This window comes from Lolium rigidum, chromosome 3 (genome assembly GCF_022539505.1).
Source record: "Lolium rigidum isolate FL_2022 chromosome 3, APGP_CSIRO_Lrig_0.1, whole genome shotgun sequence".
NCBI lineage: Eukaryota > Viridiplantae > Streptophyta > Magnoliopsida > Poales > Poaceae > Lolium > Lolium rigidum.
In genome coordinates this window covers 156,750,203-156,820,958 of record NC_061510.1, presented here as the reverse complement: position 1 = coordinate 156,820,958, position 70,756 = coordinate 156,750,203, and the positions used below count along the sequence as shown (strand labels likewise).

General features: G+C 44.9%; 4 protein-coding genes and 1 long non-coding RNA gene across 7 annotated transcripts; 3 read left to right on the top strand and 2 right to left on the bottom strand.

The window, feature by feature from the left end:
- Positions 1-28,138: 28,138 nt before the first annotated feature.
- LOC124698479 lies at positions 28,139-31,127 on the top strand. The gene is made up of 2 exons (XM_047230963.1): positions 28,139-28,765; positions 30,726-31,127. Exons 1-2 carry the CDS (start codon positions 28,173-28,175, stop codon positions 30,823-30,825), a joined length of 693 nt encoding a protein of 230 aa, XP_047086919.1. The 5' UTR covers positions 28,139-28,172; the 3' UTR covers positions 30,826-31,127.
- A 582-nt stretch (positions 31,128-31,709) lies between these two features.
- LOC124698478 (copper-transporting ATPase PAA1, chloroplastic-like) lies at positions 31,710-33,237 on the top strand. The gene is made up of 4 exons (XM_047230962.1): positions 31,710-32,019; positions 32,115-32,168; positions 32,647-32,800; positions 32,949-33,237. The coding sequence occupies exons 1-4, from the start codon at positions 31,756-31,758 to the stop codon at positions 32,966-32,968; spliced, it is 492 nt and encodes a 163-aa protein (XP_047086918.1). The 5' UTR covers positions 31,710-31,755; the 3' UTR covers positions 32,969-33,237.
- A 2,113-nt stretch (positions 33,238-35,350) lies between these two features.
- On the top strand, positions 35,351-39,413 carry LOC124698477 (serine/arginine-rich splicing factor SC35-like). Its single transcript, XM_047230960.1, has 8 exons — positions 35,351-35,426; positions 35,515-35,593; positions 35,696-35,775; positions 35,856-35,922; positions 37,081-37,152; positions 37,405-37,563; positions 37,655-37,803; positions 37,891-39,413. The coding sequence occupies exons 1-7, from the start codon at positions 35,351-35,353 to the stop codon at positions 37,764-37,766; spliced, it is 645 nt and encodes a 214-aa protein (XP_047086916.1). The 3' UTR covers positions 37,767-37,803; positions 37,891-39,413.
- A 1,321-nt stretch (positions 39,414-40,734) lies between these two features.
- LOC124702555 lies at positions 40,735-44,477 on the bottom strand. Its single transcript, XR_007002546.1, has 3 exons — positions 44,390-44,477; positions 41,489-44,287; positions 40,735-41,046 (listed from the first exon to the last, which is right to left on the bottom strand). It is a non-coding gene; the product is annotated as an uncharacterized LOC124702555 (long non-coding RNA).
- A 3,312-nt stretch (positions 44,478-47,789) lies between these two features.
- Positions 47,790-53,486, bottom strand: LOC124702554 (protein LNK1-like). Of its 3 annotated transcripts, none has more exons than XM_047234708.1 (11): positions 53,187-53,486; positions 52,664-52,697; positions 52,448-52,555; positions 51,233-51,675; positions 50,873-51,131; positions 50,697-50,768; positions 49,769-49,985; positions 49,298-49,545; positions 48,877-49,025; positions 48,304-48,430; positions 47,790-48,217 (listed from the first exon to the last, which is right to left on the bottom strand). In XM_047234708.1, exons 3-10 carry the CDS (start codon positions 52,460-52,462, stop codon positions 48,310-48,312), a joined length of 1,524 nt encoding a protein of 507 aa, XP_047090664.1. In that variant the 5' UTR covers positions 52,463-52,555; positions 52,664-52,697; positions 53,187-53,486; the 3' UTR covers positions 47,790-48,217; positions 48,304-48,309. The 3 variants fall into 3 exon arrangements, with proteins under 3 accessions (XP_047090664.1, XP_047090662.1, XP_047090663.1); XM_047234706.1 differs by having other exon boundaries at positions 52,439-52,555; positions 53,187-53,485; XM_047234707.1 differs by having other exon boundaries at positions 50,873-51,128; positions 52,439-52,555; positions 53,187-53,484.
- Between the last annotated feature and the right edge of the window lie 17,270 nt (positions 53,487-70,756).

Below are 70,756 nucleotides of genomic sequence, written 5' to 3'. Positions count from 1 at the left end.
AAGGGCGCAAAAAGTTTCGAGGGTTTGGTTTATTCGTTGGAACCTTGCTCTCTTGTGAGTTGGTTATCTCATTCCTTTGTGTTTAGGTTCAATTAGCTTCTTATAATGAGATAAGTCTTTGGAGTCAATCTTGTGTTGATTTGATTCTTTGATATAATTTGGACAACCATTGTCTCCTGATTTATTTGGTGTCTTGTACAAATTGTATCTTCCTTTGGTTCTTGAAAGTATTGTGCATGCATATTTAATATATGTATATCTTATGGCATGTGTTACTTTCTTTGATCCAATATATAGGGTAAACTCCATCAAATCCTAATTTGGCTAAGATGTGCATGAAATTCAATTTCATATCTATATGCACATAGTATTGTGGAGTTTGTCCTATATGTTGTAGTGTGTCTAACTACTTCTGACCCAATTAGTTTGGGGACCATTTTGTACTTACCTTTGTGTTAGGTAAAATGGATATGCATTGGATGCTTGTCTCACTCTTGGGAAGAAGTGGTGACTCAATGGTAACTTGAGGCAAGCTAGGATGGACAATGAACACATATCTACTACATCCACATCAATGCTATCTCGGTAACAAGTATCTTCTCATGCATATTTTTCTAGCATCCAACCATGTGGTTGCATCTTGGCATGAATCTCTTGATTTGCAAATGTTGTGCTTCTTGCAAAAGTCTTAATGAAACCTCTTTATTGTGAATGTGAGAAATTTGAGATGAGTGCATTTGTTGGGAAGTATATTAAATCATGCTCATGATTCATCCATCCCAACTATGCCTATCTAGCAATTTTATTGCATATCAATTCCTCAAGGCTCTCACGTGTGCAATATAGATGAAAGTGCAAATTTAGTTATTTCTTTTGGTATCCTCGTATGTGATACTTGTTGCCTCTCTCAATGCATCTCAACTATCTTCTATCCCGTGTTGATATTTGTGATGTATTTTAGATGTTTGTGGTTGAAGTTCATGAATGTACAATAAGATAAAATTGAGCCTTTGGCCATGCTATTAAGCAAAAATTCTTATTGGTATATTGCATGACTTCATTTTGGATATCATGCTATATTTCTTGCGTATCTATTTTCTGAGTACATGTTTCTTTGTGGATAAACATCTTAGTGATTTTGTGCACTTAGTGAAACTTATACACATAAGAGATGATACATCTCCATTTGATATCTTATTTATTTGTTGCGTGTTGATTGGTCATGCTAAGCAATCTAATTCATTGAAGACTATGATGATGCTTTTTGCTCATCCTTGTAATAGTCTTATAATATGCTTTATCATGCCTTTCACATATCCTCTTGGTTGAGTCTTTTATTATGGTGCCTCTTACTTGTTGCTCAACCATTTGTTTGTTGCAAGTGTTAAGTTTAATTTTCTATCTATGATGTATTGCAAATGTTTGTGTTTTAAATGGTAATGGGGGAGTAAGGATTCCATGTTATGCATATTGTATTCAAATGCAACATTTTAATTTATACATGTACCTTGGGGAGCTTCCTCATTTTATTTAAGGCACTATTTTGTAGTGATCATTAGAGTTTGATTCACTTGGTATCTTTTGTTTTGAATGATATTATGGGAGTGATGACTCCAATGCAAATTGTCTAGTTTTGTGCACAAACCTTGGGGAGCTTCCTCATATTATTTAGAGCAATCTTCTTGATCTTATCATAATATCTATCTTTCTTTTGGTATCTTCTTTGTGGTTCATTTGGTTGCTTGCTTCATTTTTTTGAAGCTTCTTGACTTTGTTATCTTTTTGCAATCTTTGATCCTATCTATGGTGTGATTCCTTCCGAATATTCGTTATTGGATACGTGCATTTGATTTCACTCAATTATGAGAAATGCACACGCTATGGAGGAACTCTCACTATATTGTCCTTCTAAATTTTTCACCCATTTCGGCAATTGGTGCCAATGGGGGAGAAGTTTGGAGGGTTTAAGGGAATTTGGTTATGTCTTTGCTTTGTGCTTAAGCATGTGCCTTTATTGCATTGCATCTTGTTGCTTTGCATAGTTGAATATTTAGAGGAAACTCCACTAGGCTTTGAATGCCAATATATCCAATGAAAGTCAAGATCATTCACACATGCATATATTATGGGGGAGTTTGCTCTATATATTCAACTTGTTTGTTACTTAAATTCCTTATATAAACCCTCTCAAAGAGATTGTCATCAATTACCAAAATGGGGAGATTGAAAGTGCATGGATCCCCCATGTGAGGTTTTGGTAATTAATGACAATCCCTATGGACTAATGTTTGCATTGAGTTATATTTGTAGGAGTTGTTCATAGGCAATGCTTGAACCATATGTTGGCTTCAAGATTGCAATAAGAAGCAAATGAAGAAGATCAAGTGTCAAGTATGTCATGAAGGTGAAGATGAAGTGAGCTCTCAAGGTTAACTTCAAGACATCAACGAAATGAAGTGCAAGTTCAAGATGAGCCAACTTGAAGAGATCATATGCTTGAAGGCAATTCTTGAACCATATGTTGGCTTCAAGATTGCAATAAGAAGCAAATGAAGAAGATCAAGTGTCAAGTATGTCTTGAAGATGAAGATTAAGTGAGCTCTCAAGGTTAACTTCAAGACATCAACGAAATGAAGTGCAAGTTCAAGATGAGCCAACTTGAAGAGATCATATGCTTGAAGCTTGCCATGAAGAAATGAAGTGCAAGTTCAAGATGAGCCATCTCGAAGAGATCCTCTTCTTGACTCTTGCCATCCATATGGTGATCATGGATATGTGAAGATGCGCCGAAGAAGAAGCTCTCCCATGGTGGATTATGGGGGAGCAATCCACAAGACTTCGTCAAGCAAGCCCAATCAAGAAAGGCGTTCCATCTTGTTGAGGTCAAGATTGTCATCATCGAGCTCAAGTGGAATGTGCAAGTATAAGGTTTTCTCTTGATATGGTTTCTTTCTCACCGGTCTCATAGTGTAGTTGGAGACCGTTTTATAGTTTAGTTGCCGTACTATCAAGAGTGCTCTAAAGTTAGTAACTCGATCGTATCCTTCGGAGAGCTCAAACCTTTGCATCCTTGCATCATCTTTCTTGGTTGTTATTTTGATCTTATCCATGTGATGTTTTAGAGCTTGTGCTTATTCTCATGACAAGCTCTAGTTCATCAAGAATGGTTTTTGCACGGGCAACTTGTTGCATTTTCAAGGTTGGAGGTTTTTACCGGTATGTCTTTTTTAGATAGGTCAAACCTTTCATCATTTGTTTCTATCCTACATTATTGGATTATTATGGTTCCCTGCATGATCTTGTAGAGCTTGTTCGTAGCTTTAAAACAAGCCCAAGATCATCAAAATCGGAGTCCGGATGCTAAAGTTATGCTCGTTTCAGTTTGATGTTTCTGCCAGTTTTCACGGGGGCGGATATTCCGGCCCAAGTTTGGGGCGGATAATCCCCCCCCCCCGAAAAATCTGGCCTCTGGGAAAATCCGGCCAAATATCCGGCCCCCATCCAGGGGCATGTTTTTTCTGGTCCTTAGCCGTTTGCCGGGGCCCCAATATTTTGCAAATATCCGGCCCGGAAAATCCGGCCTGAGCATACCCAAACAGTCATATTTCGATGGGAGGGGTATTTAAGCACCCCTTCTTCCTTCTTGGGCTGGTTGGTTCTCTCTCTCTCCCCTCCATTATTGTCCTTCAAAGCTTGCTCTAGTTCTTGATTCCTCCCATGATTCTTGCATATTCTTGAGGGAAAAGAGAGAGAGATCTAGATCTACATCTTCACCAATCAAATCCCTCTCTTTGTGAGGGGAACCCACTAGATCTTGATCTTGGGGAATTTTGTGTTCTCCTCTTTGTTCTTCCTCTCCTATTCCCCCAATAGCTTTTGTAGCTTTGTTGGAATTTGAGAGAGAAGGACTTGAGCATCTTTGTTGTGTTCTTGCCATTGTATTTGGTGCATCGGTTTGAGTTCTCCACGGTGATTCATGGTGGTGAAAGCAAGAAGGTTGTTACTCTTGGGTTCTTGGAACCCTAGACGGATTCTAGGCCTTTGTGGCGATTTGTTGGGAGCCTCCAATTAAGTTGTGGAAGTGTGCCCCAACCTTTGTGTAAGGCCCGGTTTCCGCCTTGAAGGAAATCCCTTAGTGGAACCGTGACCTAGGCCTTTGTGGCGAGGGTCACCGAGATTTAGGTGAGGCGCCTTCGTGGCGTTCGGTGTGTGGTGTGAGTACCGCATCTTGGGGTGAGGCCTTTGTGGCGTTGGTGTGCATCGAGCAACCACACCTCAAGGTGAGCCTCTTGTGGTGTTCGGGAGCACTAAGCCACCGCACCTCTCCAACGGAGATTAGCACCCGCAAGAGTGTGAATTTTGGGATAAATCTTCGTCTCCCGCGTGCCTCGGTTATATCTATACCCGAGATTTTTACTTATGCACTTTACCTTGTGATAGCCATCGTGCTTGAAGTTATATATCTTGCTATCACTTAGTTGCTTGTATTGCTTAGCATAAGTTGTTGGTGCACATAGGTGAACCATTGCTTAGAATAAGTTGTTGGTGCACATAGGTGAACCATAGTATATAGGCTTTGGGCTTGACAAAGTAAACGCTAGTTTTATTCCGCATTTGTTAAGCCCATCTCGTAAAAGTTTAAATCTCCTATTCACCCCCCCTCTAGGCGACATCCGTGTCCTTTCACTAATTGCAACGCTTGAAGAGAGTGCTGAATATCCGTCACTTGTACTTGGATTGTATTGACGGTCTTGATACGTCTCAAACGTATCTATAATTTCTTATGTTCCATGCTAGTTTTATGATAATACTCACATGTTTTATGCACACTTTACATCATTATTATGCATTTTCCGGCACTAACCTATTAACGAGATGCCGAAGCGCCAGTTCTCGTTTTGTGCTTGTTTTTGGTTTCGAAATCCTACACGGAAATATTCTCGGAATTGGACGAAACAAACGCCCGGGGTCTTATTTTTCCACGGAGCTTCCGGAAGACCGAAGAGGATATGAAGTGGGGCCACGAGGCGCCGCCACCACGGGGCCGCGCGACCGGGGTGGGGCCCGCGCCGCCCTATGGTGTGGGCCCCTCGTGAGCCCTCCAACTGCGCCCTTCCGCCTACTTATACTCTCCATCGCGAAAACCCTATTACCGAGAGCCACGATACGGAAAAAGTTCCGGAGACGCCGCCGCCAATCCCATCTCGGGGATTCGGGAGATTGCCTCCGGCACCTGCTCGGAGAGGGGAATCATCTCCCGGAGGACTCTCCATCACCATGATCGCCTCCGGACTGATGTGTGAGTAGTTCACCCTTGGACTATGGGTCCATAGCAGTAGCTAGATGGTTGTCTTCTCCTCATTGTGCTATCATGTTTAGATCTTGTGAGCTGCCTATCATGATCAAGATCATCTATTTGTAATGCTACATGTTGTGTTTGTTGGGATCCGATGACTATGGAATACAATGTCAAGTTGATTATTGATCTATCATATATGTGTTGTTTATGTTCTTGCATGCTCTCTGTTGCTAGTAGAGGCTCTGGCCAAGTTGATACTTGTGACTCCAAGAGGGAGTATTTATGCTCGATAGTGGGTTCATGCCTCCATTGAATCTGGGACGAGTGACGAAAGTTCTAAGGTTGTGGATGTGCTGTTGCCACTAGGGATAAAACATCAATGCTTTGTCTAAGGATATTTGTGTTGATTACATTACGCACCATACTTAATGCAATTGTCCGTTGTTTGCAACTTAATACTGGAAGGGGTGCGGATGCTAACCCGAAGGTGGACTTTTTAGGCATAGATGCATGCTTGGATAGCGGTCTATGTACTTTGTCGTAATGCCCCGATTAAATCTCATATTAGTCATCGTGATATGTATGTGCATTGTTATGCCCTCTCTATTTGTCAATTGCCCAACCGTAATTTGTTCACCCAACATGCTATTTCTTATTGGAGAGACACCACTAGTGAGCTCGTGGACCCCGGTCCATTCTTTTACATCCGAAATACAATCTACCGCAAACTCGTTCTTTGTTGTTCTTCGCAAACAAACATCATTCTCCACACCATACGTTTAATCCTTTGTTTACAGCAAGCCGGTGAGATTGACAACCTCACTGTTAAGTTGGGGCAAAGTATTTTGATTGTGTTGTGCAGGTTCCACGTTGGCGCCGGAATCCCTGGTGTTGCGCCGCACTACACTCCTCCACCAACAACCTTCACGTGGCCTTCATCTCCTACCGGTTCGATAACCTTGGTTTCTTTCTGAGGGAAAACTTACTGCTGTGCGCATCACACCTTTTTCTTGGGGTTCCCAACGGACGTGTGCATCACGCGCCATCAGGTCTCACTAGTAGTGTCAAGCTTCTTGGTGACTTCAGGATGTCATCATTAAGTACGTCGCCCTGATTGCGGAATTCACGTCGCACATCATCACGAAGAGCTTCATACTCCCTCGAAGAAACAAGATCAGCTCCATCCTTGTTTTTTTTGGTCAACATCAACATCACTCAAAGACATGATTAGTAGGTTTGTGCACTAAAACAAAAATCTGTGGCGGTACTCTCACAACTCACTCAAAACTAATAAGAAAGGTAAATCTTACCGCTCCAAAGTGAATTAGTATTGCTTACCAACTTGGATGGACAACGAGTGCACATATGTAGCGAAGCAAACATCAAGGGTATAAGAACAATCACACGACAAAGCATGATATATATGTGGATGTAGGCAGGCTACCTATTTGCACCAATAACAAGCTCTAGCGCTGACCGTATAACAACCAATGATACTCACACAAGGCGATAAATATGGAAATGCAACTATATGGATGAATAATGTTGCAATGCACTCGAGAGACACTAGCAAAGCTCAACCGAACAGGCACAAGATTGCTCAGCTATGGGTGCAGAAAAGTAAACTAGGCCTTCACTTGATTGTACTAGCTCTTCACTTTTTCTCCTCACTCTTTTGCTCTTTTTTTATTCACTTTTTATTTTTCTTCTATTTATCACGGTTACTATAGCTACAGTAAAAATCGATTTTTTTGACTTTATGACTCTACTCCTCGTAACACGGCCAACAGAAATTGCACATCACCAAAAACCTAACGAGCAGCCTGTCGAGCGGTAAAACTAGTCTCTTTTGGGAAAGTTCCTAGTCACGTATATCAAAAGACCGTGTCCATGGTTGAGAACAAGCAAACTGTACGCTATGTGGACTCGGAGTAAACAAAAACTGAAAATTAGATGAAAACAAAACATAAACCCTAGACAAGCTACTAGTTGAAAGAAAAAGATACGCAAAAACAACTACGAACAGCAACTAAAACTCGAAATTGATGCAACCTAAGGCTATGGAAAACCCTAACCCTAATATTTTTGGCTTTTTCTGGATAGGAAACACTCACAACTCAACTATGGGGTGGATTGTGGATGGCTTACCGAGGAAACGCTGAAATCTGATACCAAGATGATATGGGTTTGCCCGACCTTCTCAGTAAGCGCGATGGTGGTGATGAACACACGATGAACACAGCGGATAGAATCGATGATAAGTGGATGATAACTTGTATGACGCCGGCGAAGTTTCTCGATTGATTCATGTCGCCAATGCAACAACTCTCAACCCTGCAAGATATTCGCAACTCCACACACTTGCGCACGTAGCCGCCGACCACGAAGCGGTAAATTGCAACCTTCTAATTCCCAATAGAACAGCAGATCACACAAAACTTTCAGTAGCAAAACACCATATCGATGCGAATTGGTGTACAGATTCATTGAGTTGCAAAGCAATCAACTATGAACTAGGATTTATCTTAAACGTGGTCTAAACTTGTTTTGGGGGCGTCCTGGGCACTTATATAGGCGTTCAGGACGACCAGAAGTCGGAAAATACGATTACAAACCGATCCAGATCGGGATCTGGTCGACACTGACACGGACTCGGCTGGCGTAGGGGCCGGTTGACAAGGGATCAACTTGTCAATGCCTACGGGTTATAGGCTAGGGTTTAGTTAGAAGTAGAGGGCAAGTAGATCTCGAAGGTTTCAGCCGAAAAGTGCTCGACGATTACGAAAACTAGGGTTTGTGGACAATGATTCGATGATCTCTTCGTCCCTCGACTCCCCTTTATATAAGAGGCGGAGCCGAGGGTTTCGTTTTGTACAAGTTACGAGTTCGGGACGGTTTCCAACTCATCCGCCGGATTACAAATAATACTTCCTATTACAACTCTACTTTCCTTAATATATCTTGGGCTCCCGAATCTTCTTATTCTTCGGATAGTGGGCCTTCGATAAACCCCGGGTACTATTTCCGGCAGGCCCATTTGGGATGCCTATGTCGATAGCCCCGAGATTTTGCTTGAATCGTAGAGTCAGGGAAAATCTCCACTGTTTATTTTTATTCAACAATTCAAACTTTTCTATACTTCTTTATATAAATTTCTATATTGTACAGGGATATTGGTAGTTGGGGCTAGTTCATCTGACGGATCAGGTACTAGTTAACTGCTCTAGTGGCAATCCGCAAAAACCTACTTCAAGATCACGTCCCTGGACATGATCTCGGGATACTGGTGCAAACTTCGACGAGTGCCGCTTAAGGTCTTACCATTCCGTCGAGTCCCGATCAAATTTATCGAGTACCTAACGCGTCCGTTAGGATTTTTCGTCGTATCCGTTGATACGGATAAAAGTAGCGGAGCGCGAGTCTTCGGCGATGCCACGCCCAGCAGAACGGATCCGGGGTCTTACCTTCGCAAATTTGCGGCATTCGAAATTGATCGCAACTTTGGCGTTACGAGAATATATTGTCGAGTGCTTTTCCGGCTGTTGGAATGGCACATTTTATCGAGTCAAATATGACTTATATTAATCTCCCGATGGGAGTATATGTAGAGTTAATTATAACTCGAAATATACTCTCTTGCTTTTCTATCTTTCTTTCTTTTCCTTTTTAAATTTCATCGGGCACGCGAACAGCGTTCCCGATGGGAGTAGCCCCCGAGGCTACAGCCAAGAACTTGTGCTTGGTTGTAGGCTCAACATTTTAGTCCGCATTGTCGCTATATTGCCATTATTTCCCGATATTCTCTCTTTTCTCTTTTTTTTTATCTCTCGGGTGCGCGAACAGCGCTCCCGATGGGAGTAGCCCCCGAGGCTACAGCCAAGAACTTGTGCTTGGTTGTAGGCTCCCACAATTTCTATATTGCCATAGTCGAAATTTTACTTTTATCGAAGTAGCCCCCGAGCATTTGGGCAAAAACTTGTTTCTGACCAAAGGCTCCCGAAGTATTCAAATAACTTCTCCTGTCGCCATTCTCCTTTTATTTTTCTTGTCGACATACTTTCCTTCGTCAAATTCACTTCAGCTCTATTAATAGTCGGGATTTTTCTGCCTTGTGGGTCCATTGTTCCCACCACGTTGACACATCGTGCAAGTGGGGGACACACGTCCTCCGCTTTTCCTGGCGCACGTACGGTAACGCCTGTGCTGTTCCACCTTAGTAAAAATACCTTTTTACCCTCTTATCTACTAGATCTTTTTCCACCACATGATTTCTTCATCCAACGGTTCATTACTTCTCCCGAAGCCTATATAAACCTTTCTTCAACCTCGGTCCACTCCTTCGCTTGCGCCGCACATCTGCTCCCCTCTGCAAAAACTTCCCTTGCGCCCAACTCTGTGTGATCTTCCGCACGCACGAGCATTGCTTTTCCCAGTGTTGTTGATGCCACCGCGCACGCGACTCACTCGCCACAGTACTCCAGAATCCAAGATGGCCGCTGAAGATCTTGAGTGGGAGAGATCTAAAATCTCCAACCAAGACGTCAACATGCTGAAGAGGCTTGGGTTGATGAAGAAGGAAGACGCCATTCGCTTTCCCAGCGAAGAAAGCTACCCCAACCCTCCAATGGAGTACCGGGTTAGTTTTTTTGATCATCTCATTCGCGGCCTTTCTACCCCAATTCACGATTTCCTCCGCGGCCTTCTCTTTGTCTACGGGATTCAGCTGCACCAGCTGACCCCCAATTCCATCCTTCATATTTCTATTTTCATCACCCTGTGCGAATGCTTCCTTGGAATCACTCCAAATTGGGTTCTTTGGAAACGCATCTTCTCGCCTCCGCCGCAATGGCTCCCACAACGCCACTTATAACATAGGTGGTGTTGTTATTTGTGTCCGAACTGACGTTGATTACTTCGACGTCAAATTTCCTGATTCTGTCCAAGGATGGCGCAAAAGGTGGCTCTACATACGCGAGGAAAGTGCCAACTCTGTCGAGCACAACATAGTCCCTTTTGACGGAAGTGCCAAAATTCAACGCCGCCGTTCCTAGGATGCTGAAGCTTCCGAAAAAGAGAAAAAGGCGACAGAAGCACTTATGTCTCGTATTCATCAGCTTCAAAATACTCGAGGCAAAGAGCTGTCTGGTGTCCAAATCACTGCCTACTTTCTTAGGATTAGAGTGCAGCCTCTTCAGGCTCGCAAAAATCCCCTTCGGACATATGCTGGTAACAATGACGCCAATAGGCTCTCCAATGATCTTTCTGTGAAGGACTTGGAAAAGCTTATTCGAAGAATTTCCTCGCTGAGCAAGAGGGAACCTATTCCTTCCTCTTGCCGCGTGGAACCATGCAGCTCCACCAATCCTCTCCCCAAGGTATTTTGTCTTCTCGAGTTTTTATCTTGTTCCGAACTTTTCTTGTATCTCATTGTTTTGATATCTCTCTAATTTTTCTTTTGTCGTTATTTTTCTGCAGAACCATCCTACTATGGATTCTCTTCCTCCTCTTCCTGAGGGTGGAGATGTCGAGGAAAGGGCCGTTGTCGACGATGACAACCAGGAGGCCCCCTCTTTTGTGAATGAACCCGCAGATTCTCGAAAATCTGTGGGATCTATTGAAAAGGATGCTGCCTCTGAAGGTACTACATCAGCACAATCTCCTCCTCCTGCTGTTTCTCCGAAGAACAAAAGGAAAAGGAGCAATGCCGAAGATTCCGGGACCTCCAAACCCGAAGAAACTGCTCCTTCACCTCGAAAGGCAGCTTATGATCCATATATCGAGAGTCTCATCAGCTCGTAAGTTCCTTGCTTCTTTTTTATTTTTCTATTCGAAGAATTTTATTTGCCTTGCTTTTTATGCTGCCACCTTTTTGTCACAGTGGCTGCTCGAACGAGTACGTCACATACTTTAGTTATTTCAGAAAAGCCAGTTGAGGGAGAAGAATCGTCGCCTCCTCAACAAAATGTCGGCACATCTACTCCTCCTTCGAGCCCCCTTGTCCCTTCGCCGAAAAGGGCAAGGACTGAAGTAATTCCGGAGCCGAGTCTCCAATTGAGTAGCTCTTCAAACCCTCTCTTGGATGATGTAAGTTCTCCATATTCTTGTCACTGTCTGTCTTTCTTCTGTTTGCTTCTAAGTGCCATTATATTTTCCTCATACCGAAATTTTCTTGCTTTGTCCTTTTTTTTCTTTAACAGCCCATGATCAAAGAGCTTATTCGCATCGGTGCTCAATTCATTGGATATCGTGAATATGCTCAACAAACTGAAGGTGATGCCTTGCCGCTTTCTTTTGTACCATTACTCTGTTACTCCTTTGTTGCCGAAATTTTAACAAAGTTCTATCTTTCTTGGCAGAGAAAATGGCGGCTATCAACGAGCGTTCCAATGCACTAGCTCAAAAATTAGAGCAAAGTGAAGAGGCTCGTAAAAAGGCCGAATTGGACGCTGTTGAAGCTAGAGCGAGAGGCTGACAAGGCCAAGTCTGAGGCTGCTGGTGTCGAAGATCTTAGAAAGAGACTTCACGCTGCCGAGAATTCGCTGAGCGAGCACATAGCTGCACAAGCTGCTCGCGAGGAAGCGATCCTTAAGCGTATAAGGACGCAAAGTCGCCGCTTCCTCAGTAAGTATCGGAACCACTTCATATCTTTTGTATTTTCTTCTTTGCATTCACTTGTTGCTCAATAAGTTTCTTTCTTGACAGGTAGAACATCTCAAGAGTTTGAACTTGAAGATCCCGACAATGATGCCCTTCTTGACGCCTTTTCCGTCCTCGAGTTTCATGGGTCAGAGGCACGCGAAGGCATTGATCATGCCAAAGCAGGGCTGTCGCGGCTCTTTCCTTATTTCTTCCCGAAGAAAGAGGAACCCGCAACTTTCCTTAACTTGGCCAAGTGCTTTGATCCACCAGAAGATCTTGGGCTGAAGGTGCGTCAAGAGAATATGAAGGTCGCCGTTGAGAGCACTGTTGCCTTGGTGGCCAATAGCCAACAAACTATCGACTGGGCGAAAGTTGGCGACACTGAGCAGATAGAACAATCAAGGTGGAGGTCGCTGATCAAGGCAGCTAAGCCCAACACGAAGAAAATCTTGGCCTATCTCGGGATCGCGCCGTCTTCGACTCCTAGCTCATCAAGGCCGGAGGTCTAGTTGAATGCCTCTTTGCTTTTTCTTTTTAGCGTACCTTGTTCTTTTGACTTTGTCGCCGTAGTGTTCTTGGCGATAGCTGCTTCAGTAGGTCTCTAGGAGGTCCTTCTTTTGTAATAGACATGTATATATTATGGGAATGAATGGAAATCTATCTTTTCTCAGTGATTGATGTCGAAATATTTCTTTTTTTCCAGTTAATTTTTGACAATTATACGCCAGCTCCTGATCCTTCCAATATTTCGCCTTCTTCCCACTCAAAGAGAGCTCTTGCTGGTACTACTCCTCTCGAAGATTCTTTGCCGCAAGAATTGGATGATCTTCGCCAACAACTTCAATGTGCGAAGAAACAAACACTTGTAATGATGGAGAAGTCTCGCAAATTATCTGAAGCCGAAAAAGTTGCACTTCAACAAGCTCACGAGGCCGTGGCCGCTAGGGAGGTTGCTGCTTCCGAGGCTGAGAAGGCAACTACTCGAGAAAATTTCATGCTCGAAATACTGAATGAAGCCAGTGCAGATATGTCAGGTATGTTTGTTTTCGTTCTCACTATCTTCCGTCTTCATGCTACGTCTCTTGAATTTTTCGTTTCTTTGTTTTCATAGGCTCCTTTATCGATCATTCGTTGTTGAAGAGGAAAGGGTAAATACTAGGACAAACCTCCTTGTTAACCTTTCCCTTGATCATGGCTCTCTGTTTTGGGCTACCCGGAGAGGACCCGCCAAATTGTCAGATTTCAAGATCGCGCCTCCCAAACTCGCGACTTCCTTGACTTCTGTAGCAAGACCTTGTCTATGATTTATAATTCCATGTTTCCTCGAAACGCTCAACCAAAGACTCTTCTCGAGCTAATGGAAAAGTTTAAGGATGCGCACAGGATCCATGACTTTGTCAAAGCTCAACTGGTAGCTGGCGCCAGATTTGCTCTTATCATGCTTCAGATCTGCCACTCAAAGCTTGATCTGACCCAAGTTGTTGCGCGAGTCCATGAGAAGGTACGGCGCCGAAGAGTTGGTGTCGACCGTATTAACACGAAGGTTTCACCCATAGCTGAGGAAATGATTGAAGACCTTCTTCGGATGGATGTCGACTTTTTTGCAGATGGACATTATGCTGATTTTCTTGGTGCTGCTCCCGAAGAAGACAGGATTACCCTTGACAATATATTGAACCAGGACTAATTTTTTCCTTTGGTAGCTAATTCTTCCTTGTAAATCGTGATTGTGATTATATTGTGAAGCGAACATCATATTTCTATATTTGTCTAGCCCCCGAGTGTTTTCGGTGACTATTCGCTGTATTTGTATGGTGCGAGGTTTTGAACCAAGGCAATAATATGTAATTTTGGCGAATATCAGCCCCCGAGCTTTTTTATTTAGTACTATTTTGTATTTTTATTGACTCACGAGGTATTTTAATACCAAGGCGAGGATTTTCTTTATGCGAGGAACTATATTGAAATTCGTCGGGTTGGAGACTTGAGCATGTCGAGAAAGAAAAGTTATATTGACACTATCTTTATTATATTGCAGCACCACGAGCCCGCCTCATTAAAAACCTTTCCCGGCCCCACTCGGTGCCCCGAAAAAGGAAAAGAGTGCGTCCGAAAACTCGTGGGCGTTTCGGTACATTGAAGTTTTACAAGGACTATATTTTAGCTCTAGGCGTAGAACCGCCTGAGTTGCGCCACGTTCCGGGGTTTTGCTCCTCCACCCCTGTCTTCTTGTCCTTTATCCTGTATGCTCCTCCTCCGATTACTTCCGTGACGATATAGGGACCAAGCCATGGTGACTCGAGTTTTTCATGACTTTTTTGCGTGAGCCGAAGAACTAAGTCTCCCACTTGAAAGGATCTTGGCCGCAAACGTCGACTATGGTAATTCTTCAGGTCCTGTTGGTATTTGGTTACCCTTGATAATACTTCGTCTCGAGCTTCGTCGAGTGCGTCTACGTCGTCTTCCAATGCTGTCCTTGAAGCTTCTTCATTATACCCTGTGACTCTAGGGGAGTCGTGCTCTATTTCTATTGGTAGTACTTGCCTCCGCTCCATGGACCAGGAAAAACGGGGTCTCTTGTGTCGTTGTATTTGGTGTTGTTCGGATGCTCCACAACACACTTGGTAATTCTTCGGGCCAGGTATGTCGAGCTTTTTCTAATGGTCCCAACGAGACGTTTCTTGATGCCATTGCGGATGATGCCATTGGCTTTCTCGACCTGCCCGTTGGTTTGAGGATGTGCAAGCGACGCAAAGTGCAGCTTGATACCCACTTCTTTGCGGTAATCTTTGAATTCGTGGGATGTAAAGTTACTGCCATTGTCCGTGACGATGCTATGAGGCACTCCAAATCGAAGACAAGGCCTTTTATGAATTTTACTGCGGATGCTCCATCTGGCGAATTTATCGGCTTCGCTTCTATCCACTTTGTAAATTTGTCGACAGCTACTAGCATGTATTCTTTTCCTCCTGGCCATGATTTGTGTAACTTGCCCACCATATCGAGTCCCCATTGTGCAAAGGGCCACGACAATGGTATTGGTGCTAGTTCTGCTGCTGGAGAGTGAGGTTTTGCGGCGAACCTTTGACACGCATCGCAAGTCCTTACTATTTCTTTGGCGTCCTCGATTGCTTGTCAACCGGTAGAACCCTGCCCGAAAAACCTTGGCTGCGATGGCTCGACTACTCGCGTGGTGGCCGCATATTCCTTCGTGTACATCCTTCAGAATTACTCTTCCTTCTTCGGGTGTTACACACCTTTGCAGAACGCCTGAAATACTTCGCTTGTACAGTTCTCCTTTGATCACCGTGAAAGCTTTAGACCGTCGAATTACTCGCCTTGCTTCAACTGGATCGTCGGGTATTTCTTTCCTGAGGATGTATGATATATATGCTTGCATCCAAGGAACCTGTACCATCATCACAAGTTCTTGTTCCTCCTCATCCTCCGTGGTTTCTGTGAGGGGTGTCGAAGTTTTTTCTTTTTTCTGCGCCTTTTTTTTGGCTTTGTAGATCTCTCCGATATTTCTTCCCAAAACACTCCTGGCGGGACTGGGAGACACTGCGACCCGATGTTTGCGAGGACGTCAGCTTCATCGTTGCTCAATCTACTGATGTGGTTTACCTCGCATCCATCAAATAGCTTCTCGAGTTCATTGTACACCTCCTTGTACGCTACCATGCTATCATTGACTGCATCACATTGGTTCATAACTTGCTGGGCCACCAATTGTGAGTCGCCAAAGATTTTTAGTCGAGTTGCGCCGCATGCTTTCGCCATCTTCATCCCGTGTATGAGGGCTTCATATTCTGCTTCATTGTTGGATGCGTTAGGGAACGTCATCCGAAGGATGTACTTCAATTTGTCGCCTTCAGGTGATATAAGTACTACTCCTGCGCCAGCTCCTTCTATTCTCTTGGACCCGTCGAAATTCATGGTCCAGGTTCTTGACAAGTCTGGGGTCCTGTGTTTTGCAGTTCCATCCACTCTGCGATGAAGTCTGGCAAAACTTGCGACTTGATTGCTTTTCTTTTTTCGTACGTGATGTCCCGAGGGAAAGTTCTATTCCCCAAAGGGAGACACGACCCGTAGCTTCTGGATTGTTCAGTATATTTGACAGAGGAGCCTCATTGACCACTATGATCGGGTGTGCCGAAAAATAGTGGCGCAATTTTCGTGCTGTTGTGAACACTCCGTATGCTAGCTTTTGGTATTGAGGGTACCTTTGTTTTGACGGCGATAAAACTTCGCTGACGAAGTAAACTGGCCTCTGTACGCCGTGGAGTTTTCCTTCTTCTTCTCTTTCTACAACTAGCGCCGTGCTCACCACTTGGGGCGTGGCTGCGATATATAACAGGAGAGGTTCCTTTTCCTTCGGCGCCACCAAAATTGGTGGTGTCGAGATTTTGCGCTTCAAATCTTCGAAGGCTCTGTCGGCTTCTTCGTTCCACTGGAATTTGTCTCCTTGCTTTATCAAAGCATAGAATGGTAACGCTTTTTCTCCTAGCCTGGCGATGAATCTGCTCAAAGCTGCGACTCGCCCAGTTAGCTGTTGTATCTCTTTCAACTTTGTTGGCTTTCTCATTGTTACAATAGCTTGTATTTTATCGGGATTTGCTTCAATCCCTCTTGCTGAGACTAGAAACCCCAAGAGTTCTCCTGCTGGGACGCCAAAGGAACACTTCGTCGGGTTCAACTTCAGGCAGAATTTGTTGAGATTGTCGAACGTTTCCTTGAGGTCCTTAATCAGCGTTGTCCCCTCTTTTGATGTTATGACGACGTCGTCGATGTATACTTGCACGTTTTTCCCAATCTGTGTCGCCAAACACTTCTGCATCATCCTCTGATATGTTGCTCCCGCGTTTTTTAGACCAAAGGGCATTGTTCTGTAACAAAACACGCCATAAGGTGTAATGAACGCGGTCTTTACTTCATCTTCTTCTTTCAACCTGATCTGGTTATAACCAGAATACGCGTCCAGGAAGGAAAGACGTTCGCATCCAGCCGTGGAGTCGATAATTTGATCGATCCTTGGGAGGGGAAGTGATCCTTTGGACAATGTTTATTGAGACACGTAAAGTCGACGCACATGCGAAGGACCTTAGTGTTTTTCTTTGGCACCATCACGGGATTTGCTACCCATGTGGCTTCTGTGAATATCTCTTTGATAAAACCAGCTTCTTGTAGTCGATTGATTTATGACAGCATAGCTTTGCGGTTTGGTTCCGAAAAACGCCGCAAAGGTTGTTTGATTGGTCTCGCTGATGGATCCAAATTTAGGTGGTGCTCGGCAAGTTCCCCGGGTACTCCTGGCATGTCAGCTGGACACCATGCGAAGATTTTCCAGTTCTCACGGAGGAACTCGACGAGCGCGCTTTCCTATGCGATATCCATGTTGTTTGCGATAGATGTCGTCTTTTTCGGGTCCGTCGGGTGAATCTGCACCTCCTTAGAATTTTTCTCTCGTATTGAAAGTTGATTCTTTATTTGGCCTTCCAACGTACGGCGGTACGTCGTAATCAGTCATACTTTTTGACGCCAAATACTCAGCTTGCATCCCGAAAGTTTCTGATAATCGATGAAAATCCTTGTCGCACTTATCAGCTAAGGCGAAGCTTCCTTTGACTGTGATTGGTCCCTTTGGTCCGGGCAATCTCCACAACAAGTATGTATAGTGTGGTACTGCCATAAATCTAGCGTATGCTGGTCGTCCCAACAAAGCGTGATACTGCGATGGAAAATCCACGACTTCAAACTCCAGTTTCTCGATTCTATAATTTTCTCGGGTTCCAAACTGAACGTCGAGGTTGATCTTCCCCAATGGGTAACTTGGTTTCTCCGGTGTGATGCCGTGGAACCTTGTGTCTGTTGGCTTCAAGTTTGCTAAAGATATGTTCATCTTCCTCAATGTATCTGCATATATAAGGTTTAAGCTGCTGCCACCATCTATGAATACTCGAGAAACATCAAATCCCGCAATAACTGCTGGCAGAATAAGTGCTGACTGCCCTGGTCGAGGAACTTGCTGCGGATGATCCGCTATGGTGAAGCCGATGTCTTGCCCTGACCAATTGAGGTACTCAACTGTTGGTGGAGGCATTTTCTCTACCATGAACACCTGTCTCGAGATTACTTTTTGAGTTCTGTTGGACGGCCTTCCCTTCTAAATCATCGACACCGCTCCGTTTGAGTTAGGATCGACATAAGGTGGTGGTGGAGGTGCTGCCGCTATTCTGAGCTGATGCCGATTGTCGTCTGTAATCGCGGGAGGTGGTGGTAGGTGAACTTCGCTCCTGGGCTCCCGAGGATTTCTCTCGTGCTGCTCGAGCGTGAGCGTTTTACGCACATCCGAACATTGCCTGAAAATTTCGACGGTCTTTCTGCGAGTGCCCTGATTGTCTTTTCCCGTTCTTTGTCGAGGAAAAAGTGCATCCGGCACGGTCCGTTCAGCATTTCTTCGGGGGACACGAAAGGTCTTGCAAACCTTGGCCCACTATTTTGTCCATTGCGGGAGTCGTCCCTATTATCGCTTCGCTGCTCATTGCTTCTCCGATAATCATCTCTATTGTTTCCTCCTGTGTTTGCCCGAAATCCTGCCGAAATTTGCCCCGGGGCGTCATAGTTCGGATATCGCCGAGGAAATCGTCGCCTCGATTGATAATTTCGACCACGGTCCTCCTCCGGCGACCTGTGTCGTTTATTGTGGACAGCGTCTTCTCCATCTGCCCATCTATTTGCTATCTCCATCAACGCGGATACTGTCTTTGGATTGGTCCTTCCCAAGTCCTCGACAAAATCTCCACGCCTAATTCCTGCGACAAACGCATCTATTGCTCTCTCGTCAGATATATTTGCTGCCGAGTTTTTTATGATGTTCCACCTTTGGATGTATTTTCTCATTGACTCATCTGGCTTTTGTCGACATGCCCTCAGCTCTTCTAACGACGCAGGTTTTTTGCACGTGGACCTGAAGTTCTTGACGAATACATCCTCGAAACTTTCCCAGCTGTCGATAGATCCTGGCGGAAGCTTTTTGATCCAAGATCGTGCGGCTCCACTTAAGTGCACCTGAATACTTTGCATGGCTGTTGCCCTAGTTCCTCCGAGTTAACTTCACCGTCTCGAGGTAATCAACTAGCCAATCCTCCGGATCTTGCAAGCCGTCGAATTTTTTGAAGTGATCGAGCAACTTAAATCCCGAAGGGACTCGAGTTTTTCGTACTCTCCTTGTGAAGCACGGCAGGCCGCACATATCCTCGTCGTTAAGCTCCGGGGATTGCCGATGATCCCTTCTGCTTTGCCTTGCTCTATCGACCCTTGCTTGTGCTCCTGTGTCTCTTGCTCCGCTTGGTCCTTCATGGACTGCCGCCGTTGCCGCTGCAGGTCGTGGACTATTTTGCCTTGCCGTTCCTTCGGGAGGCGTTGATACGAACGCTGTCCCCATAGCTCCAACCCCTGCTAACGCCATATTGTATAATGTTTCCCTTGGATCGCCTGGGGGTGGCCTAGATGCGAGGATGTAAGCTTGTGTCGCCATATACCCAGCTTACGGTGTCTTAGGGATAATGTTTCCTCTTGTATCTATCGACATAAAGGACATGTCGAGGTTTTGAACTAAGTGCTCTCTTTCTGCTTCGGGTATGTGTTGTAACCTTGATCTTCCTCTGTTCCGAGCCTCCCTATGGCTATCATCCGAAACTCTAGATTGTCGACTTAGATCTGCTCTTCTCCTGCTGGATGCAGAAGCTGCCTCCTTTCTCCTGTTCAACTCAGCTGTCTGTTTTTCTATTTCTCTGGCAGTTCGTGCGAGCCTATATTGATAAGCTTGCAGTTCTTGAGCCGTAGCCGTTGTCGTCATTGGTTCCGAACCATCTAAAGCTTTTGCAGCTCTATCCCAGGCTGCTTGCGGGAGTTGAACTCTGACACGTGGTGTGGGCCCGACATATTTAGTGCCCATACCTCTCCTTAGATCTGAGGGATCGACATAGGGATTACCCAAATCGTCGAAAGCCTCCGATGTTTCCTCTTGATTTTCGATAGCATAAATCTGATGATATTTTGTACTCGGATCTATGTTGGGTTTGGTGACATCATTGTTGAGATTGATGAAGACCTTGCCCATCGTGATAGATTTGTCGATGAAGTCGTAATCGTCGACATCGCTTGAGCCATCGCTTATATATGAGTCCGCAGATGACTCAAACGACATGTCGCTGAAGATCTTGGCGAGTTTCTCTCTTGCTCGGTGCCGACGTAACGTGTTGCCGAAGTTTCTTCTTCTCCTGACTCGGTTGACGATGCATAGCTTGAAAAATCGGAATCGGCCGCCGACGATCCCGACGAAATCGGAATTTCGACACGATACGATCCTTACTTTTCGACGCGAAAGTGAAACTTTCCGAACGTCATCTCCATGGGCTCCGCCAGATACGCATATGCATCCAAACGGGAGGGTGGGTGAGGAACAAAATCAACAAGACCAGCAACGATCTGTTTACCTCGGTCCATTGTGTTGCTTCCGGTTGACGATGTCGAAGATCTTGAACGTGCCATCGAGATCAGATCCTTACGCCTCTAATTCCCACAGACGGCGCCAATTGACAAGGGATCAACTTGTCAATGCCTACGGGTTATAGGCTAGGGTTTAGTTAGAAGTAGAGGGCAAGTAGATCTCGAAGGTTTCAGCCGAAAAGTGCTCGACGATTACGAAAACTAGGGTTTGTGGACAATGATTCGATGATCTCTTCGTCCCTCGACTCCCCCTTTATATAAGAGGCGGAGCCGAGGGTTTCGTTTTGTACAAGTTACAGAGTTCGGGACGGTTTCCAACTCATCCGCCAGATTACAAATAATACTTCCTATTACAACTCTACTTTCCTTAATATATCTTGGGCTCCCGAATCTTCTTATTCTTCGGATAGTGGGCCTTCAGTAAACCCCGGGTACTATTTCCGGCAGGCCCATTTGGGATGCCTATGTCACCGGTGGGACCGGGCCAGGGGCCGGGCGGTCCGGCCGAAACCGGACCAGGCACCGAGTGGCTACCGGGCGAGCGTAGTACTTCCCTAGATCGGATACGGTGTGCACCGGTCCAGGGCCCGGCCATAATCGGGTGGTCCGGCGCTGGGGCCGGCGGCAGCGGGCTGGGCACCGGGTTGCCCTGACTTGGTGCTGGCCTCGACGTCTTCTTCTCCCTCCTTCTCGCATGCCTCCCGCTCCTCCCTCGCGCGTCCATGAAATGTCTTCACGTCCAGCACTATGTCCAGCTGCTCCTCTTCTCCTCGCGCGATGCTTCCTCCATCCTCGTACCTGATCATACACAAGTCAAATGACTTAGGCAGTATAAAATTCTCATTAATCAAAGTATCATTTAAGAATAAATTCACCAGTTGTTTTAGTAGCTTCGCACGAGCTCTTGTCATAGGTCCAATCCTAACTTCATTGAACTTGAGCTTCACAGCAACATCATCTTCATCTTGCAATGATGAAGATAGTAGTTCGATTGGAATGCCCTCATCAATTATAGTTTGTCGTAACTTGGCCATATCCACCGTTGACCACACCTTTTATCAATGAAATGTGTGTTGGTGCCCCGCTCAGGCCACCATTTAATCCCGAGGACGTTGGTATACCCTTTCATACTCTTCACCGCTGAAAGCTTGAAACTCATACTCCCACTATACCGATTTATTATGTATTACAGATTTTAAAATAAACTTTAACTAGTAATTTAGCCAACAAAGTGTTAGTTATATGACACAAAAAATATACTATATCATTGAATTCATATTTTAAAGATGTTTCAAATGATGTAATTTTGGTGATATATAACTAATATTTTATTGGCTAAATTATTAGTTAAGATTTAACTCAATATACGTAATACTCTAATAAACTGGTATGGAGGTAATATGTCAGCCTCCTACCTTCTTCTTTCTCATCAGTGTGCCCGCATCTCACACGTCTCCATGTTAGGCGACAGGACATCGCACCTCTCATTCCACTTCATCCCTTATTCTCCCCATTTCTGAGACCGGATAAGAGCATCTCCAACAGAGGCTCTAAATCGCGTCCGCGCTAAAAAAAACGTCGATTTAGCGCGCTGAAGACAAAAAACAGCGCTCCAACAGATGCTGTAAAACTGAGCGCGCGGAAAAAAATTTAGCGCACGCCCTAAATTGCGCTATCTTGTGCGGCAAATATACTGCCCAGGTTGCAGCGCGCTGCAAACTCCAATTCACGCGCGAGGCTCCAACCGTCATGAAATCTCACCCGCGCGGACGGAGACGCCGCTGGTTGGCGTGGATGTGCCGCCATGGCTTGGTCTGCCCCCGCCTAGCCTTGCTCCGATGGCATGAACTCCGCTGGCCGCCGTGCCCCGGAGCTCCTCCTCGCCCTGCACCAGCTCCCCACGCGCCCGCCGCCTCGCCCTGCCGGAGCTCCGCCTCCCCTGCTCCAGCTCGACCACGGCGAGGGCTGCCCGCACCTCGCCTTGCTCCCCGTGCGCCCGCCGCCTTGCCCTGCTCCAGCTCGACGGCGAGGGCGGGACAGCGGCGCCGATGACGCCGCAGAGCTAGCTACCTACCTACCTTGCAACAACGTCGATTTGATTTCTTGCAACAGCACAGCGGCGGGTAGTACCGTCTCGATTTGATTTCTTGCAATAGCGTCGGAGCGGTTCGAGTAGATCAGCTAGCTTCCTTGAGGTTGATCTCATGATTGATTTGTTTTTGTGAAGAGGGCAGGTGCGCTTGTGACTGGAATCGCACGGGTCTAGAAATTGTGTTGATTTTCAGTCTATTTGTTTGGTCCAGTTTGATCTTCTTTTGATACATATATGTGGAAAAAGGTGTTTTTGGCGCTGTATCTTAACGCTTCTGGTAAAGCGCTGCGCGACGCGCGCTGCAAAATACAGCATCCGGTGAAGCTGTCGCCTGCCTCGCGCTCTAAAATAGGATACAGCGCGCTGCAAACCGATTTTACAGCGTCAAATTTTACAGCCTCTGTTGGAGATGCTCTAAGTGAGTGTTTGATACTTCCTACAGTTCAAAATAATTGCTCAAAATAAATGTATATACACACTAAAATATTTTTAGATACATTTATTTTTTGAAAATTATTTTGAACCGAACAAAGTAGATTTTTTTTAATTTATGTTTTAGTGTGGAACACAAATAGGAATGCCAAAAAAAAAAACGAAGCAGTTTCGTTGGTCAAAAGGTTTGTGAACTTTTTATGACCTCGTGCAGTAGTGCAATTTTGAATTTGAGATGTTGGCGTTAGGGCATCACCAACGGAGCGACCCAAACGAACGCTGAGCTACCATTTGCGTCCGCCCGAGCCAAAAATGCGTCTGCTACCACCTCCAGCGGGGCGACGCATCGTGATCAGACCGTCCACGGCAACGCAAACCCGGCGCATATTTGCGCCTGGAATGCGTCGTGGTGGACGCTGCGCGGACGCACCAAGTGACCGCTCGCATCTCCATCGGGCCCGCCTGGCAGCGAGCCTATATCGAGGGTCTCGCTTCCGCGGCCATCGCTTCCGTGGTCAGCACTTTCGCGTCTGCGCTGCAGCCTTCGCCATCAATGTCGCTGCTGCCTCTTCTGCGCGCGCACTGGCGGGCGGCTGGGCTTCTGCGCTGCCTTCAATGATATCGTTTTCCGCGCGCGGCCAGCCTTAAAAGTCCGCCGGCATCGTTCCTCCATCGCCCACACCTCCAGTCCCACCACCACCGCCGCAACACCATGGGGAAGAAGAAGAACGACTTCGAGGCGTCCGACAGCGGCACCAAGAACGAGGAGCGGCCGAACAGGGTGCCGCTGCCCATCAGCGTGGGGAGGCTGATGTACCGAAACTGGATGCCGTGCGATGCCTGGGGGACACATGCCTGGCGGCTGGCGGCTCAGCTACCGCCGGGTGCCCGTCCCTCCCGTGCCTGCGCACGAGCCAGATAGGAGCGCCGAGATCCGGCGAAGGAGGCGGTACCTACCGCCGGACCTCCGCATCGATCCCGCCTACGACATGGAGTCCGACAGCTGGCGCACGTATCTCGTGTCCTAGAGGGATCCGAGGAGGAGGGCGGGCTTCATGGGCGATAGGGACTTTCCCTTCGACCGTCCACCGGCGCCTCTTCGTCGAAGACAACAGCGGCACCGCGTGCGCAGCAGGCGCCGACACCTACGCAGTACGACCACGACGACGACATCGATGCGCTGGCGTACCACAACGAGGAGGTCAAGGACGACTACATCGCGTGCATCTTCCAGGAATGGCAGCTGGCCATGGCGGAGGGCCGGAAGTTTGAGTACCCGGACAACATGACGGACGACGAGATCGCGAGGCTCGGCGTCCTCGTCTCGGAGAACGACCGACCTGTGCAGCCGCCGCTACCCCGGTACGCCACCGGCATCATGCCGCCGGGCCTGTTGGAGGAAGAAGCCCTACGACTGGCGCTACAGGACTCGCCACGCCACAACCGCCGCCTCCACCTCCGTCGTACAACCCGTGGGGCCCCCACCTCAGCCCTGGGCTCCTCCACCTCCGCCAAACCCATAGGCTCCTCCACCTCCGCCACAGCCCTGAGCACCTCCACCTCCGCCACAGCCACATGACTGAGCTCCTCCACCTCCAGCACCGCCGGCGCGCCCGGCGTACGTTCCGAAGGTTCCCAACTGGTCGTGAGTGGTATCGGAGCTCGTCGTGCTCGGCAGCGACGAGGAGAAGCAGCAGGTGCAGTCGTTTAGGTTTTTTTTTTCCATGTGTTCAACTATGTAAATTATGTTTTCATGTTATAAAAAATAGAATTCGAGAAAAAAAATGCGTCGTGCCGCTGGAGCCACCCTCGACGCAAACGGACGCGCGGTCGATTTCGACAATTTCGATCGACGGAAACGGACGTGCGCGGACATTTTCAGACGCTAAAATGCGTCGCTCGGTCGCTCGATTGGAGATGCCCTTACCATACTCTATTGTTTTTTTATGTGCACGTTTTGCATGTCTTCGCTTCTCTTTGGGGCTCAGCTTGCTGGTCATTGTGTGACTGAATGTCGTCATGGCCAAGCGAGGCCAACCACTAAATGCAAAAGAGATGCTTGTAAGATGCTCTAAGCAAAAAATGCCAAAGTGCTAAACGGGCAGCCCCCACATGGCCACATCCCAACTCCTATCTCAGGTTCTCGACCGCATCTTGCACTATTCGCGCAAACAACAACGAATTGATTCATCACTCCGGAATTTGGTTTGTACATAGTAGAATCTAGTGTAGATGGTGGAATAATTTTAAGTACTCATCGCATATATGTACATGCCACTTTCTATTACCAACCCTTAAGTAAAATATATTTTATGTTTGATCAAGTTTGTAGAAAGATATCAACATACCACTCTTCTCTCTTGTTAAGTCAAATCGACCAAGGTTTGATCAAGTTCACAACACATATTTCCTTCGCCACCAAGACAACCACCCTCGAACGCAACACGTTGAGTGAACGCCGGCAAGGGGCGTCACGGAAGGCCTAACCACTTTAGGACAATTTTGGCGACCACACCATCAACTTTTTTTTTGCAAAACCAGCATGAGGTGCCATCCACTTGGCTTGAACCAAATTGGAGGCTTGAGCATGTGAGACCTTCGGTTCATTTTCATAAGCTTCGACAAATTCATACATAAACAAGGGGCTATTGCCTATTGCAATATCTCTCCATAGAAAGCTTTGCTATACGCAATTTAGATAACACATAGAGCCCCATTTAGAAAAGAAAAAAAGATAGCACAATTTTTTTACGAGTTAGCACTTTAAATAAAAGAGGACATCCAGTTCTTGTCATTCACACACTGATTCACGCAGTTTTTTGTTGTCACACTTTGCAGAGTGTCGGTGTGTGCCTGAAATAGTGAAATGGTCCAAACCAACGAGTCCTTTGATCAACTCTAAGAGGATCTCCACTCGCTCCCCACCAACCCCCAAAGGGCCAAAAAGCCAAAATGAGGACCCTAGAGAGAGAAACCGCGCCCAGCCGCATGCACTATAATTAAGAGAGAATAGCCAAAATACCACTAGTCAACATCGAACATGCCAAAATACGACTAGTGAAAATCAACTTGCCAAATTAACACTCCTCTCCCAATTTTTTAGGCCAAAGTAACACTATGTCAAAGGAACTCTGTGAGTCAAACCGCTAGTACACTGTCAGTTTGTTTGGTATTCTAAAATCACCCATGTAACTCCTCCGGTCCAAATCCCTCAAGAACAGAGCTGCCGCACAGAGCAACCATGGTGTCGGGATGAAGCACCCCATGCCCGCGCCTCCCTGCCACTCCCCTCTCCCTCTAGCTTTTCTCCGCCCGTCGTTCTGGGCGCCCTCCGCCTAGCTCGGCCACCCGCCTACGGTCGCCCTCCGCCTAGCTCGGTCGCCCGAACCCCTCCACCACCCGTGGCCGCGTCGGTCTGGTGCAAGGATGAGCTCAGCGTTGGCACAGGGACGAGCTCAGCTACCACCTGTAGGAGACCTCACCTGGTCATCCACCCGTCCATTCTTTGCCATGTTTCCCTAGTATTTTCGTTGCAAATGCAGTAAATTTAGAATTAGCTGTGTCTATGTGTTTCAGAGTTAAAATGAGCTAAGATGTGTCAAGTTATTTGTGTTGATTTGTTGATGAAACGTTGTGAATAGGCAAGGGCATGTATGTCTTTTCCTGGATGGTGTCACTCTCAGTTAGCCATCAGTGGTATTTTGTCTAGAAACTGAACTGAGTGTTATTTTGGCAATTTGATTTTTACTAGTGGTATTTTGGCATGTTCGGTTTTGACTAGTGAGATTTTGGCTATGCTCTCTATAAATAACTTTTGCGCTAGCGCAATATTTTTTTATCCAGCACCCCAGGCCAACCTCACCCATATGGAGGCAACCGGGGCCGCCGGCTAATACGACACCCAACGAAAACATGCTACACGTTCTGTTCTGCGAGACCACACCAGTGTCTCTCTCCTCCTAAAAGGCTAAAAAAGCCAAAATAAAATTATGAATGGATTCATACTCCCGCTATAATAAAAAAATGCCGAAACTCGCCGTACGAGTTCGCCAGATATGGGAGTTTCGAGTGGAGATGCTTTTTAAAAAAATGCATGGGAGTTGGAAATTAGGCTATCTCAGGCTTTGTTTGTTTGAGCTGGAGCTTGAGCTTTTACTGCTTTTGGGTCTTTAAAAGCACAAGCCCAGCGAAATACTTAACTTCTAGGCGTGGGTTTCTACAAGCGCTTCTCACATTTACACTTGAAGCCCATAAGCATGTCCCGGGGTACTTCACGCAGCTTCCTGTGGCTTCTCACTTACAAATCAAACTGGTATACAATAGCAACCCTAAAGTTTGCTTTATCTACACCCGATTGCCACCGTGTGAATAAAAGAAAAACTCCCTGAGAAATCAGCTACAAAAGGAACTACTCTTGCCGCAGACCACGCTAGGCGCCTCCCCGACTGCTCTTGTAGCTCGTCCTCTTCGTTAATCCCCCAATAAAAGGAACTTTGCTTGGATCTCAACAATTCGGGTGTAGATCTTTGGATGATAGCCACTGTACGGAAAATATTATATGTATCTAAAATTTGTGGATGGACCGAGTCCCGTAATGATCAAAATGATATTTTTTTGCATCTTGAGAAAAAAATCAGATTCTTAGTTAATTAATATTTTATAATAAAATCTTTTTAAATAAATAATAATAAGGAAACTAATATTTTTGTTATGCTAAACATATTATTTCATCTAATATATGGTATACGTAGAAAAAATATATTTAATCTGGAGTTAAACATCATCTTCATCATATGGGGTTATTTTCAACTTTTTATGCCAGCTACCAGTCTACCAGCCGTCCTGGATGCAGTTTGCCAAACAATAATTTTACATTTGTCCAGCCATCCAGCTTCAGCTGCTTCTCAGCTGAATCTCAGATCTTACCAGCTCCGGCTGTCGTTCATGTTCATGTGCAGCCCGAACAAATAGGCGGCACTCATAGGAGTGGGATAGCTGATTTTTTCACGGAGTATGTTGGTACGACTGAAAAAGAGCCCATCTGGCTCAGCCGGCCTGTGAGCATGCAAAGCTAACCGAAGCCCAATAATCTGTGGTCTCCCGAGCCCTCGCCTGAGCTGAGCGGCTGAACTGAACCGGAACCATTTCCACTCTCGTCTAAACCCTACGCCCCTCCTCCGCTCGCCGCCGCATCCAGCCATGGGTAGCCGGCTGGGCCGCCGCGTGCTCCACTTCGCCAACCTCCCCATCAAGCTCATGCTGCCCCCGGCGCCCCTCGCCTCCGTCCAGGAGTTCGCCATCAAGACCGTCCCCTCCGCCTCCAAGATCGACATCCGCCGCTGCCTCGAGTCCATGTACGGCTTCTCCATCGCCGAGGTCCGCACCCTCAACATGGAGGGCAAGAAGCTCCGACGTGGCCGCTTCCTCGCCGCCAAGCCCGACTACAAGAAGGCCTACGTCACCCTCCACGCCCCGCTCCACGTCTCCCCCGACATCTTCCCCATCGGCGCCATCCTCGCCGAGAGGGAGCGCAAGGCCAGCGCCGCCGCCGCCAGGAGGAAGGCGGTGGAGGGGGCAGAGATCGATGGGGAGAGGGAGGGGAAGGGGAAGCATTGGATGGAGGACGACAGGGAAGGCTTCTCCAGGGCCGGACACGGCAAGGTCGTGTATGGGAATCCCGGGAGGCTGGGGAAGAAGAGGCGGGGGCGTGCCAGGGTGAATCAGGAGCCTAAAGAGGAGGGGGAGAAATTCCCATGGAACGGGATGCGGCTGACTACCGAGAAACCTGCTAGGTGAGTCTCTCTACCTTTCTTGATCATCATAAGTAGTGCTGCACTAATTGATTGGTTCAGTAAGTTGTTCTACTTCTGTTGATGCTAAAGGGCAATATCTAGGCTTTTCTCGTTAGTATAGAAGAAACTAGGATGGTAAGGTAGATGCAGTGCCAAAAGCATGTGCATTTTTTTTCTATTGAAATTTGTTTAGTAGTAGCTTTCATCGTGAGTTCAGTCATTCTCTTATATACAAAAAAGTACGAAATGGCTTAAAGCACGAACATGAAGGAAAGGCTGAATTCGAAACATCTTGAATCGAATTTTCTCTATCCGGTGTGGGTTCCTACGAATTATTGTTTGGTTCCGGATGCAGGTCCCTCAGCCCTTGCTCTTTTTTATTCAATAAATAGGGTATGGATTGAAGTAACCACTAATCCAGGAAATATGGATCTTTAGCTAGCTCTACAATATGAAATGATGCATTCAGTCAGTGATTACAAATGGTACTTTAATCGCACATTTTGGGTCACCCGTGTTTAGCTTGAAAAGGGGAATAAGAGTGATCACTTCTCTTTAACATATAGCAGCTGATCCTTTGGTGCAAAGTTCATTTCACTTTCATACACCCGCGCCCCTGTGTCGTGCAGTCGTGCACGGTGCACATATACACTAATACACAGAAACTCTCGAGGGATATTTATTCTCACAAGCAGGATCATGTACACATGGGCACATGAGTGCTGCATGACCATGCAAAAGCCAAAAGTGTATGCTCATTTTTCTTGCAGAAAATGTAGATAAGATTTGATTGTTTTGAGTGAAGGGATCAAGAAATGGTGAATGAAATTCTTTGTGTTCTATTTGTTCGTACCATGTGCATAAGCATGTACTAAGAACAGGATCTAGATTGAATTGTTTTGTTTGTGAGGTACTCTGTTTGGGAGGTAGAATAAATTTTCTCCACCTCCAAAATGAAACAACACTATAAATGTATAGTTCTCTGGGTTTGCTATTGTTATGTTTGCTTAATCTTAATGTTGCACAAGTTAACTCGCTTTGGTTTCTAACTTGGTACAATCATGATCGTTTTTTACTGGTGTGGCTTGCCACAATTGCATATCTCATGGAGATGAAACAGGGTGATAAACTTTATAGAGTTGTAGCTTGAATCTTATAGTAACGAACATTAACCTTTGCTCAGGATAACTGGAAAAGTAATAATCACAGAAGCCTCTCTACCCAGTGATGGGCATAACTATAACTTGTATCAAGAGCTTATCGAGGGAGTGTATTTTTTTTTTGGGCAAGAAAAAAAATCATACTGTTACTAGAAAATTTCTGTTTTGGTTAACCCAAAGGCTTTGATTTCTAGTTCAAATCCAGATAAGGTTATTTGTTTCTACAACTCATGACCTACAAGTGGGGGTGTTGAATAGTTACTTACCTTGAATTCAAAAACTTGGGAAATTCACATGTTAAGTTACTGCCTCTTAAGGTGCACCTACTGGTGATCACTATTGCTCAAAAGGATGTGCTATCCATACCAAATTGGCTAAGTTCCCAAGCTCCTTGTTGACATTTTGAAGCAAACGTTTTAAAAGTAGAGTACATTTATTTTAATTTGAGTTCAAAAATAATGAATGAAGCACTGATAAAAGACAGTACTATAGTGCAAGGCAAATTTCCGGAAGAGCTATCACCTGACATGGGTACTGGGCTTGTTTTGAGATTGAAGACAGATTGTTCTGTCGTATGGTTGAAGGATAAGATGCATTGTTTCCGTGTTTGAATTTTACTTACCCCCCTATGATCCATAAGAAGTGTCGGTGATTTAGTACAAAGTTACAAAATTGTATTAAACCACCGACACTTATTATGGATCGAGTAAATTAATTGGCCTTACCTCCTTGCTACAATTTCGGAAAGATTTGTTTTTATGCTATGATGAAATTGATGGTAGTATATATTTTTTTATCAGGAAAAGACACTATCCTGCCAAGAAACAGGGCGGCATTGTCTTGAAGCAGAGATCTCATAGAGGATCAGCTCTGCGCGCAAAGAGGAGTTTCGTAGCTTGAAACCTGGTGTTGAGTAGCCATGTCTCGGGCGCTGAAGCAGGACGTGGTCCGTGGATCCACGATGATGCTGCTTGGTCCATTTCGTTTCCGACACAGAATAAAGAGATGTTTTAGTATTTACTATCAAATCTTGTTTGGATTTTGGGGTTTATCGCAGGCCACGGCATAGGCTGCTGAGACCAGGAAGGTGCAATCTGGCCACTCACTCACGGCGATCTGTAACTGTAGTAGTACTTTTGACGAAATATTTTCTTCATCTGTCTTTGCATCCGCTGCTAATTAGAAGAGAAAGAATGTACACATCACTTGCTTCCCTTTTATTTTTTGTGTTTGTTTCTCGGCTTTTGGCTGGCTGGGTACATACACTTGTTGAAACTCCATGTTTTGCTATCAAATATTACCTCTGTTCTGAAATATAAGCCTTTAGAGGTAGTATTTTGCTAGGCTGGTCTATATTGTGCGATTTGTTTATGTGGCTTTGTCTCCTGTCCTTGACTCCTTTTCATTCGTTGAATTGAGAAATGCTTTCTCGATAAAAAACATAAAAAAGAAAAGATGCAAAAGTATTTTCTTGTTATTGTTTGCTTTTTGAGAAATCAGTAGGAACTCTGTGCATTCATGAAGAAAGCAATTTGTTACACGGAATGGTTGGTACTCTCGATTCCCGAAACAAGTTACAACGCGACAAGCCCGTCATTGTCTACTGTTTTCAAAAGGTTTGGATTGGGAAAACCTCTATGCCAATTCAAAAGTGCATGCATTAAGCGATGCGCGAGAGGGACATGAACACGTGAGCCACGAGTAGGGCGTGGCATCTTGTTTGCAAGCAAGACTCCAAGAAAATGATATCGTGTGGATATGAAAAGCAGGCAGCAGTGGGCACGACGGTAGCTAGGACGTTGGCAAGAAACGCTCTACCGGCCTACCGCAATGGAGCCAGCGGTGATTACGGGGCCACTCCTCACCCTCGCCGCGGCCAGGCGCCTGCTGTTCGTGGCGCCTCCCCACGGCTTCGCGTCCATCTCCACCCGCTCGTCCATCGGCGGCGGAGGCGGGGGCGGCGGAGGCTTCTTTGGAGGAAGCGGCGGCGGAGGAGGAGACTCTGATGCCGGCGCTGCTGCGGCGGCGGCAGCCGCCGCTGCACTCGGTGAGACTGGGACGGCGGAAGACGACGTCATCCTGCTCCACGTCGGGGTACGTAATGCTTAATTCCACCTGCTTTGCGTGTACAAGATACTGATCAAAGTGATCGGACGCTGTTATCTTCTCCTGGCATATATGCATTGCAGGGGATGTCGTGCGGCGGGTGCGCCTCCAAGGTGAAACGGATTCTCGAGAGCCAGGTTCGTCGGCTTAGCCCTAGCAGTAGTAGCTGCCAGAAAGCTTGTAATCGTCTTTGATTCAACTTTTTGTTTGGATCTAGTTTCGCTTAGTGAAACAGATTAGCAAGCACCACATTTTACACCCAACCCCATCCTGACGAGTGACGAACTGACGACATATGTCCAGTTGAGTTGCTGGTTGATGTGCTGCTCACATCTTATCCAAGTTTGTACAGTATAAAAAGTAAATGTGGTCTAATTTGTCCAAAGAATAAAATCTGGTTCAAAGCCACATGCATCTGGTTCAAATTAGAATTTACTCTAGTCCCGGCAAAGTATTACATGCTATGGATGCAGCGGCTGTAAATGTTTCATCACTTGCATGTTTGCTATACTGAACGCTTGTTTGACCATGCCTAGTTACTTAACGCTTCTTACCCTTTATTATTCTCTATTAACATCACTACCCAATTCAAATTTGTGTTACCAATTTTTGCAGCCTGAGGTTGCTTCTGCCACAGTGGACTTTGACAAGGCAACTGCAGCCGTGTGGACAATAGCTGAAGCCAAGAAAACAGAAGACTGGCAGAAGCAACTGGGAGAGAAACTTGCACTTCACCTAAGCAACTGTGGATTCCAGTCTCATCTGCATGGTAAGAGACTCTGATCTTACCTTTCAAAGTCTCAATCCAGTTGAACAGTGCATAACTAAATTTCACACAGACTGATCTGTTAGTAGAATGATCGCAGAAGAGACCAACACAAAATATGGCCTTCTCTTAAACCGTTTTTCTCTTGCAGATGAAGCTGGAGACGAATAATAGTTGATCCAGCCTCAGCAGTGGGTACCATTGAAGTTTTTTGCTAATCAGAGGGTCCTTAAAGGCAGTAACTAGTCTTGCAAAGATTATATATGCGGCTAGATGAAATACGTCTTGTTTGAGAGTTGCGGAGTTATGCTTGTGTCCCACCTACGACAACTATCACGGACTCACAACATATCCCAGTCCTTTACACTGAAATAGAGAGACGAATAAAAACAATGAAATAGAGAAACTGAAATTCCATTTTGGAATTATTTCAGGATGTACTTCTTGGAGTTAGTTGAAGTACCCTTTTACCTCATTCTTTCAATGCATATACAGGTACGAAATATTTGCTCTTTAGGATTGGTTAGGGGTAGCATTGGTCTCTTCTGCAATCATTCTACTAACAGGAATAATTCGCCCTTCGGTGAGGCGACTAAACCTATTAGAACATCGATGTGTCAAATGTGTCAATGTACGGTTACTTTCACACAAGGCCCTAGCATTGTGTCACAGTGACTAGCCAAGAGATAACCCTTAATCTCCTACTGTATTGAAACGACAACAGTGGGTTTTCTTATTTGCTCTCTATATAATATTCCATCATCAAGCTCATCCTACATAAGAGTTGAACAATGAGAAAACCCCTAGCAAATGATAAAATTAAGTAAATAAAAGGACAGGGAAACTTCCACTTTTGACCATGTCTTCCATCTAGATTTGAAACCTGAATCATCAGAGTAGAAGCCTACAAATTACTACCTATCGCACATAAGTTTTTTTCCGTCTAGCTACTAACGACTTGGTTTCTCTAAGCTTATACCTTACATGCTTCATAATATCTCAAATAAATATGCAGATGATCATTATGTGACGAACTAGGAATTTGCAAACTTGAGATAAGAGCATGTCTATTTGTGTGTCGTTAAAAGAAAACAGAGGAGGCATACCAAAAACATTCATCTTGCAAATAATAATTACCCTCTCCCACCTCAAATTATTGAGTGTCTCACGTGTAGTCAAAGGCAAATTTTGTAAGTTTTGACCAAGTTATGCTATTGAAAATTAGTTCCTCTAGCACCGGGTTGAGCATTCCCTTCCCTTTTTAAAACTCCAATTCTTTTCATAAAGCAATCCCTGATCAAAGAGAGAACAATATCCATTTCAAAACATTTCTAACAGATTCCTTGGTAAGTATATGATATGAAGCCATGTTTCATAATGGTTTTAGTTATATTGATTTGATATTTTAGATTACATATATATACTTGGGCAAAGCTTACACTTATCGGTGCGTACTAGTTCGGTCAGCAGAGGACAAAACAAAGAATATGCCCATGTCATTAGGCCTTGGAGGGGTGGTGGACCCTGACCTCTAGTAGGTGGAAGGGTTTCCGTTTTCTGTTTTTATCATTTTATATGTTTTCGTTGCGTGCGAGGCAGCGAAGACATCCAAGTGTTAGAGAATAAGATCGTCACCACCCTATCCTTGTTGTGGTGGTGCGCCTTGCGCAGACAGAGGGTGCATGGAATTGTGTGTGTGACGGATCTCTTCGGATCTGGTCGGTTTTTATGTTCGTTTGTGTGGTTGAAGGTCTATTTTCCGATTTACTATCCTCATATTTAACAATGGTTGTTGCTCTGATGCGGTGGTCATTTGGGATCTTAGCATGACGACTTCTCATATGTCTATTATAACAAGTTTTATTATGATAAATTTTGCTCGGGTCTTGTAAGGGAGGTACGAGTATAGTAGTGCAGTGCGCCTTCTGCTCTCTCTTGTAGTGATCACTAGGTTGTCAAGTGACTTATTTATCATTTTTTTTTGTCATTTCTAGGTGCTTGATGGTTATTGATAAATTTGTGTACTTTTTTTTTTTTGTAAAGCTTGAGTTTGACCAAATCGAAAAGGCAGTAAGGGCCGTCGCCCATGATTTGGCTAACTGCGGGCGTAAAATTGTACTACAGAGGAGAAGCCAGCGTGGGCATGCCAAATAATTGGCTTCCATCCAAACGATGACCAGCAACTTGGTCAACGCCAATTTTTTGGTTTGTCAGTCTGGGGCTTTCATCCAAACAGACCCTAAATTTTGAAAAGCAGAAAATATTGTATGGTTTGGAATTCTATAATCCTATATACTACCTCTGTCCGTTAAAGAATGTTACAAGTTTATCTAAGTTTAGATGTTTACACAATCAAATTTATATAAATTTTCGACATTTTTTTAACGGAAGGAGTACAATTGTATTTGAAGCATCTACAAACTCTGTTAAACCCCAAATTTGAGACGAAGAACCCTGGCCCCCGCCTTCTTCCTCTAGAGAGTACGCGGCCGCTCTTCTACCCCCAAACCCTAACCCCCTGAAGCTCCGCCGCCGCCGCCGCCAGCTTCGGAGATGGCGCACTTCGGGCGCTCCGGGCCGCCGGCGATTCGCGACTCATTCTCCCTCCTCGTCCTCAATGTCTCCTTCCGTAAGCATCTCTTCTCATCCATGCTCCCGAACACGACGCTTCTGCTCATGTTCCCACAATCCCACTGAACCACGAATCTATGTCGCAGGCACGACGGCCAACGACCTCTTCCCGCTCTTCGACCGCTGCGGCGATGTCGTCGACATCCACATCCCCCGCGACCGCAGGTGAATACCACCACTGGTGCCCTCTAAATCCGTGCTGTTTCCTAGCTAATGCGTGCTCATGTCATGGGCATATGCTTCTCCGTGCACCTAATGCGTGCGTAGGACTGGGGATTCACGGGGGTTCGCGTTCGTGAGGTACAAGTACGAGGACGAGGCGCAGAGGGCCGTTGACAAGCTTGATGGTGAATGGAGGAAAACTTTACTCGGCTCTGGTGTTCGTTTTGTTACGAGGAGGTGTGACTTGAGTTATTGTTCGGTGCAGGGAGGAGAGTGGATGGGAGGGATATCATGGTGCAGTTTGCCAAGTACGGCCCCAATGCTGAAAGGATGTAAGATTTTTCTCCCTCATTCTTCTCCTTCTTTGTGAATCATAGTTAGTAGTAATTGTTGAAATACAGTGTGTCTTGCTTGTTGAGTTGTGAATCTTCAACAGTTTGCACTAGCTTCAGCTGTTGCTCTGGTTGAATTGCTGAGTTACAGTCTGCGCTAGCTTCTGTCACTTGATTGTTATCTTGTGCGATAAACCTACTGGCCACTTGTTCCTGGTTGCAATTGGCCCTTAGTCTGATATGGCTCCTGGTTCCTTGTAGCAAGAATAGGTAATGTGCCACAACTGAACTAGCAAGAGATGCTATAATGTAGATTAAAGTAGCATGCTAGTTAAGGCTTGTACAATTTCAACTGAAATAAGTCAATTTGCTCAATATTATATATTAGAATGTTTCTGTATATTAGACTTAAAACAATGTGTATTTGTTCTTATCTGATGCTGTCTGTTACTTTCATTCTTTCACGGTCAGAATTGATACTTAGGCAATTAGGCCCTGCTTGGGCAAACAATAGTATTTTCCTTTTTACCAACTTGTTTTTTTTCGTTTTGCTTGGTCCGGCACATGTGCTGCTTTCGTTAAGCTTTTTTAGATGATTTTGTATTCTCCTTATGTATATGGCGGCATGAGTTATTAAATGTTCAGGAGTTCTCCTTCGGAAAATAACTGTTCAGGAGTTCATTTGTGCATAAGCTGTTTTAATTGCTGGTTTGTACATTTAATAAGCACAGTGGTCACCTTAGACTCTTAGAGGGACCAATTTAATCTGCTTTGCACCCATCTGAAAACATCCTAGTATTAAACCATGAATTAGCTCCTCAGATAGCGGTTTTCTACTTGTACCACATAAGCTTTGCTGATAATCTTTATTGTACCATGGAGTTCATTGGTGCATAAGCTATTTTAATTGCTGCTTTGTACATCTAATAAGCACAGCGGTCACCTTACAGGGACCAATTTAATATGCTTTGCACTCATATGACAACATCCTAGTATTAAACCATGAATCAGCTCCTCCGACCACGGTTTTCTACTTGTACCACATAAGCTTTGCTGATAATCTTTTTTGTACCATGGATGAAGTACTTCAATATATCTCAGAAAATGGAAAGGCTATCAATACCAATTTGTTACATACTATTATGTCCATGGTTGCAGTCAAAAGGGAAGGATTGTGGAGGAAATTCCGAAGCCAGGGGGTCGCCCCAGAAGCCGCAGTCCAAGACCGAGGTAAATGGTCTGCATAATAAGGATTTTATTTAGCAACTGTTGGACAAGTGAGGTTTGCAGAAAGTTGCTGTATGTTATTTTCATGAATACGCTGTAATTACGATTAAACTAGGCCCAAGTCTGTTCACTTGCAATGGTGAAATGGTAAATCAGGCACCATTAAACAAAAATACATCAGATGAACTTGTTCTATGATTTGATACGATGGTATGTTGTTTTATTATTTTTATGATGTGCTTATCATTTGTGAAGGTATCGAGATGATTACCGGGACAGAGACTACAGAAGGAGAAGCCGTAGCCGAAGTGCAGATAGATATGAACGGGACAGGCCCAGAGATAAAGACTTCCGTCGCCGTAGCTTGAGTCGCAGTGTTAGCCCTGATTATGACAGGAGGCATAGCAGGCGGAGGTATGCATACGGGTTTGGATCTCATGCTGTTTTTCTGTCATTACTGACTGCGTTCATGTCTAATTCATTCCCACTGTTCAATAATTTGCAGCCGCTCACCTGCACGGAGAAGCCCTAGTCGTAGCAGAAGTAACTCACCTCGGGCAGCAACTCCTAGCAAGCAGGGGCATCACCGTTCTCCACGCTCTCAAAGCCCGACCTAGCTGGAATGGCTATGCATCTTGTCATGGACAGCTTGAGGTTTCTAAAGTCTAAACAGTTCTATTCATTTGTGGTTTTCTTAGCTTTGTCTATTGTGTTCCTAATATAACTTATGTTACCTTGTAGGATGAACACTTCAGATCTTTGGTAAAACAGCTACGATCTGTTTGCTTAGGCTATGTGGTGACAACAGCGTAATCCTTGGCATTGCTGCATTGGGCTTCCTACGCTGATTCGTTAAACATCTGAGCACTTCCCAAGAACTACATTATTTTCTGTTCGTTATCATCTACTTTCTTTCATGTATCCATTTTAATGCTCCTTTTCTTTGATACTGGGTGCTTATGATAGATGGTAACTTGCATATTTCTCGTTACATGATGGAGCTGGGAGGTGTTGGTTGATAAGTGATCCATATGCAAGTTGATGACATAAGTTCACAGTCTTGATACTGTTTGCCTGATGATGATCTTGATGGTGGTGGTGGTGATGATGATGCTGACGCTGATAATTTTGCTGCCTGCTTTCGTCCTTTGGTGTCTAAGCTTTGTCAAGTAAAGGTTTGGCTGGCCAATCATTTATTAATTATTTAAACTATCTCACAAGTCACAGCCATCAAATTTTGATAATATTGATAGCTTGATGGAACTATTGTAGGCCATGAACTGTGTAGGATCCATGATAGTTTACTGCAGCCTTACAGTCATGACTTAGTTTGGTCCATGTGCGCTCCCCAGATATGTTTTTGACTGACGCAACACTAAGTGCAAATCTTCAGATGTTCCATTGCCGTTGTAGCATCAACACCTCCTCGCTGTCTGTTGATCTGTAGTGTCGTGGTCTAATGAATGGTTTGCACATGATGGTTTGTGCGGAACTTGATTTTAGATTCCATGTGATACGATACATGCATTTTCTGAATCTGTGATGCTAGCGATATTCTGGATTCATGACCATGACTTGAGCATTTTCTGAATCTCGAGATGCTAGCAATATTCTGGATTCATGACCATGCCTTGAATAGGACGATAGGTCTGTAAGATTCAAGAGCATATAGGTTGATTTAAAAAAAAAACTGAAAGAATTAATTCATTTTGAACACGCAAAGCCCATATCGAGTGACCATTCAATTCTATCTATATATAATTGTTGAACGAAAATAGTCTCTGCTCATGCGAACAGAACGCCATGAGCTGTACCCAACAGTAATTTCTTAGCGGTATTTTTCTACAGTAATTTTTATAAAGTTCTTCATTCATTTTAAACATGCAAAGTTTTATTTGACATAGCGTTACACTCTTATTTGTGTGGCCATAATCAGATTACAGCAACCGAAGACGTGTATTTGCCATATGCTGAATCGCTGATGTTGCTACCATCTTCCCTTTCAGGGGATTAGACGTTCCGTGTGCATAGCTATGGGCTATACTTAGAAATCACACTAATTGTAATACGGAGTACATGTCTATATGATTTGTTGAGTATACTATAGTGACATGGTTGTATGTCCGAACCTTTTGACACCTATGTGTATATGCGTGTGAAAATTTGTGATTAGATAACCTTTTCATCGATTGCTTATGAGAGTATGTGTTTACCTTTTAGCTTTGGGAGTATGAATTGAAGAATCCTTTCACGGGTTGGGTTTACTGGACGTGCTCTATCATCACAATATAGAATTATTCATTGCTCTCTAAATAAATATAAGTTTGCACCGACTGATTCCAGGGGTTCAAATCATATTTACAATTGGTACGTGCGAAAGAACCAGGAGGCGGTGGAAAGAAGCCAGAAAACCCATCTAGGGTTTCGTTCTCCTCGCCGGCGATACCGCCAGTCCGCTCCGCCTCCGGTGGCCTTGGGGCCTTGGAGGTGTGGCGGACCACGGTTCCTCGCCGGCGGGGAGTTTCCGTTCTTCATTTAGTTTGCTTTTCAGTCTCTTTTTTGGGATGGTGAGGTGGCGGCTACATCCTGAAGTCAGAATAAGATCCTTCCCGCCCTATCCTCGCTCCGGTGGTGCATCTAGCGTTGACGGAGGGCGCGTGGAGTTGTGTGCCCGTCGGATCTCCTGGGATCCGGTCGGTTTTCGTGTTTATTGGTGTGGTTTCATGATAGTCTCTTCCGATCTACGGTTGTCATCATTGGCGATGGTTGCTGCTCTGGTGCGCTGGTCCTTTGGGACCTTAGCACAACGACTTCCCGTCTGTCTACTATAACAAGCTCTACTACGACAAGCTTTGCCTGACTCCGGCGATGGAGGGGCGAGGACAGCGGCGCGCCTTCGGGTCGTGCTAGTGTTTGTAGTCGTCGCTAGGTGGTCCGAGTACCAATTTGTAATTTTCTTTACTTTTTGGGTTATTTGTACTACTGTTGATGATTATTAATAGATCGGTGGATTTCTCGCAAAAAAAAAATCATATTTACAATTCAGTCAATGGGAGAATCTCTGATGGCTCATTTGAGCCATTTAGCAATCAACGGACGTGGCGCCCACGTCATCCTTATCTCACCTTTTCAATCCCGTTCTCTTTTCTCTAGGTACTAGTAAGTGTGCACGTGCAACGCACGTTTGTAGAGTAATAGAAAAACATAAAGGTCAAACACAACATTTTGATACAACCCATCAACTTGATACATCTCCGTGCAAAATAATACAATGTATATATGCATACTTAAATATTCTTGTTTGGATGTATGAACAAACTTGATTGCTACACTATCTTGTCAAAATGATTGATGAACATACTTGCTTTGTGCAAGCTCTAAATATCAATCTTCTCAGAAGTAATCCAAAATGCCACAAAAGATGTACACATAATCGATAGATGAATAGAACTGCAGACCTTGCATGGTCATAGAGGTAGATGAAAGGGAAGAAAGTTAGGCATCCGATTTAACTCTGTTGTGCTTAATCCTATCAACTGAGTGTGCATGCAAAAGTATTATTAAAATTTACACAAACGTCTATAATATATTTGCCCTTTGAAGTCAAAGCATGAAAAATAAACTTGATCCGACAACAACAATTCATGTTCGCTGTGAGAATTCATCTGTAAGATCAGAAATGATATGCTATTTTGCTAAAACACAAAAGAACTTCGAAAAATGATGGGCCTAAGATGTAGTTAGCTTGACACCATATGTAAGGACTAAGGTCCACAAGCTAATACCAGCTGTCTTCACTTCAATACTCATCATAAATTTTGTAGTATATTGGCCAAAAGGTTGCATGCTATATCCTCACCTTGTGACCAATCTATAGTATATTGCCTTGCTAGTCTCCTGCAAAAACAAATAAAAAACTCTAAAGAAAAGAACCTGCAAAACCCGCAAGCAATGAAGCACCAATTTTCAGTGGTGAAAGCTAACTATCCTCACTAAAATTTCTTCCATGGATTTCGCTCAACAAGGTAGTATACCATAAAAGAGTACAATGAAAATAAATCTCAACAAATTACAATGTGAAGACATTACCAAATGATGAATAACATCTTATGATATGATCTAATGTTAAGAAATACGAACATAATTTTTTTGTAAACCAAAATTCTATAGCACAAATAGTAATATAACATCCCAAAATCACTCATGTCATATGGCATATAAGTATTGCAGAATGAAGTGTCATTGTTAGCAACATCAGATCCTCTAGAGAAAATTAACAATGAGTATATTATATCGTCCGCCTCCATATTAGAAAAATAAACTGGCAATTATACATTACCTAGCTCTGAAATCTGCACTGCTCATCTGACAGCGTAATGAAATCGTAAGTAAATCCACATCAGGACATGAAAACGTGAGTAGAGATGAGACCATTAGCATGTATTAGAATATTAAGTCCAGAGACACATGAACCCCAATCCTGTATAGATCACATAGTAAGTTTGAATCCAATATAGCAGCCCATGAGGGCTAAAACAAATACAAAATTCAAAGGGATAATGAACATGCCTGGAACATGATTTTTTTTTGCAGTACAATCTGCACTACATTATATTCAGCAAAATATATTTCCATAACTTCTTTTAAATAAAAATGCTCCCTCGCCATTTTACATCAAATATATTGTCGGTTCTCTATTTCAAAATCTTTCACAAAAAGTGGTAAAAATTTGAAGAAGCTAGCGCAGTAGTGTCCGGACATTGCAATTTTTGAACTACTAAACAATCTAATAACATTTTTTGATGAAAACCCAACTAACAACTGTCAAGAACTACAACCACTATTTCAAACTACCACCATCCTGGCCACAGGATTCTCCCAAGATGTAAACATAGCAGCTAAAGTTCATTTTGATCATCCCCCTTTCACCCATGTCAAAACAGCCTAAGACGATTACTATGCAATAAAACATCATATAAATCAGAGGTTATGTTAATATGCACAAAGAAGAATGCCTTAAGTCGTTAACATCTAACAACAATTTTGACAGTGAATCATTTAACAAATCAGAGGTACCAACAATATAAACTTTTCTTTGCCAGCAGATCTAAAATATGCTATGTTTTACAATCATGATCTATGGTATGTTTTATTGGTTGGAAGCAAATTGTATCTGTAGTCTCGGTAGTCTGAACCTGTACAGACTGATTTGCAGGAATAAACAGAGATCTCAATTTGATGCCAAATGAACCTGAAAAGCTATACAATATTTTTTTGTGAAAAATATTAGGAAGATGAAAGGAACATGATACCTGACCTCATTGTTTCTGTGCTGAAATATGGCAAGAACTCCTGTTATTATCTTTCTTTATTCCATGTGGACAATAAAGATGAACAGCTGATATGAGCTGGTTGGATGATCATAATATGAGTGGCTTTAAAAGCACAAAGAATGATTAAAGTTTGTCTAGATCATGTTATCCATATATCAACACCTAAAAATATTTTAGCTCGTCAAATTCGTTGCTCCAAATTCTATCAATATGAAATGTTAGAGCATAACGAAAGTTCATCTAGATCATAATATCCTCATATTAACACGTCCGACCCAGATGTCAAATTGTTGAATCAGCATAGTTGAAAGCAAAGCTATGTCATAGTATTTATGAAGTATTTTAAAATCCGTCAACTGACATGTCTGATTAAAATGTACCAACATAAAAAACCATGGCCGTAAGAGTAAGACAGTGCTACGACAAAAGTAACAGATCAACAAATTTAATTGGATTGAAATTTGACAAAAGTAACTGCTGAACAGAAATGAAAAAAGTAAGTTCATATGAATATAAGCAACATCTAGCTCTGGCTTGAGATCGAATTCCAGCAGTGCATGATTCTGAACAATAGTAGAAATAAAGTTACTTGGACTTATTTACTGAACATCTGATTTGAATAACTCCTCCCAGAATGCTGACTTCTTCGCCTCCAACTGCGCAGCAGCGTCACCACCTCCTCGCTGGTGCACGGAGATGCTTCCCGCAGCCCACTACTCTCTCCGAGTGGTTCCCCAACACTGTTCGATCTTTAATGGACATCAGGCCATGACCTGGCTGCTGGACGTAAAGCCGAGTTGAGGCACCGATGTGGCATTGTTGCATCTTGACAGTTAGCCACCACTTATGCCGCAGCCTCCGCCTTCGATGCTCAATGACGCAGAGGTGATGTCTACTACGCTGGAGCCGTACAAAAAAACAAATGAAAAGACTATCAATAACGTAGTGATAAACTGCTCTAGATGTTGAAGAGGAAATGTAAGCAAGCCCCAAATTATAAACCGAGTTACGTTGATGAGAACAAAGAGTGTAAGATATCAATGCCCACCCGCTTCGTCAGTATAGTGACAAACGCTGTCGACAAATTGCGTAACTAAGATCCCAAATTAGTTAGCATCGCAATATGATATCACAACAGAACACAGAAGAAATTTGCTTCAACGCTTTTCCACAACCAAATGCTATTTACCATATTATATGGTATGAGCTTGGCTGAAGAAAGTTATGTGTAAATTACTTTATATATACTAATCAAAGTACTGAACTGACAATATGAACCATTCAATCTATTGACAACTAAACCAAAAAGATATGCAAATGATGAATGCTAAGTGTCCATTAATCCGAGTGAGAAAGAAAATCGTACTTGCAAGCTAAAGTCAATCTGATGGAATTATGGTAGTGAAACCAAGATAACTAACCATTCTGATTTGTGTGAGGCAAAATGAATACAACGCTTTCCTTGTGAAGAAACTAAATCAAAAGCCAGCAAAATGGTTCGTTTTCCTTCTAGAAGAAAATTTATTAACTCCTATTCAGCATAAGCATTCCTGAATTGACCATAAAACGTGCATACCGTACTTAGAGTTCAGCTTGAGGGGCGTAGAGAGGTTAAATCCAAATATGGAATAACCTGTGTTGAGAAAAATAGAGAACTCCAACCATGATACTTAAGCCAACAGTGAAGACTTGACGGGATAATATTTGTCCAACTCCATATATTGAGGAAAGTAGATCGATGTAGACATGCAACTATCAATATCTCCGCATTCATTAGAATTTTAGGCACAACCCACACTATACATCTGCATAGAGATACTTTTAAATTCGTGTGCCAGTACCATCAATCCACTGCTAGAAACGAACACCAAATACAAATAAAAAATACAGTACAGAGGCGGGCTAACCTTAGTACCATCTTCAGGAGACAGGTTGCAGGGGCGGGCGAAGTGGGGCAGCAGCTGCATCCAGGCCAACGCCTCCGCGTGATTAGGGGGCAGCGGTGTGGATCATGCCGGCATCTGATTGAGCGTGGTCTGCTGGAGAGCGGCGCGGACCGGTGCGGAGCGCGACTGGCCTTGTGGGGAGTGCGGAGAGCCGATGAGGAGCACTGCCGACCGATCCGCCTGCGAGGCGTGGGAGCTGGCGCGGTCGCGAGGGAGAGTCGCCGGCAGCATGGCGGGGCGGGCGGCGTTGATTGAAGGCTGAGGCAGTTTCCCCGGCGGCGGCGGTCCGGGAGGAGCGGAAGAGGGCGAAAGAAGAAACCGTCAGCACAATGTTTCTGGGATTGATCGAAGTGGGATGGAAGGGCACATGCGTGCGATTCGGGCGGGATGGAAGGGCACGCAATTTGAGGGAGGGGAGAACCAAGGAACGTGAACCGTGTGATGCATGTAACTGAACGGTCTAGATTCGATTTTCCTACGGCACTTCGTGCCTTTATAAGTAGTAGAGATTAGAATCTCTGCCTACGATTAGATTGGATCGCGGACACGAAATTAGCTGCCCGGCCACGATTTTCATGTCGAGAGTAGCCCATCGATTTTCATGTCGGGAGTAGCCCATCGGTCCGACGTATTTTGAAGTTTGTAAATATATATTTTTCATTGGTAGATAGAAATATTTTACATATGTTTTGAGACATAATTTAGAACGGTGTAGAATGAGAAACCCTATCTGTGGGTTGTCTTGGCCGTCGTTTCTTCCTGCGAAGAAAGAACATCCAGTCGCCAAGACTAGAATAACTAGAGGGTTATGTGTTTTCTTGCCTTCTTGGTTGATGGAAGAACATCCGAAAACCTCCATTTGTGGCTTCAACTGTCATTCACCATCTTCACTTTAAAAAAAGAACACCCTAGAACCTATAGTTAGTTGTCACCATCGTCGTTGTTTTCGTCGGAGTCGTCACCATGGTAATGCCTGGGTGAGTCGTCTAACACATGGACGCTCATGTCGCCTTCGCCTTCGTACAAGAAGTGCAGCAAGCATCCGACCTCCAGGTTATGGGCGCCGGCAAACTTCTCAAAGCTATGGTTGTGTGAGGGGGTGGATGTGCAAACGCCCCATTTTATACGCCGAAGTCAGCCGAGGGGGCGGTGACGCGCATTAAAGCGGGCACCATGGCTAGGCATGGGGAACCTGCATTGTTACATGGCCATTAATTTTAGTTGGCAGGATGCAGAAGCGATGCCGGCCCACCTGTCACCTAGAAGATGAAACGGACGAGAACGCTACCAGGCGGACCCGAGGTAGAAAAGAGCAGTCACGCGATGTGCAGACACATTCGTGGCCCAAATTTAGATCGCGTTTGCGTCTTGATGAATCGATCACTATGCGTCAGACCGCTGGACTAGATAGAGACTCAAATTTTGACCACACGAAAGCAAAGATCAATTTTGATCCGTTTGCCTAGGACAACCGGAGATGCCCTTAGATTGAAACATGGCACGTTCGTATCTAGTTCTCCCTTTTCTTGATCTGCCTCATCTTACCCACAAGAAATAGCCCACATGGACATATTTGAGATGTCTGCTTTGAGGGCAAAATGGTAACATGGTTTATGGAGTTCGATCCACACATTGTTTGGACACAAACCCTAAACGGACTGAGAGAAACAACAAGAAACTGAAGCTCTCTCAACAAGGATCGGATCCACCCCACCTCCATGGCCTAAGGCCACAGAAGGCGAGGCAGATTAGCAACAACGGCGGCTAGAGGCAGGGAAACCCTAATCTCTTGCCTCTTTCTCACGGAAATGAAAGGGTTCGTTAGAGTTTTAATTCTAGTTAGAAGCCTATTAGTGTGAGATACATGCATATTTAGACAAATCTATGTACATTAATTTAGATCATAGGAAATATTTATTTACCTTAGCCCTTTTGGTGAAACTAGAGTCTCATCTCACGCGTGGCGAAATAATTTAGAAATCTAACCTTAGGGCTAATTAGTATATAGCCAAAGTAGTGCAAGTCAAATGCGAAAAACCAAAAATGATCCCAGGTACATCACCTACACCTAGCAAGGTCGGCACCAAATCATCTGGCGCTTAACCCAATTTTGGGCCAAATTTTCTTGATGCTGACTTGCGCAAATTCGGCTCCAACCTAGCCGGCTTCATCCTCGTGTTCTCCTACTTCGGCAACAGGGACATGAGCGTCAAGGTCTTCGACGAGAGGCGCTGCCTCCGGGACTACCACGGCGACAGGGACTCCCACGACGACAGCACCGACGAGGAGGACGACCGAGTGTTGTTTCTTCGCAGCGAATACGTGCACGGAGGTTTCGCCTGTTCGCCTCATCGGTAGAACCAACAAGGGCACCATCCTCCCGCTGGATTTTCCAGTTTAGGTGACTGGGTGTGCCCTCGAGTGTTCTTTCTTAGCAGCGAACACAGAAAACCTTCGATGCACGGTCTAGTTAGGTTTAGTTTTTTTGCAATATTTTATATTTGTGTCCACCATGGTTCAAACTATGTATTAGTTTGTGGAAAACCATGTTCCAAACCATATCTTCGTGTAAACCACGTTCCCAATTATGTATTAGTTTGTGGAAATTGAAATAAAAATGCCAAGAAAAATTATTTTAAATGTTTGGGGGCGGCGTTTGGGGGACGCGGCTGGGGAGCGACGTCCCCCAAACGCGGCACGAACGAAACACATCCCCCAAACGCTCGATCCGGCGCGGTTTGGGGGACGGTTTGGGGGACGCGACTGGAGATGCTCTAACATTCATTATTGATGTATCCTTGCATGGAAGCTATCTATATACTAACATTCATTATTGATATATCCTTACATGCAAGCTATCTATATTACCATTTTTTGATTAAAATGTTCACATAGCTAATTTATAGCAATCAAATATAGAAAATAATGTGAATTAAATTTAGCATCTCAACTATTTTGGCCAATTGAATACTACATACTTCTACAGACAATTCATATTAGATATTTACTATACCATTTCATTTAGACAATATAATTTCTTAAAAAATTCCCGTTGCAACACATGGGATATCCTTCTAGTATCAAGAAATAGAAGAGGGAGGGTTACTGTAGGTGTTATTCGCGTGACTTTTTCAATGGAAGCGTTAATGTTGATCTAGATAAATGTGACTGATAAATGTAGTAGGAAAAGTCAGGCAAATGGCACCTTTTTATAGCATGCGAACCACACCATATGTCCATCGGCTAGCTTCATGCTTCCATGTTGCATGAGAATCGCAGGCAAAGATCTACGGAAACCTGATGGAGGGAACTATCCAGTAAAATTTCACAAACCAAGCCTTTGAACAACAGGGTGGTCATCTGAATACATAAGGGGTGTCCTGCATAGAACCAGAGATTCTCCACGTTCAAGATATTACATAAAAAGATCCATCTGAATATACAAGTCAATATCAAAATCTATGTCTTGAGATTACACAAAAAGTTAGTCAGAACGAACACAAAAGTCAAGCTTCATGAACGGAATTCACAATGGGGGTACGCGCAGTCAAAGCTTGCTGGTTAACTGGTGTACACATTTCTTGCTTGCAGCCGACTAACAACTAAAACGGTCTTGGTAGCAGTAAACTGCTTAACTAGCTCATGGCGGATAGCCATTACAATTGCTCCCCTGCAATCACAGCGACCATGACTACAATATACATGAATAGAGGCCATCGTTGAATCTCCACCAGGCATCTTCAGAATTTTTGCAACCTATTTTTTAGCAGAAGCCTGGTGTTTATCATTCTGCAGGGCACAAATTGCTCATTGTTTACGTATAATGATAATAGCACACGAATTTCTTTCACTGAGAAAAGGGAACATCCACTAACATGATTTTAGTGCCTTGGATTGTCAACAGCTCCAGCCACTTGGTCTGATGGCTGATGAAAAAGCAGAAGTGCTATAGAACGATCGATTGGATTTGTCTGCGTCTCGATGCTCCTACGATCAACAAACCTACAGAACAGGAACATTAAAGTATCAAGGCAACACATAGATATTGAAGCTTTCTGAACTCCAATGTAATTTAAGTAATAAAAATGGCCACTCTCAATCAAGACAATGTCTAAAAAAAGCACCAGCTATCTCAAAGGTCCATTACTGGTTAGACCACTACTAAATCAGCTATCCAACTGCATCTATTATCATAACAAAAATAAACAAGCTCTGTTGAATGATTTAATCCACAAAGCTTAACTTCTTAAGGAGTAAGATATCATTTTTTTCATGAAGTATGATTCAAGATTTCAGATTGTGCAAACATAAAGTAGACACATTACCACAATGAGAGGTTTTTGAATAGAACAATAACCAATTTTTACTGCACAACAGCAGTATCCAAAGACATAAATAATGATTCATGATTAGAGAAAGTATGGTCTTTTGTGAGAAATCCACCGTACCTGCCCGAAGTATCTGTATTTTGTGTATCCTTTACATCCTGGCTATCTCCATGGTTGTTCACCGCACTGGGAAAAACTGGTCTATTTTGCGCACTTCTTGCCAGGCGATATAAACCATCTCTAATGCACAGTTTGGTTTTAACATCCAACTGAATAAGCGATGAGGAAAATAATAAGCTCAATAATACAACACATATGGTTACACAATGAAGCAGGACACAAAATCATTGGTTGTGCCAGTATTATAGCAATGATTTGGTGTTCAGTCCAAGATTATGACAAGAATGTAGAAACATCGAAGCTGCTACAAATCCCATCGCAAATGTACGAGTCGCTTGAATAAAGGACCGTGGCTGGAGGTAAGGTTTACAACTTCCTGAACCATACACACATGAAGAGAAGGCAGAAAATAACCATGTACCTGACTAACTGCGCCTTGAAGTTGTCGAAAGCTGCTTTCTTCAACTGAATGATCAGAAGAAAGAGACGACACGAAAGAGCCATCCACCACCACTGATGTACCCAGTGTATCCTGACGATCCCCCATACTTCTTTTTCCTAAGCCCTTTTTTCCAACCTCATAGTTTTCACAAGGATATGAAGCTCTTCTACTCAATGTTTGTTGACCAAGTTGTTCTTTATCATTTATGGATTGCCCTGGTTGTTGCACTGCACTCATACAAGTGAGCCGGAGTGCCGGACAATTAGACCACAAGGCAGAGAAACATGCTCGTAAGAAAGCCAAATACTCCCTCAGATCCATATTAACTGTCGGTAATATGGATGTATCTAGACACATTTTACTTCTAGATACATCCATAGTAGAGACAAGTAATATGGATCGAAGGGAGTACTAAAAAATATTCTGTTGAACTTCTTTCACATATATTACCTGTCAAGTTCCTCTGTGCAAACGATCCAGATGGACTGAACTGGCAATTTCTATCTGAATAGCACTCAGAAGTGATGTTGCTTGGTGAACTTGAATCTGAGTGGAGCTTTTGCTTCAGTAAATTCTGTGAGGAGCTTAATTGAGATCCTGAAGATATAGAAAACTTCCTGTCCTCAAACTGTTGCATGGAGTTTTCTGATGAATATCGCTCTCCAATCTGCGATATCACCATGGCAGTAAATCAATGAAAATAAATTATGTTTTGTAAATAGTTGGGAAAAAGTAACATGTCAAATGGGCACTACTTTACTAGAAAACAATCATGCAGTAATAGGAATAGGTGATCTGTTCTTCCTATGGCGCTACCTCCTAAACACATGGCGTAACAAAAATGAAATACATAGCCTAATATACATCCTTTACGCCTATTTAAGATTACCAGTGCAGTTGCATTCTGCGCTTACAAATCAATTCAGCTATTTTAGGGCTTCTGGCCACAAGTGGAAGGAAGGAACATGCCTAAAGGACATGCATGTTACCTAAACCAGAGCAGCAAATTACCAGAAAAAGGAAGAATCTAATCACAACACAACAATAAGAAGAAATGAACATATGCACCTGGGATCAAAAGTGTATTTCCGTGAAAGAACTGTACTTTGTTTATGTGTTGCCAATTTTTCAGAAGATTGGCCACAGATGAACAATGAAACAGTGAGGGACACTGAAACTCTGCCTCGGGAAAAAAAATGTTGGAACTGAAAACTTGAATCGCTTGCCTAATTACTCTAATGACACAGCACTGACCAAAGTACCAAGCAAAATAAATATATTTTTCCATATCAAATCTTCCATATCTGAACTCCAAACAATGACTCGCTAGTTACACTCTAAATCTTTAACATCAGAATGTTTAAATAGGTAAATTTACCGTATCAAAATTTCCATCTCCATTGGGTATCTGGTCGGTGGACAGCAATTCCATTGCATTCCCTTGGTAAGCCTATGTTGTATAAATAGTATTGATAGCAAAAATAAAATAATACAGGCTTTAATTGTGCCAACCAATAAAACCAAGTGAGAGAAAAGGATAATCAGTTCACTTGCCTGTTCTCCATATACATTAACATTCTTTTGCTCGTTGAACGGATAATTGCCATTGAATTGCTCATCAGTTGTTGGCAGGGATTTATCTTGTGCACAATGAAATGCTGGCAGGTCATCCAGCATACCATAGTCTGAATAAGAAGAGTCAAACCCTGTCTGCATAGCAACGTCAGAGGAGTAAATGGTGTCTGAAGAAGGAATCCATGACAGCCCATCAGTGTTCTCCAGTTGTTGTTCACCATATGTGGAATCACACCTCCTTTCACGGAATAAATTCGATTAGCAAAACAGGAAGAGTATGTGTTGACTACTTTTTACATAAGGCTTAGAAACAGACAGCAAGCAAAACATTTTAAGTACCTGAACAGGGTATCAACATCCTCAAAATTATCAATGCTAGGCCAATCAATGAAGTTTAGATCATTATCTCCATAATTGAGGTCACTCTGCGGAGCACTGTCATTATCGAGAACAGCTGAACCACTGTTCAGTGCAAACTGGCAATTGTTCCAGTTTTCTGTTTGGTATCTTGTTTCAGATACAGCATCATCTGTGCTCAAGGGAAAAGCACTTGATTCAGTTTTGCAGTCTCTTACATGGTCATCGGTACTGTTGATACCCACACTAGTAGAATGGGCGTGCTCTGGGTTACATTTCTGTAAATCTGAATTATTTGCTGCAGGGTTGTTTTCACTAGTAATCTCATGCTTGAGTTTTTTATTGGAGATATTCAAAGGGCCAGCTCCGTCTTCTTGCACGTTGTTATTACTTTGAGCAAATTCATCCTTGAATTTACCCTCAAACTGTAAAAACACTAGATGCTTAGTCACAGGCCTATAGCAGGGGAATCCAATTACTTGTATTCAGGGAACATGAAAGAACTCTATTGCTTGGAAAGAATGAATGGAGATTGAATTACTGACTAAATTTGACCCATAACAGAGAGTCCAGCATAAAAGATTGCTCTATCACAGTAAACTATAGGTGAGACCTGTAGAGGAATATCAATCTGATCATAAGATTTGTTATGCTGCGTCCCCAGTAGACTGTTGATACGATGCCATATGAGGGGTAATTTTGCTAGCGCACTTGAGTGGTGCTGAAAGGCAGCAACACTTGGTAAACAGAGAAGAGAATGGTCGGAATAAATGTGAGCACAAGATTCGTATGTCCCTTTCTATTGGGTTCACCTGCTTACCCAGCAAAACTAATTGTGACTCAAGTTAACCGAAGAGTTAAGAGAGAGAGAGCTCTCGATTAGCTACGGGATACAGAGTTACAAGTTGTAGAGAGAATCTAGAGCTGAGTGGCTGATCTGAATTCGTCCATTTTGGATCAACAGTATCTCATTCTAGTCACTATCTAAGCAAGGCAGGGTCACATCCATGGAGGACACAATAGCAATAGCTTTTGTATGCCTAAATTGCTAGTGAAAAAACCAAAAAAGTTAAAGGCAGAGAGTATCAACGCATCAAAACATATTCGGGGTGGTGGTGCTGGGGGAAACTATTGGGATGCCATATCCAGGAAGAAATCGATATAGAGACATCAAAATCAGAAGATCACCTCTCCCACCTTCCAATCTGGCATCACTACTGGTTCTATCCGGGGCCGAAACTGTACCAGTTGACCGGATTTGATATCATATTCAACTCAGGATCCCCAGTTGGTGTTGTTCAAATCCTGAGAAATGGTAGAAGAGAAAGCCATTAGTAAGTTGAGTAATATATGAATATTATTAGAAATACTGCGGAAACTGAGTAAAGCAGACATGAGTTTAGGACCTCTCACCTTGCCAAATCAAAGGATTTGGGTTGGATCAAACCTGTAAAAACAATATAATATCGTCAGAAACAGGCAAAAGGAAGCATAGTTTGCAAGGGGAGGATTGAAACAAAAGACCACCGAAATGAACACACAGGAGATGAGAAAAATTGCAAGGGGATGAAAAGGAAAAGAAGATGTCGAAAAATTCCAAAGGGAAAAGAGAAAAGCGCGAAACCGGATAAACAAGTAGGATAAACTCAAAGCGAAAAAAAAAAGAGAAACAAATCTGAAGAGCAATCAGCAAACGCAAAATCAAGAGGAGCGCACCAGCAGAGACAGGAAATCACAACCAACGACCGAAACAAAATCGCCGAGAAGAGAAAACTTGAACCGAAAAAAAAAAGGAGAAACAAATCTGAAGAAGAAGAATCGCCATAGGCAGAAGGAAGTGGAGCGCCGCGCCGTCAGAATAAGCAAATCTCACCGAAACGGAGCAAAACAAAATCCACCGCAGAAGAAGGTGAAGCTGAAGCTGAAATCCCCTCACCTGAATCCGAAACCAAACCAAGGCCAATCCGAAACGAAACCTCCCTGGTCCGCCTCCGGCAAGAAGGAGAAGAAGAACTCGACGAATCCGCGCCTAGTTTCGAGACGTCTCGTGGCTGAGCCGCCGCAGCAAGAGGACGAAAGGGCTAGTTCGCTCGCTCGCTTCTCCGCCTCTAGAGCCTTCCGGAGAGAAATTTATTTTATTTCTCTGGCCTCTAATTTTTTTGCTGGGCGAGTATTTCTGGTCCTATATTTTGAGTAGCGGCGGCAGAGAGGGGTGGCTCGCAGCCACGGCAGCAACGTGTGGGTATGGCAAGGCAACAATAAAGGAGGAGTATAATAACAAAATCAGGGGAGATTGATTTTATATATCTTATTTGCGGCTGGTGTGCGGTGGAGGGCAGATTAACTAGCGGCTGGGAGCGCCCCGGCGGCGGGGCCCACCGCGGCGTGGGAAGTAGTGGACGCCAGCCGCCCGCCCCCGATCCGATCACTTGCTGGCCCCTCATTGGTCGAGAGGCGTGGTGGCGCCAGGCACGTGAAGCATCGCTCGCCGCGGGATGCTGCTGGAGTGGGGCCCGCCACGCGCGCGCGCACGCCGCCCGAAATGGTGCGGGCGACCACTGACTTTTCTCTTCCCCTCCCCTCTTGCTTCGACCTTGGACTTGGATAGGATCGAATGGTGCTGGTACTGTCACAGTGGTCTCGGTCTCCTCGCCTCCTTCCCGGTGCGCGACGGCGTTTCCGGCAGGCGGACGCTGCCCGGCGTTTCCAACTCCGTCGGTGGCTTTGCACATCTCCAGCAGCGTTTCCCAAACGTTACTACAATGGCCAATGGGGCAGATAAAGTTCGGAGGACGTGTTTTTTATTTGTTGTGTTTGGGGACATCGCTCACCAGCTGCGTCTCTAAAAACTTAAAAAGACGATGTATTTTTATTTTAATAGATAGAATAAATTTGTAGGTACGATGAATAGATAACGGTGTACTAATTTTCAAAGCGGTGCGACATAAATAAATTACATATAAAAAACTTCGAGAAAAAAAAACTAGTTTTAAAAACTACTTCTTCTTTGATGGCCCCGCCTCGTTGTCCTCACGGTGGTGTTTCCTGCTCGTCACCTCTTCCGAAGAGCCGGTATCGTTCGACGCGTCGGAGGAACTTGTGTCCCCCTCGTCGTCGACGGTGCTCGTCGGCTGCACCTTCGCTTTCACCTCCGCCTTCGCCTAGGCCCTTGCCGTCGCCACCTCCTCAGCCTCTTCCTCCTCCTCCTCGTCCGCCTCGCAATCCTCCTCGTTGTCCAGCGGCGAGGAACCATCACTGCTAGGCGTTGCAACTCTGTCCCACCAACGGGGCCATCCCGGCGACTTCCCCTCGCTTTCGGTGTTTGATGGCAGAGAGATGTTGCTCATTGTGAGAGATGAGAGGAAAGATGAATGGTGTCGGCCGATTATAGATCAGAAAGCGCATACGTAGGGGTCTTATTGAGCGCGGATGAATGGCGGCACAGATATCGAAGAGAGCGGCGGTTGCTCTTCCACGGAGTTCGCGCTGCATTCCGATGGTTCCCGCGTCGATCAACGCGGTTGCCACTGCGACGATCCCCCTTCTCGGCAACTGCTCCATCGCTAGGTAGACGGCGGTTGAGCGTCCGTTCGTGAGTCGCTGATGCGTCGGGCCAGTGTCTCCTCGCATCGCTTCTCGTTGTGTCCAGCGTGCCCGGAGCGTCCCCTGTTTAGCGGGGACGGGCTCGGGGCGCTGAACACCGTATTGAGCTGCCACGGACGGAAATGGCCTTTGGGGCGCGCGGCTGGGAATGAAATTTTGTCCGGCGAGTCTCAAATCCCTTTGGGGACGCGGCTGGAGATGCTCCAAGAACATCTCCAGCGGAAGACGCGAAGCGACTGTTTACGTTCGTGCGGACCGAAAATACGGTATGTACCCCATCCCAGTGATCCCACATATAGTGTCTGACTCGTCTGCCGAGACCCAAACGTAGCTTAAATATGCGGCACGTTTGTGTTTGCGCGGACAGCGCAGTCGTTCGCACACTTCTCGCATAGCCCACCTGGCAGCGGCACAGATGCGTCATCTTCAGCGCAGCATAACTTACGCGCAGCGCGCTGCAGCTTTTCAAGGCCGCGTTCATGGCGCGACTCGCCTTCCGCGCACGTGCGCTTGTGGGCGGTGTCGCAGTGGCAGGACATTGAAGACGAGGTGGCGTCTATCGGGGGATGACCCCCGGTAGGTCAAGATTATGGCAAATATGCCATGATAAAGTGTTTGTAAACCGGATTAAAAGATAATCCGGATTATGAAAGTTCGATTTAATAGTGTTGGAAGATACGTTTCGGTATACCAGGTGGGGTATGCCGGAGTAAGGGCAACCGGTGGTATTTAAGCCGGAGGCACGCCCAAGAGAGCTAAGGTCTCAGGATAGAAAGAACAAGAGTCCGGTTTAGACCGATCATGATACCGGGGATCCGACATAGCCTCAATGGTAGCATGTCGGCACCCTGGTCCAAGATTCCCTCAAGGACCAAAGGACATTAGGAGCTAAGCAGTTCAACTTTAATCGAAGCCCTGAGGTCAAAGAACAATATGACGTAAAAGGTACCGGAGGAGGTCACCAGGCCATCGATTAAAGAAGGGAGCGTCACCCTCGAGCCAAAGAAGCTTTATAAAGTGGCATAAATCACCAAATATACCCCTAGGGTTCCTTCCCTTGTAAGCATCCTCTCCACTATATAAGGAGAGGAGGGGTTCCCTTGTGCAGGAAGATCGAGTCTTGGGTGGTTACAGTAGGAGATAGGCTAGTTGCCGTACATCTTCAACTTCTGGCTAGAGGCCTAGTTCTGTAGCTTCCTGTTGATGTCGTGAATACATACATCGTGTAGGCTTGTCCCTTGAGCTCTACTGCTTTCCCTCTCAATCTTCCCCTCCTTCGGATCCCCTTGCACACATCCGGCCCCCAACTTAAGCCATCATATGGCATCTGTTTGTTCACCACGACCACACTTGGCGCCCACCGTGGGGCCAGCAGCTGCGCTTGCTGGGGTTCATATTCAGACGGGTTTCCTCAACATCTCTGGCGAGCGCGTGGTGTCTGGCCTCGTGCAGCGCCTCGGCTCACTGGATTTCGTCAACGACAACGCCGGCTGCTTCGCCAACGGCGGCCGCTTCCCCAAGAACGGCCGCATCATCCACTTTGGCTCGCACCACGTCTACCTCGGCACCGTGTCGGAGCCCCGGTACCCCTCGACGGTGCTGGTGGCGCCGGATCCACCAATATATGCAGCTGCCCACGGGTCGCGCATTGATCGCACCGCTGGCAGCGTCGAGGTGATGATGGTCGGCGCAACAGATGCTGGCAAAGGAGCAGCAGGAGAATATGTCGGGCCCGCCAAGTCCGGGCGCCAGGCAAAACGCCCGCTCGAGTGGAACGAGGATGCCGCCGGCACCTCCAGCGTGCCGCCGATGGCAACCCCACTCCAAGCTGCCATGAGTGTGGTGTCCACGCCCATTGTGCCCAACGCCGATGTCACGGCCACTCAAGCCGAGCTAGAGGCGCAGCGGTAGACGCTGCTTACCGGTGCTGCAGACATCGCTCGAGCCCAGCAGGAGCACAACCTGACCCTCCGTAAGTATAACGATGCACATGGCTTTGCTTCAGTTAGCACAAACCCTGAAAGCTGCTAGAGATGCTAAGGTGCATGTGATTCGTTGTCAGGTGATGCTTTGGTGAAACAACACGCCCAAGTAAAAGAGTTGCTCGATGCGGTCTCCGCTCAAAACGCAGAGGCGGCCTGGAGCAAGAAAGATGCCAGCATATCCAATGTCGTTCATTCGGCTAAAAATGCCGGAAGTAAGTCGCATGGGCAGGCCTCGTCCCCCCATCCGGACAGAAGAAGAGAAAAAGATGCAAACGCACAACAGATGACAGTGTATGATCCGGTTTTGGCCGGAAAACAAAAAACCGGGCAGTATAACACCGACAGAAAAAGCCAAGGGGCAGGCCACGGCTATTTTGAACGGCTATGCCGGAAACGCTTATGCCGGAAACGGTGAAACCGGGCAAAACTATAGGCCGGCCAGAGCGGCATATGCCGGCGCAGAGGTGCCACCGCAAAGATACCTGTACGGGTATATTGCCCCTATGTGTGGTTTTGGTAATTAATGACAACCCCTATTGTCTAATGTTTTCATTGAGTTTATATGAAGGAATATTCCATAGGTACTACTTGTATTCCATCTGTTGGATTCAACTATGGATGCCATGAAGATAAAGATACACCTTGTGTGGCATCAAGATCATCGATTTGAATATATATATATATATATATATATATATATATCGACGCGGATTTGCTACCATGGTGGCTAGCTATGCACGCCCTCTTGACCGCTTGATATAGAGAGCATAATCTTTGTATGGTCCAAGATGGAAAAAGCTGGCTATTGGTAAGTTTTCACGGTTGTCAAGCTGCCGTTAGAGGCGTTATGCAGCCTTGGTGTTGCTAGCTGTAAGAAAGAAAACGAAGAAGCAGTGAGAAGTGTACTACAGTTGCAAATGCATTTGAAAATACCATGCTGAAAATGGCATTCGTTTTCCCATGCTGAACATGCATTCTACATTCCCTTGTACAGATGAATATGACATATCTGACAAGACTTGGTGTTGCTAGCTGTAAGAAAGAAAAGAAAGAAGTAATGAGAAGTGTATTACAGTTGCAAATGCATTTGAATGTACCATACTGAAAATGGCGTTCGTTTTCCCATGTTGAACATGCATGCATTCTACATTCCTTTGTACAGATGAACATGGCGTATTTGATAAGTCTTGGTGTTGCTAGCTGTAAGAAAGAAAAGGAAGAAGCAACGAGAATTGTATTACAGTTGCGAATGCGTTTGAAATTAGGTTGAACCTGCCGGGTCCTTTTTTTGACTGGCATCTGAACCGGCAATTTTATAGATGTTTCGCTGGGACATAATTCCTACCGTCGATAGATGCATCGATTGCCCTGGTGGTGCAGTGTTCTCTGGTCCATGCAAACAACAGTTCGTCTGGTCCATGTATACAACGAAGTTGGCATTCATTTTAGCTTGTAAAACTGCACTTTCGTTAGACATCAGATTGGCTTGGTTCGGCTAGCCTAGAAAATGAATGAGATCATGGAGTTGGAAGAAAAATTGTCTAGGACTTTCGTCCGTGTATTTGAAATGCCATTGACTTGTATTTGTACACTGAGTTTAGGCACTTACAAAACTGACAACCGACAGAAGGATGTTTCCCAGTTCAAAAAATACAAACGACTACATTTGCAAGAACAATAGTACAATACTGTGCAAAAATGACTACACTTGCAAGTGAAAAGCATTACAGCCGGAACTGCGTTTGAAATTCCAGTGATAGCTGGCGTTCGTTTTGGCATGCGATTTAGACTGCTTGCTTCCTTTCGTTGTACCGACCATGTTACCGTTGTCCATGGCTTCACCGTGGTGCTGACTGGCGCCTCCATGACGGTACTGGTCATGCTCTCGGTCGCAACTCGCTATCTTCCTGGCTACCTCTGCTCCAACCGACAGATGGCGGTGGCGCGTCATCGATGACACGGAGCTCAGGCGTGGCCTTGGTAGGAGGTCGATGCGCCGCCGAGATCGCCAAGATCGACGAAGCTGTCCTGGCCGTGTACTAATGACGAGCAAGGAGGAGGCCACGGAGTATGGCAGATCGATGAGGCTGTCCTGGCTCATGGTGCAGCAACCCATCCTTGATCGAACCTGGATGACACGGTCTGTACTCATCCTCCACATCTTGGGATGTGCAATGATCGCCCAACTGCATGCATGAACGACATGATCTACAAAAAAATTTAAAGCCACTCAGTGCGTTTTAAAGCACATGTTATCCAGATTGGAAATAATAGAAGCAGTCCGCTCCTCCAGCCCCTCCCCTTGGCCCTTTTCCACTCACCATTCTGGTTTCCCGCACGCATGAGCAAGCTGCAGCCTTGCAGCCAAGTATCACTAGACTCCTGCTCCTGCACCATCGCCTGTTGCAATGCGTCACCAGGATTTTCTAAAGAGAGAAGTTTGTCCTTGGTGCCGCTGCTGCCCTTGAACTGTACGACGGCCATGGAGTAGAGAGCCTCCGAGTGCCCACCAACCGCTGCCGCCGGCAGAGCCCCCCGCCCGCTCCAACCACCGCACGCAGTGTTCGCGGATCCATCCGCAGCCTGGCCGGAGGAGCTGAGGCCGTCTGCCTCAAGAACACCCCTGTTTTTCCTTGCAGGGGTGGTGGTCAGGATGGAGGCGAGAGTACCGGCGGCCGCACGGTAGAAAGGGGAGGGTCCGACCGCGGTCGGCCTACCTGGTGGCGGCGGAGGACAGGGTCGCCGACGAAAGATCTCGGGCGGTGGCGGTCGGCCGGTTGCCGATGACGCGTGGGTGATGATGAGTGAATCACGTCTTTTCAGATGTGCATGAGCTCACCTAAACAATAATTTAGAAGAAAAAGGAAGTCAGCTGCTTGCTAACACTAGGGGTGCCAAAAGGAGTGCAAGTCTTATGGTCTGATATTTTGGAGACGTCTAAATATGCAGTTTGATTTGCACTTCGTTTTGCACTTTGAGTGGTGTTGGGATAAGGCGTATCTATCATTTGTAATTCGTAGTGTAGTACAGTTCGTTATGCGTTAATTTTTCATGGCAAGCTAGCAGCATGTACAACATCTTTGTATTGCAAAGTGTATTGCAGAAATTAATATGGATTCAAAATTTGAAAAACGTGCTCCCCGGCCAGCTGTGTATGTGACAGCGTTAGTGTATTCCGTTTGAAGAGTGTGCTCCCCAGTGTATATCGGGTGTAACATATAGGAGATCAGACGGCTGCTATGGTATGCACCGCTAGCCACCATGGTAGCCCACTATTTCCCCCATATATATATATATATATATATATATATATATATATATATATATATATATATATATATATATATCGACGCGGATTTGCTACCATGGTGGCTAGCTATGCACCCCTCCATGGCCATTGGATATAGTGTGCAAAAAATGAAGGGATCAAGATTCCTATGGCATACAATGGAATCAACTAACGGGATTGTTGTCAGACGTTTGAAGCCGTTGCATGCTAGCCTGATTTGATAGCTGTATTCTACAGTGGAGAATCTGAGCAAATGTTAATGCAACCTCAATTGTAATCCAAAATAATCTACGTTTAAGAATACACATACGTTTAAGAATACACATGATAAAGGAAGTAGATTGTTTGAACGACCATGATGGAAATAAATGTCCATGGGGATGTTTCACAGCTGCTCTGTCACCATCTCGGAAACATTAGCCAGCTGGTTTGTTGATAGCTGTAGCAAAGAAAGTGACATAGCAAATAAGAAGGGATTACAGTTTGTACTACGATTCTAATTCCATTCATAGCTGGCGTTTGTTTCGACAATGCTGTCTGAAACTTCGTTCATTTCTGCGTGCAGTCTTTCCTCCTAGCCCAAGAAGAAACATCCATCTTTTCAATACAAATAATGTGTGCATCATGTCAATACAAGTCATTTTATATAGGGCTCTATTTTGCTAAAAAAACAAAACTGTTGCATACTCTTTCACTGATGGTTGGGGAATAAAGATGATGTTCAACATTTCTGTCAATCGACTTTTTATTTTGCCTAGTGACTCAGATTGCTCTTTTTGTTTGTTCATTCTCATACGAACTACCTTCTTCATAGCAAGTAAAGGTAACATGTACAGTAGCTCAATTCTAGCAGACTCAAAGTGAAAGCATCTATACTTTTGAGAACCAATCCTGTCATGAACTCATGATTACTTAGTAATCTGTCTACGCCACCACGATGAACGGCTTGTCCGTGCGTGTATTTAAAATTCCATTGACTTGTATTTATATTCTGAGTTTAGGCACGTGCAAAACTGACAACCAGATTAGACTGAAGGATGTTTCCCAGTTCATAAACTACAAAACGACTACGCTTGCAAGAACATCACTGTGCAAAAGATGTAGTACAAGCAAGACACACCATTCCATTATACCGGCGCTGCTTATATTCAATCAACCAGATGACATACTTACACGCAAGAATCACGGAGCAAAGAAAAAAAATAAAAAGTTGCAACTAATCGTATAGGAGCTTTTTTCTGCCACCAAGCGAGAGTGTGCCTAAGTTTACTTGCTATGATCTGAAGCTCTGGCAGCAGCGAGAGCCGTGCCTGATTGGCCTGGAACTCGACCATACTACAGTTGTCCGGCAAGACGGCCTTTTGGCGGCGTTGAGCTTGTTGAAGCGCACCATCCACACGGCGAGGAGCAGGGCCCTGGCGGGGTCAAAGATCCTGGTCCTGGACATCACTTCGGCAGCGTGAAGAGTTAGTACGTACTAGAAAATGGATTGAAGAGCGCTGGTCGGTCGTTCTCGGCATCCCGCTCCTTTGCTCGATGTAGAAGAAGGTGACGTTTAAAGGAGTGCTGGTTATTACACTGTATCCATCTAGCAAGAAATGACCAAGCTCTCGAGTACGAGCTTGCTATGTGCAAGCTGCATGAACCTCCTGCCTCTGAAAATAACAATAGGTTAAAATAAAGAACCAATACAAAATGGTAGTAAGCTAGAAAATATTGGTTTTAGGTGCACCTTTTCTGCTAGCCCAAGAAGAACCGGGCGCTGCTCATGATGATGAACTGTAATATGGGTGATATGTGTAAATAATTGAGGAAAAATAGTAAACTGATCTGAGTGGAAAGTTTCAAAAGAGTACAATATCAGCAAAAACCTGGCTTTTCAGTTGTGAAGTGCGCCAGCTTCAGTCTGATTTACAACAGATGAAATCGTGAAGCTTGTGTTCCAGGATTTTCCAAATAGAGAAGTGTGTGAGAAGTGGCTACACGCACGGTGTTGGGATAAGGCATATCTGCTAGCGGTATTTTTTACTTGAGAAGTGATGAGTCTGTGTATTGCAAAGTGTATTGCAAAGTGTATTGCAAAGTGTATTGTTGTGGAATCAAAATTTGAAAAGTGTGCTCCTGTGAGTAACAGCGTTAGCTTGATCCGTTTGGAGATTGTGCTCTCCATTGTACATCTGGTGTAATATGCAGTACATCGGACGGCTGCCATGGTGTGCATAGCTAGCCACCATGGTAGCCCACTATTTTGGATATATATATATATATATATAGATATATATATATATATATCGACGCGGATTTGCTACCCGCATGGCTAGCTACGCACCCTCCCTTGACCATCCGATATAGTGAGCAAAAAATTGAACAGAGCAAGATTCCTATGGCTGGCCATGGAATCAACTAACGTCTGCTACCTCCTGGTTTGGAGACGTTAGACAGCTGCCAATACTGCTAGCTGTAATTGTAATACACTTGGTAATACAAACGGAAGGTCTTCCAGATGGCAGTTCGTTCAAAATCGCATACATTGTGTTATACAGTTTCAAGTGCAAATGTATCTGCAATACGAATGGTGATACAGTAAAAAAATCGCTGAATATTACAGACACGTTTGTCATTTGTTTTGTAAGGATGCGTATGATTTGTAGCTCAACTTACATAGCTGCTCGTAAAAATGAGTGTATTTCCAGTAGAATGAGTGTATTTCCAGTAGGTTGAGTAGGTTGAGAAGAAAATGAAGAAGGAACTAGTGTTGTACTACGGTCGCAAATGCATTTGAAATTACCATGCTTAACGTGGCGTTCGTTTTGTCGATGAAAGCTGCCTCACCTCATGTACGTGAGTCTTTTGTTCTGCTAGACTAGTTGTTTTACAATGCTGAACGTAGGATTGTATTACAGACGCAAATAGGGGTGTTAAAAAACCAACACATGGACATGACGCACGGAAGAATAACTGTGTGTCTTCTGATTGTGTCTATGTATAGGATGAAAATGAGATGGCTCTTGCATTGTTTTCACGGTGGATGCGGGGCCATTTTGAATCGTTAGGTTGTTGCTCAACAATTCGTTCGACCAATTAAATGAACAAAAAAGTGATCATGCATACAAACCATTGAAACTGCAGCTGAACTGACCAGTCAATTAGACATTTCATTAGACGTGTTTCATTCTTTTAAATTTGAGTACGTTAGTCCAGGCAAAAAATGATTACGTTAGTTCAGGAAGAATTAAACTCATGTAGATACATTGTATTCCTATGTCCCACAATGTATTTAGCTTCCGACTGCCACAGGCACATCGTTTCCCGTCGTTACGGACGGTGAGGACGTGGTTGGTCTTGTTGCGGAACGTGCACGACGACTGCAGGAAAGATGGCCATGGCGTCCTCGGGAATTGCAGCGTTGACATAGGAGCAGGACTGCAAGAGCCTTGTGTCCCTTGGCGATGGACGGCGTTGCCAGCACGCGGCCACCTTGGTGCTGCTGGACGGGCTGCGGCGTGGAGCGGCTAGCGATGAGGATGCGAAATTGAGGAGCGCGCGGAGAGCGCGGCACCATAGAGCGCGGTCCCGCCATGGGCGTCACCGGCGTGGTGTAGAGGTACCACAGCTTGAGCGCGTTGTCGGACACGCTGAAGGCGAAGCACGACGAGGCCGAGCCCACAACGCTGCCGCCGCCCACCTTCCCCGTGATCATCAGCACGGCCGGCCCCGATGTCTCAAAGCGCAACAACATCGCCCGCGGGTATGCGGTGAAGAATGCATCCTCTAGCGAGTCCTCAAAGTCCAGCGAGCACACCTATTTGAAGCCTGCTCCCTAGTCCCTACAACAAAAAACGGGTTTACTTTCTTGAATCCCACAACAGAAATGCAGCATCATGCCACGACCTATTTGATGTGCTAGCTTCTTACCTTCCACATCTATGGCGGGCACTGGCCTCTCCGAGCTTTTCATCGCCACATGTCTCTCACCAGGTACGAACACATCGGCCACGATGAACTGCGTGCGCTCCTCTGCAGTCCGCACACAGCAGTGACGTCCGATCTGAGCGGCAGCTCAGTACGTGCTGGTGCTTGGTTTTCTGCCGGTAGCTACATGGAGGTGGTAGCTACAAAGGATGGGCATCTCACGCTGAAATAATTGCATATCATATGGACTAGTATTTTGGTTGGTAGAATGGTTTGCATAACGTCTTGTTTGGACTTGTAAAAGTGCACTTTCCTTGGACATCTGATTCGCATTTAAACGGACTTGTGAAGTGTACTGTAGTGCAAAGTGTATTGCAGCATTTGCTGTGTATTCAATTTTTGAAAAAGCGTGCTCCCGACAAGCTGTATAAGAGACGACGTTAGTGGATTCTGTTTGAAGAGTGCTCCCGGAGGTAGATTTCGTGTTACATACAGGAGATCGGACGGCTGCTAGTGTATGCATAGCTAGCCACCATGGTAGCCCACTATTTTGCATATATATATATATATATATATATATATATATATATATATATATATATATATATATATATATATATATATATATATATATATATATATATATATAGGGTTACACTATTTTGAAACCGGTGCTCAGAATATTATTCTGAGCACCACCCGGCCCTATATAGGATACAGTGGGCCGAAAACAGAAGAGAAACTCGTCTGTACGTCCTGCCCCCACCTAGCCCCGATTCCCATTTTCTCACGATCTCCGCCATCAATGGCGACTCAATTCCCCACCTCCCTCCCGCAGCAGACGCGGCTCCCGCCGCCGGCCAACATCCCTAGGCGTGCTACCCCACCCTTGGAGGTAGGCGCTGCCGCTTGAAGGTCTGCGCTGCCGTGTGGAAATCCCCGCGCCGCCGCTGGAGGTTCCCGCACCGGCTGGAGGTCCGCGCGCTTGCAGGATGTTCTCGCCCCGCCGCAAGGTGATTCGCGCGCTGCCGCGCGTGGGAGCTTGCCGGCCCCCACCCCTTCCCTACCATCCATGCTACCGGCTGGGAGGAGCTCGCCGATGTCCGTCTCCGAGAGCTCCCGCCGTCGTGGCAAACCTACCGACTGAGCGCCGGGTCACTGTCCAGTCCCTGTGGCCAGCCCACGCCGGCAAGCTTCCACGCTGGAGCTCTTACCTCCCGGATGCATCTGCAGGCTGCATCAGTTCCTTTCCTTGTGTACTTTTCTTTTCTTGCAATGCGCGTCTGTAAGAAGTACAACAACAGTATTTTGTTCGGCAGTACATAGTCGTGATTGAGTGTGGCCTCTTGTTCTAAAGTGATAGCATGTTTGCGGATTCTCTCTGCTCTTGGGAGTTGCTGCAATTTTCTGCCTTGTTCTACATATGTAATGCGGTTTACTAATACACCCTGAACTTTCATATGTGCAATAACTGTACTTAGAATTGTTTACCTTTTATCACTTCCTTGCCTGCAGTCTAGGCGAGAGGTGATGGAGATTGATGGTGGCGTGGGTGGCACTGGACGAGTGCACGGACGACCGTGAGCAGTCGAGGGCCGACCAAAACAGCGACCCAGCAATGGCAATGGATGGATGCGAGGGGACCCAGCCAGCTGTTCTTCCTCCACAACAGCGACCCAGCACGCGGCCGGCGTCCCTGTTCCCCAGGACGACCGGTGCTTCCCCGCCGCTCCAAGCCGCCAGGCACGGCTCACTCGCGCGGCCCCGCCCTCTCTGTTTCATCTCAACCTCATGCCGCCCCCGTCCCCATCGCAGCAGCCTGGTGACCATCTCATGTACTGTTATATGCAACGTGTTTCTCTGTCCCTCGGTTTCTCTGTTCTTTCAAATTTTTGCATCTTTTTGTCGGCAGTACAAATTATGTAAAGGAAGTATAGTTGTTACAACATGGGTTGTAGATGTTCTGAAAACTAGTGAAAATGAGTACCGGAAGTTTACTCGTTTAGATACTGGCAACGAGTAAAAAAATCTGATGCAGCAGTGCTGGCAATAAGCCTCGCTTTTTATTCAATCAGACAAGCTGCCTCCGCTCTGAATTTGGGTGCCGCAGGAAGAAGGCAGCTGTGCATGATCGAAGTCGCATGTGCACCTGTGTGCTATTTTTTCTAATTTACAGATCAATTGTAAGATAGCTACTTTAAGCAATCATTCTCAGGAAGTACAAGACATTGTTCTCGGGCATTATATAGATGTATGTTTAAACAAGTACAATCATTCCTCAGTGCAACTGGCTGTGACAAGCTATGTTGAACCTGTTCGTTATTGTGCATTGTGCTTGAATACAGCTAATTACATTTGCCTCATCTTACCTCTTAGTCTCTATTGATTCGCTCCTCTGTATTGATATCAATTTTGGTGATTACTTGTTGTCGTTGGAAAGTACAATTTTGGCAGAGCAAGCAGTACAATTAGATTGTAACAGCAGGCCATTCTAATAAAATAGCAATTCAGTCTATGGTGCTCAGACTGAATAATTTAGTAGCAGTTCAGACTGAATAATTTAGTAGCAGTTCAGACTGAATAATCCACGCCGGAGCTGTAGTCAGCTCGCCTGCTGCCACGGATTTGCTCTAGTTGAAGCTCTTCCTACCGCCCCGTGCTCTGCAGTTGTGGCCCCCAGCTCGCGACCTTGTCATCCGGCGCCTACTCGGGATCGTACTGCCACTGTGGCTCCACATAGGCGCAAGAGAAATCACAGCGCCGACCTGGGAACCAGCACTACAGAAGTCCTATACATGCACACCACCTGCGCACATATTCAGGCAATCCACTTTCTGAAATAGTTGAACTCTACATTCAGCTTAATTAATTAATCTTTTCAGGTGGCTATGCACGCTGAAAACTTCAACGGCCGTGGTAAAACTCCAGAGCAAACATGTGCGTTCTTTTCCATACTACTGTTGTCTGCATAAGCTGAGGCATAACACCAAAATCCTAAAAAATCTAAAATCCCTCTTCCTATCTCTTCTTTCTATTTCTCCCTACGGGCACTCCAATTTATCTATTCTATCCGTTTCTCTCTGTGGACAGTCCACGCTCAGTATTTTAGGAAAGGAGCAGTGTACATATTTTTTGTAAGGAGTAAAAGTACAACTTTTCTAATGCCGCAGTACATGTTTTTATGTTAGTCAATAAATTAATTGCAAACAATTTTATAAGTAATTAAAATTGTCTTGAGGAGTATAAAAACTTGTTCGGAGAAGTACAAATAAGTAAAACTATAAAGTACAAGTATTCGGTTATAGGAAGTGCAAATAAGTAAATATAGGAAGCACACATCTCTAGTTTAAAACGGTCTGAAACAGCTCCACTGCGGGGAAAAAAAGCTCCACCGACACATCCGTTCTCCCCAACCCCTGCACGACCCGACTCCTGCGCCTCCCCCGGCAACCACAACCGCCGCCGCAATCTCCCTCCAGCAAATGGCAGCGCTGCCGCATCCCCACACCCTCCCATCGGCAACCGACCTGCCCTGCTACCCCACCGCCGGCCACCCCTGATTTCCCCACCACCTGCCACCTCAGATCCCCCGCCGCCGGCCACCCCCGAATCCACACGCCGCCACGACAAGCAGCGCCTCTTCTCTGCATCCGTGGGCCGCCGAAGGCCGTCCCTCGCACCTCCTCGAAGCTAGCGGTAACCCCACCGCACCTCCTCGACAACGGTGGCCCTCTTCTGCATCTCCTCGTCATCGGCGGTCCCCCTTGCTCCACCCCTAGTGCTGCAGCTCAGGCGCTACTACCGGTGTTGCTCCCTCACCGGGAGACCCCTCCATCCGCTTTTCCTTCGGCGCTGCTGGCTCAAGCAACCCCGCCGCCCGCCACGACCTTCCACATCGCCCCATCCCCCACCTACACGCGCAGCCGGCATGCTCCAGCACGCGCGTCGGCGGCCGGCCTCCCCTCCATCGCGCGTGGCGGCGGCCGCCCTTCCCTCCACCCCCCGCCACCCCTCCCCCCGTCTCTAGGATGCCGACGCTAGTTTTTTTGCTGTACTTCACCATGGATGCAAATTTTTCCACGCTCGAGTCTGAATTGATGTATTTCGAAACTTGCAACGATGTACTCGATGGCTTAAAGCGCATAAACTTCCCAAAAAAAAGCTAGCACCGGTGCTGCTGCAGTTTTGCTGTTTGTTTGTATGGTGCTTGCCGCTAAGCGAGCAAAAGGTGTGGAGGTGTGGAGCTTCTACTGCGACATTTCACTTCTTTTTTAGTCGAATGAAGCTTCGAGTGCTGCTCGGGCGGATTTTATTCACACCATCGTTAAATGCAAAACACATACATATGATAGAGGGGATAAAAAAAGATTGACCACGCGTGGTGGAGAGAAAGTTCACTACTATAGCAAAATGGCCCGCTCATAATTTACTTTACTTTGTTATAAATGAATATTTTATAACCAAAGATTGACCACCCATGTTCGCTTCATCCTCCGAAAAACCAAAGTATGTTATAGTATATGCTGATGAGAGTTGTAGGCTCTATGTGATACAATTCTAGATTTCACGATGTACGAGTAAATAACGCCCGGAAGTGCACATGTTCCGTAGTGAAAGTTCACGTAAAAAATTGTTAAAAATTCATCAAGGAAATACAAGGGGGTTGTATCGGCAATACACACGAGTAGCAACATGCGATGACGATTATGGTCACTGTGTCATGCTCAAAAAATATAGGACAAGCCCTACAATAGAAAAGTCATTTTAGTGCCGACTACAAATCTTATAGTCTCGGCAATACAAAATAATTAGATCCGAGCAGTACACATCGAGCAACCCTAGCCCGCACGGCGCTACTCCTCTTCCCCGTGTCCCTCGTTGGCAAGATCCACTTAGTATAGGAAGTACAAGAAAACTGACAAAATTTAAATGTGCAAACAACAAAATAATCCCGTCATTCATGAGAAAGTTGAAATTCTACGATGAGAAGTACAACCATTCGATACGAGCAGTACAACCACCTATTATAGAAAGTACAAGACAACCGAGAAAAAACAAATGTACAAAAAAGAAAATAATCTAATCATCTGCGAGGAAGTTCAAATACTTGACGATGAGAAGTACAATCATTTGACACGATCAGTGTAATCACTTAGTATAGAAAGTACACGAAAAAGACAAAATCTAAATGTAGAAAAAAACAAAAAAATCTCGTCATCCACAAGGAACTTCAAATACTTGACGGTGAGAAGTACATCTACTTGACGCTGAGAAGTACAAGCATTCAACACGAGCAGTACACCTGCTTAATATATGAAGTACAAGAAAACCAAGAAAATCCAAATGTACAAAAAAAATCCCGTCACCCACGAGGAAGTTCATATACTTGACAACGAGAAGCACAACCATTCGGCACGAGCAGTACACCCACTTAATATAAGAAGTACAAGAAACCCGACCAAGTCCAAATGTAGAAAAAACAAAATAATCCCGTCATCTGCGAGGAAGGACAGGCAGTGATTCTGAGAAGTACAGGCGGAGCCAACAGGAAGTACAGGCGGTAATTACATGAATTAAAAGTGTTCAAAAAAAATATTCCCACATAAGTTCACATAGCAAAAAAACAATAATAATCTCGTCACCCGTAAAGAAGTTCATATACTTGACAACGAGAAGTACAACCATTCGACACGAGCAATACACCCACTTATTTCAGTAAGTACAAGAAACCAGTCCAAATGTAGAAATAAAAAATCGCGTCAGCTGCAAGGAAGTACGAGCAGTGATTCCGAGAAGTACAGGCGGAGACAACATGAAGTACAAGCGGTAATTACATGAATTAAAAGTGTTCAAAGAAAATACCCCCACATAAGTTCACATAGTAAAAAACAATAATAATCCCATAACCCGTAAGAAAGTTCATATACTTGACAATGAGAAGTACAACCATTTGACACGAGCAATACACCCACTTAATATAGGAAGTACAAGAAACCCGACAAAATCCAAATGTAGAAAAAACAAAATAATCCTGTCATCTGTGAGGAAGTACGAGTAGTGATTCCGAGAAGTACATGCGGAGACAATAGGAAGTACAAGCGGTAATTACATAAAGAAAATACCCCCACATAAGTTCACATAGTAACGTTGTGAAGTTCAAATATTAAGATCCGGGAAGTGCATAATCTCTTAAATAGAATATAGCGACAATCTGAAATTATCATTTTGAAGCACACATGCTAGTTTTTGTAAAACACACACTAGTATCAAAACATTTCCAGGAAGTACAACCACGAAGGCCAAGAAGTACAAGGACATGTCGCGGGAAGTTCACATGCGGCGTGCGTGTGCTGAGCATTTTGTGTGGTTGTGGACCTCAAACGGACACCGTATGAGAAACTTATAGTCATTTTACTGAACACTTTCGTGAAACAGCGCCGAGAAGTACAACCACATTTCCCTAGAAGTGCAAGTTCGTGTCGAGGGAAGTTCAATGCTCTGTTTTTACGGGGCGGAAATCTATTGTGGAAATCGCATCGATTTGATAACCAACCACTTCAATCATTGTCACCAAAAGCTTTATATGATAGAGCATATGTCTAATTTCATTACCTACAACATTTTACAACAAATAAATGGAGATAATCCACCAAATTCAAATCGTTATCCCACAAAATATACCGCAAACATGATTTCAAAACTTCTAAAATTACTTTT

Coding starts and splice junctions, on each gene's coding strand:
- LOC124698479 (XM_047230963.1), top strand. CDS start 28,173: ATGGGTAGCCGGCTGGGCCGCCGCGTGCTCCACTTCGCCAACCTCCCC. Junction 28,766..30,725: donor ACTACCGAGAAACCTGCTAG/GTGAGTCTCTCT, acceptor TTTTTTTATCAG/GAAAAGACACTATCCTGCCA.
- LOC124698478 (XM_047230962.1), top strand. CDS start 31,756: ATGGAGCCAGCGGTGATTACGGGGCCACTCCTCACCCTCGCCGCGGCC. Junction 32,169..32,646: donor AACGGATTCTCGAGAGCCAG/GTTCGTCGGCTT, acceptor CAATTTTTGCAG/CCTGAGGTTGCTTCTGCCAC. Junction 32,801..32,948: donor ATTCCAGTCTCATCTGCATG/GTAAGAGACTCT, acceptor TTTCTCTTGCAG/ATGAAGCTGGAGACGAATAA.
- LOC124698477 (XM_047230960.1), top strand. CDS start 35,351: ATGGCGCACTTCGGGCGCTCCGGGCCGCCGGCGATTCGCGACTCATTC. Junction 35,427..35,514: donor CGTCCTCAATGTCTCCTTCC/GTAAGCATCTCT, acceptor TCTATGTCGCAG/GCACGACGGCCAACGACCTC. Junction 37,153..37,404: donor AGCCGCAGTCCAAGACCGAG/GTAAATGGTCTG, acceptor TCATTTGTGAAG/GTATCGAGATGATTACCGGG.
- LOC124702554 (XM_047234706.1), bottom strand. CDS start 52,462: ATGCCAGATTGGAAGGTGGGAGAG. Junction 50,769..50,872: donor TTAATGTATATGGAGAACAG/GCAAGTGAACTG, acceptor TATACAACATAG/GCTTACCAAGGGAATGCAAT. Junction 49,026..49,297: donor TTCAAGGCGCAGTTAGTCAG/GTACATGGTTAT, acceptor TCGCTTATTCAG/TTGGATGTTAAAACCAAACT.